The sequence below is a fragment of the Chelonia mydas genome, chromosome 7 (assembly GCF_015237465.2).
Source record: "Chelonia mydas isolate rCheMyd1 chromosome 7, rCheMyd1.pri.v2, whole genome shotgun sequence".
NCBI classification, from domain to species: Eukaryota; Metazoa; Chordata; order Testudines; family Cheloniidae; genus Chelonia; species Chelonia mydas.
Genome location: NC_057853.1, coordinates 104667055 through 104721929, shown reverse-complemented (window position 1 = coordinate 104721929; position 54875 = coordinate 104667055). Strand labels below are relative to the sequence as shown.

General features: G+C 41.8%; 1 protein-coding gene across 1 annotated transcript; it reads left to right on the top strand.

Annotated features, from left to right (window-relative positions):
- The first annotated feature begins 7128 nt into the window (after positions 1 to 7128).
- On the top strand, positions 7129 to 53911 carry BTBD16 (BTB domain containing 16). Its single transcript, XM_043551963.1, has 18 exons — positions 7129 to 7549; positions 8214 to 8280; positions 10429 to 10585; positions 12695 to 12815; positions 12926 to 13002; positions 13156 to 13299; positions 13916 to 14041; positions 15077 to 15191; positions 22253 to 22322; positions 22971 to 23101; positions 25218 to 25337; positions 40192 to 40283; positions 41168 to 41250; positions 42408 to 42485; positions 49757 to 49855; positions 51952 to 52140; positions 53560 to 53605; positions 53826 to 53911. Exons 1-18 carry the CDS (start codon positions 7434 to 7436, stop codon positions 53909 to 53911), a joined length of 1917 nt encoding a protein of 638 aa, XP_043407898.1. The 5' UTR covers positions 7129 to 7433.
- Positions 53912 to 54875: the final 964 nt, after the last annotated feature.

The following is a 54875-nucleotide window of genomic DNA, read 5'->3' as shown; positions in this document are numbered from 1 at the left end:
GCAGAGTTGGGCCCTGTAGACATGTACACATGGCCTTAATCCTACAAGGTGCTGAGCACTCTGATCCTGACTTAGCAAAGCACCTTTGCAGGTGTGTAATGGGACTACTCATATAAGTAACATGTTGCAGGATCTATTTTTATGAGATGGCTTCTATTAAGTATATTTAGGGTAAGTAGTGAATACATTTTCTTCCTGATATTACTTTAAGAATTTGCCATATGGAAATGGACAAGTACATCTGGTCAAAAGTATAACCAGAATAAGCTAGATAAGTAGCATTCTGCACACCTCTTCATCCTCTAAGTCATCCTCTATAGAGGATTAGGTATGTAAGACAAGCATTAGGACTTTAATGACAGACAAACTGCTTTCTTTGTCTAATGGTGCATCTCTTGGATATCCATGATGAAGACAGTCTTCAGCCTGGTTCTTCTCAGCTTGCTTTTTGTAATCAAAAGTAAGTAATTTCAGCTAATTCTGTTTATAGTCTCTGATATCAGACACATGCAAAGAGTTCAGCATCTTTGTCATTAATCTTTGCCAGTCTTGATTTTCCGTTGGTTTTGTATGCTATCAAATTAGTTTGTTAATGTGGATAACAGAGCCGAATTTTATCTAACATAATTATTGTAAAATACAATCTTTCTACTAATAAATTTTTAATACATGTTTCCCAGTGGACAGCGAGAGCATCTGCTTGTGTTTGCAAGTTTTAATTCAGTTGTTTAAAGTGCTTATCAAATTCATGCTTACCTTTAAAACTACCGCACAGTTTATCTTTGGATCGGTACTGGGAGGAATGAGTCATAATATTTCAAATGAATTAGATACTTTAGGAGAAAATTAGCCCTTAGTTAGTATCATTATTTAGTATCATAGTGACAGGTAGGTGTTTATAGATCTCAGGTGTGTATTCTATTCACAGTACTGTAAACTGAAGAAGACAGTGATGAAAAAATACATGTTATACTTCCAGTTTGTTTTAGTGGAATCTGTTTCCTAACTGTACAAAAAGGTGTGATGCCAATTACAGTACATTAAATAATCTTAGATATCTCATTATGTGCAAAATACCAAAACCAAAGCAATGTATGCATTGTATGTCTTTAAAAGCAATCTTGAGATCCAAATCTGACAAATAAAACTTGATTGGATTTTGAAAAATCTTTTGACACATTGTAAGTTAAAAGTTCAGTGTAACTAAATTAGCCGTTTTCAGTGTTTGCTTCAGATAGAAATAAAACCAAGAAATTGAACAGTTGCTTTTAAAATATCTTAACAAGTTCAGGAGCGATACCTATGTAAAGTAATTTTTCTTAATGACAGGTGAAGCACTGCAATGTTATACTTGTGTAGGTTCTAGTGATGAAGAATGTAACAGACAAGGAACTCAGCAATGTCCAGGGCTCTCAGATGCATGTGCAGTCATAAGAGGACAAGCAAGTAAGTAGTTGCAAAATTGTAACCAAAAAGTATCAAATATATTAATTTCTGTCAAGAGATACCTGTGAGAATTAAATTACCAATTTGGTAGAAGAGGCTAGTCGTGAGATGATGAGAAAATATAGGTAGTTAAACATGAGCTCTTTTTTTAAAAGTTCTGTTAATAAATCTTAACTCTTATCATGTATGGATTAGCAGAAATGTGACAAATAGTAATATAGGTAGCCATTAAATTCTTCTTATTAATGCTCTATAATAATGCACCATGTAGATGTGCATTATTGTAGATGAAATAAAATAACAAGTGTTCGAATTAATTAATTTATGCTTATAAACTCATACTTATAAAAATGCCATAGCATCAGAATGATTGCTTCTTATGATGCTCGTCTCTTCATTACGTTTGATCGTTGGATGTTTAGATTCATGTTAATAAGACAGTGAAACAAGTAGGCAAACTTGAACATCTTGATATGTTTTGGATTAAATGTGGCTCTGTTGTAGGTGGTGTTATGAAGTCCTGTTCATTCAAATCATTCTGTGAACGGGCAAGAAGGGATGGATCCAAAGCACCTGGAGTGAGCGTTCACTGTTGTTATTCAAACAACTGTAATGCCAAAAGCCTGGGTTCAAGAAACACCATCTCCATAAGCCACTTATCGCTCCTTGTCTCTGCAGTGTTGTGGCATCTGCTGTTTAACTTGAAATGAAAAACAAAACAAAACCCCAGTAAACCCACGCTACAAGGCTGCCTTTTTAGAAAAAATGACTAACTAGTCCTAAGAATGTTGCTCACATATAATACAACAATTAGTGGAGGTTAGAGATATCTGAAAGGGAGTAGTTAAGTCTGGCATGAAAAGATGGAGGCTCAAAGGAAATGTACAGTGGCGGAAATAGATTATACTGTGACTTAACAGTGTAGGCAACCTCCCTATCCTACCCCCTCTTTAGCCTAAGGAGCTTCTAGGGATAATATATAATGTTCCACTGGAACATACACATTATTACAGAACTTTTATACATTAATGTGATATTATACCTAGAAAAAACCCCACTACCTTAGCTGCAAGTAGCAGCCTTGTAGCATGGTAAAGAAGGATTTACTTGTTTGAAATGATTTTGAATTGTTGGCATAAGTAAATTAAAAAACAAACTGAAAATTTCAAAAAGTAATTGAAAAATCTAACACACCATAATGTATCTAACAATCCTTCAAAGAATGTTCATCATCATCATTAACATGAATCATTCAAACCAAAGTTGAGGAGAGGAGGAACAATGTATGAAAAGATTCTACATTATGGATATTTTCTGTCGACCAATGTGACAATCTGAGAACCTTGCTATGAAACAGCAAAACAACATTAATCTGCAAAATGGTTGTCAACTGGTGGGCTTCCTTCCAAAAGATCAACTTACTCTGTTGCTAGATTTAAGGATAGTGGAGTTAATCCCAGTGTCCTAGCCAAATTACAACTTGAGTAATGACATTCTGCTTATCTAAATGGCCTCTGTGATTTCAGTTGGATATAGTATTCTTTGCTTCCTGTCCTAAATGTAGGTATTTTAATAATGTGTGGAGTGATCCTTGTATATAGAGCCTGATTCTCTTCTAATTGACTTCAATGGGAACAGGAGCAAGACTATAATAATTTGTGTATTTGCTTGTACAGTAAAGCATAAAGCACTTCGGGTCATTCAAGATGAAAGGCACTATATAAACAGCAGGCATTAGTAGTAGTTCAACTATTGTGTGCTCCATAGCAACCTAAATATCTTAATTTATGCTTAATATTCATAGCTTTTTAAGGCCAGAAAGGACCATTGTAATCTTCTGGTCTGACCATCTGCATAGCACAGGTCATAGGACTTCGCTGAGTTAATTTCTGCTTCAAGTCCAATTGCTATAGCTAAATGAGGGTATATTTTTAATATGGATTTAGAGATCTGACTTTACAAAATCATTGAAAAAAAACTGGTCTTTGTGTTTATGGAACTCACTAGACAAATGCAATTGTACTCACAATACAATTACAAATTCACTAGATTTCCAGTTTTGGTTCTTCAGTAATTTGTTGAAAATCATTGCAAGACAATAACTTATTCTTCGGAGTCTGCAGGCATCTACAAAACTCCCTTCGTTTTGTTTAGGATGGCTGTAAAATCCATTTGACTTAATTGCTGCTTTACATAAAATTGCTGACGCTGCTATATCTTCAGGATATAGTGTAACTCTGATCTGCTTTGAAAGTATTGCTGATCATGCAGACCAATGTTATCGAATTGTTTCCTTGTATTCGCCCATCTGTCTGTATCCCAGCTGTTGTTTTTTGTCTTATATTTAGATTGTAAGCTCTTTGGGGCAGAGACAGTGTTCTATGTTTTTACAGCTCCTCGCACAATGGAGTTCTGGTCTATGACTACGGCTCCTGGGAGCCACCTTAATAGAAATATTGAATAATAATAAGATTGCAGCAACACAAAGGAACTCAGCTGAGAGTATTTACTAAGACTATTCACACAAATGTAATCTAATATGTATAAAAGGGTATTTAGCAAATCAGCAGGGTTTTTTCATTTTATTGTTATCTTGAATTACTTTGATCCAGCTCCTTGAAACTGTTATATTCTGCTAAATATTTATTGTCTTTATTACAGACAGTTCTGTAATAGTGAAACTATGGTCAGAAGTAGTGTCTTTCTACATTACATACTTTAATGAGAGAATAAAATGTGTGCAGTGTCTAATAATGTTTCTTAGTTAGTAAAACTGCATCTTTAAACTGGGATTGCCAATCACTTCCTCTGCTAAGATGTCTTGAGAGAATCCCTACTGATTACATTGCTTAACAGGATATATTCTTTGAATATGGTAAAGAAAAGAAAAAAAAAGTATGTAGTGGTTAGTTGTAAAAATTGCACGAAAGGAGAGATTGCTAATTCTTCGGATACATGCTGCCTTTCACCCAACAGCTGAAGCTAGCATTTGGGGAAGGCCCTTTAGCCAAGTTGGATCTACCTGATAGTTCCTTCAGTGGCTACTATTCAGCATTAAAGGACCATATTTTCCTTTATATACATGTAACATTTAATTTGTAATACTGTAATTTGTAACATTTGTAATATTGGAAATTAAATATATATGTTAAACCTGTTTATCTATATAAATAAATAAATGATGGATGATGTCTGTGGAGTGAGCGTTTAAGAGATGTCTTAAAAAGATTTTAGATATAGACATTGACTGAGTTGGTGGTGGGGAGAAGAGTCCCAAAATCCATATAAAATTGATCTCCATTCAGAATACAGTGAGACCAGACACTAAAAGTCAATATTTGCCATCCAGAGAAAATGGGCAGGGAAGTATTCTAAAACTTCTGTGTGCAGGGCTGGTCTTATAGGAAGTAAAACATAAGGGACTTCATCCAGTTTTTTCCTCATCTAGGATCAAGTTTGTCTACCCGTTTCTGACTGTTAGGGATGCTAATTCTTCCTCCCAAAATGTTGAAAGGCCATGGGGATGAATGGGATGGAGGCTGATTATGGGAATTGATTCTTGCTTTCCGGAAAGTGAGAGTCCAAAGATGGGATCTGTTGGAACAATAATTTGGTTTGGTTTTACTCCTAGCCTCTGACCTTCATTACCTTAGAGATCTATGGCTACTCCCTGGGAGGTGGGAGTGGCTAGGTGGGTTCTTGTGGACTCACTCATTTATCTCTACCTGTTATGGTAGTAGACCAAAATGGAACGTCTACACTGTGAAAAAAGACCAATGGCAGTGAGTTTCAGAGCTCAGTTCATCAGACTTCATCTTGAGGGGCTCATGCTATGGGGCTAAAAATCGTAGTGTAGACATTCAGCGTTGGGCTGGAGCCTGGGCTCTGAGATCCACCTCCCTCACCGGGTTTCAGACCATGGGCTCCAGCCAGAGCCCAAATATCTACACTACTATTTTTAGCTCTGTAGTGCGAGCCAAGTCAGTTGACCCAGACTCTGAGACTTGATGCTGCGGGTCTTTTTTTTGCAGTTTAGACATACCCCAAATCTCCTTTGTTCATCTCCTTTGGTCACTAGAAGCAGAGACTGGGCTTCCTCACTTTCCCAGTCTCTTCAGAGATGGTGAGACTGTTGTGACTAAATGGACCTTCTGGAGAGGAGTAGGTGGGCAGGCGATGTCCGCCTCCCAGTGAAAAGAATCCATACTCTGGAATGGTATTTCTGGGACACAGATTCCCAGAATGTAACCATCTGTAAGAATGGCAAACCCCAATCAAACCCTTGCTTAATGGACAAACCATACAGCTTTCACTCCCTTTCCCTGTAAATTAATTTCCCTTTGATTGCAGTCATTTTCTAAAGAGTTTCAGGCACTCAGACTGGCTCAATACTGAAATCTTTTGATTCAAGGCTGCAGTGGAATATTTCAATCCACATAAAAAATTGAAAAAAGAAAATCAAGAAATACCTATTACTATTAAGTCTTTCTAAAATGTGTGTGATTTTAAAAAAGGCTTAAAATTTTGGTCTAATTTGTGAGACAAACACACCTGTAAGAATTTATACATCTATGTTGACTTTGCTTCATCCTTAGATTTTCCTGCAACTAAAGCAAGCTTCAGGATTGGTCCCTAGTTCTTGATGTGGAATAAGAAACTCTGGAGGCTTCTGACTTTTAATATCTATATTAAAGGGGAGTACTTAAAAATAGACTGTGGATTTTAATGATGGTGCATATCTAAACTGCCATCCAGGGATTTGGGAACTGAACGTATAGTGCAGTTCAATTTCTTTTATGTGAACATTTTCCACATGAAGATTCAATTTCAAACCATTGTTTGGTAGCGAATGAAATAAAAACTTGTATGCAGCACTTGGGTCAATCAGTATCTGTGCTTAAATATTCTGCTGTAAGGCTGTTTCAGTGTGAGTGTAACCCATGCTGCCTCTGTCTCTTCTAATGGCGGACTGTGCTACTGGCTTTAAGCTAAGAACTCAGTCTTTTTGTTCAGGCAGTAGAGATTTATACTTTTTGATCCATAGGGTTTTGGGTTCAGGCCCTACAGTTGACAACCCATCCAGAGACTTCACATTATACAGACATGCAGCCTCCCAGTTGTGATCCATAATACTAGTATCTGGGCCATTTTGTAAAAATGTACGTCAGCTATCAAGGGAGGATTAGTCTCTAGCACAGCTGGGCTACCCTTGTTCTTATTTCTGTCCACACTATACATAGTAACTATGCTAGAGCTAAGTTAGCTGTAATAGCATTTACACGTGGATGTAGCGAGCACAGTTCTTCTGATGCAATGCATAGGTACAGGTAACTATCGGCCACTTAGTCTGACATCAGTCCCAGACAAAATAATGGAAAAGCTGAGGAATGATTCAATAAAGAATTAAAGGGTAGGAATATAATTAATGCTACTCAACAGAGTTTTATGGAAAACAGTCTTGTCAAACCTGATTGCCTTCTTTGAGATTACCAGTTTGATTGATAAAAGATAACTGCAGAGATGTGATATACATTGACTTCTGTAAGGCTTTTTGATTTTAAAAGTTAGGTCTATATCATATAAAAAACCACACGTTAAATGGATTAAGAACTGGATAAATGACATCTCAAATACTAGTTGTCAATGGGGTATTATCAAATGGGGGTGTTTCTGTTACAATGTAGCTGCAGGATGCTTTATACATCATTTCTTCAAGGATTTCATGATGTCATAATAGGAAGAACTTGTCATAGTAACAAACTGTCTGCATCTGATGACCACTAGAACGGTCCCTTGTGTTCCAATACAGACTGTGTCTTGTGTCTTCCATGGAAACATGATGCAGTAGCCTATCTAGAAGAACTCCAAGGCAGTGGATGGCAGGGGAAGGGGGATGTGATCCTTCTGCAACTAGTCCCCAACCCTCCCCAGCTGTGTTTAAGACCAGCAATACATAAGAAAGTTGACCATTATTAACAGCATTCATCATGGCGAATTTAAAGACTACTGCTGGTTTAGTCTCCAGTCGGAAATCACTAGAGTTAGCACAGCTGACTACTTTTGTTCCCAAGATTCCTTCGTTAGATACTAAACCAGCAGATTGGTAAGTATGAGTGAATGTTTTCAGATATATTTGAAAGGAGCAGTGAGATTTCCTGCTGAATGATGATTCCTTGTCTAATAAGAGAGATCACTTCCCATCTCACAGAATTGACTTTTGTTTTCAAATGATTCCTGCAACACTATGCAACTGATACATGCATGCTGCAGGAAAACTTCCTTCTGACGTCTCACATACTTGCATTTTCCTCCTCTTATCTTATCCTAGGGCTCTGCAGCCATTACTGAATTTAGCCTAAAAAAAAACGCACTGGGAGGAAAATATCCCCATTGTATAGCTGTGGAAACCAAGACACAAAGTTAAGGCTGAGTTTTCAAATGTGCTCACTAATTCATTGTGCCTCAATTTGAGACCTCCACGATCTCACTTTCAAAGGTGCTGAGCATCCCAGGGCCCATAGATTTTAAATATGAAATAGTCAAATTCTGTCTTCAGAACTGGCAATGCATTTCTCATTAATTCCCTGGGAATTGCGCACCCAAATCAAAGGGTAGAATTTGATCCTTCTCTAGTAGAGAGAATGTGAGGAACGTTATGAATTTTTAAAATGTAGTTTTGGTCTCATGCTTTACTGACATGAACAGAACCTTTGCAGAGATTTTTTTTTTTTTTTTTGAAATTTTAACTGTGTTCCTTTACCTCTCAGCTATTTGCTCTCAGTCCCTTTTGCAGCCCTGGGAGGACTTTCCCCAAGTGAAAAGAAAATACCCAAGGTAGGTATAATATCTTCAGATTGATGCCTATGTCTTGTTAGAGTCTAAATAGCATAAGAATCTCTAAACTGTCACTCCCAAACATATGACAGTTATTGATTTTTGTAGCTATAAGCACTGAAGACTATGATCTATTCTCTCACTGATAGCATATATATGAGGATAACTACCAATAATGCTAATGGGAGTTACACATATGTATTTACTATTGTATAGGCAGGCTCCTGAAAACAACTAGTAGACACCCTAGAACTGTAGTAATTGTAATTCAGTTCTTAAAGACGAATCCATTGTGACACAGGATAATTAGGTGGCAGAGATTGCAAATTTCACTCCAGCTTTTTGGGGTTGTGAAGATGATGAGATTCAAAGTGCCATTGATCTGCAAATGCAGAAATGGTGCAGGGGTGGGTTTCAAAGCCGAAAGCCACCATTTTATTATGCTTTAACTTTAATAGGGAGGTCTAAACTACCCTCTGGCCTCGTAAATGGCCTCTTACTAAATATATATTCAACCCAACCCCTACAATTCAGCCCACCTTTGGATCCTTTCTGTGAGGAGGGTTGACAGCACCTCAGTCAATGAAAATTTAAGGGGTCTCTTTCTTCCTCCAGGCTAACAGAGTCCACCAGTCCTCTTCAGGGTCTCTCATCCATGCTTGTCTCTGGGAACACCCTTGAGCATCTCACCTGCACGGTCACTGGGATGCCAGCAATTAGCTTGGCGTGTTGCTCCACCCAGTGCCTGGTATCTGCCTTCCACCAATCCAATCTCTAAGTTCTCCTAACCACAAATTGGCCTCCATGTTTGATAAATGAGCCCAGTTTCCCTGTAGTGCTCAAGACCATTGTACCTGATTTTCCTGCATGCAGTGATTGTATCACCTGTGTCCAGTAAGACTGTAGCGATGTCCTGGTTCACACTTCTCCAGACGTGATCCACATAAGGAGATTTGACTGCTTCCTGTCCTAGCTGCCTTGCAAGCATTTCAAACCAAACCTCCTTTATGTCTGATACCACTGGCCCGTATCCAACCAGCATTCCTGCTAAATCCTGACTCTCAAATTCACCTCAGTGCAAGCCTCAAGAAAGATCATTCTTCCCTAAAGCAATAATCAGTACAGCAGATGAATGTAAGTATCCCCCACAACATGTTCCTCTTCCCATACCATCAAAGACGGACAGCTTTGTCCCTAAAGCCCAGCTGCAACCTGCCTGTCACTCCACTGACCGCTTGTGGGCCCAGTGCACCATCAAGTGCCCACAAATCCAACCTTCCATCCCGTGAGGTACAAAATAATTTACCAGCCTACCAAATTATTTCATTTTGATCACTAATAGTTAAATAAGTACACCTCCAAACAGCATAAATCAAACAGTGAAAAAGGCACAGCCATCTTAGAGAAAATCTTGGAATAATTCTCATATAAGCATATACATTTTTGTACTAAGGGCAAAATTTTCTTTTCAGACCCAATCAACACTTCTCGCCAATATTTTGCTCTTTCTACCATACATGTATAAAATTCCCATTGACTTCGCAGAAAGCAGGATGAGAGAATGGTGCAAGTAAATAAGTGTGGCAATAACTGGAGCAATGCAGAATGTCTGTTATGACCTTGAAAGGCCTCTAGTTTCAAGTTTTGTTATAATCTCAGAATTCAGCCTAAGCATATCAGAAGATTCACATATATTACCAGTGACCCAGGGCCAATTTATTGTTTCACACAGTAACTAAATTAAATGTGCATTTTTTCATGCTTTTGTTATGAAGCCAAGTGAATGTCAATGCCTGTAGTGGAATTTTGATTGGGATAAGAACTGAGTTTAGAAGTCAGAGAAAGACTCTAAGTAAGGTGGGTTTGCATAACTTTTTCAGATGGGTATTGGCTTAGTAAAACCAAGACTAGTGTGGTATATGTGGGTCCTATCTGATCAGATCTCCCAAACCTCTAGGTCAGGGAAGAGAAGCTACTACATAATTCTGGTTTTCACCCATCTCCATTCTGAGAAGTGATGACTGGTGTACACATTGTAGATTTGACTTGATAGAGTGCTTGCTTCTGTGCTCCAAGAACACTCTTGGTGCAGAAACCCAGACCTTGAGAAACACATATTACAAAGATTTATCGTTATGTTTGTTTAAGGCTCCATTGCCCTTGAGACGTTACTTCCGCATACAAGCTGGTTTCACCAATCGCTGGCAGTTCCCTTACAGCCTAAGCTGTGATCTCTTAGGAACTGCACAAGCCAATAAGGCTTTCAGAGTCTGCCTCAACGAGACCCTGAAGAGGATGATGACAGGTAGGGAGACAGGAGAAAGCGTGATTTGCTATTTCTCATGCGTTTTCAATAGAAATGTGCCCACAAGAAAATCTCCACTCCAAACACTCCTGAACTTTGGGTAAGTTTGGATTTGAACTTAGAGTCCCCCATCCTCCCAACTAAAACCCACGGCAACTGGGTGCCACTTGGTACTTGGGGAAAATCCATCTGATCAACCACCACCTTCAGATCTAGTCTACTATTCCAGGGATGAATAAATGGCTGTTATATACCCTCCTAGATGTTTGGAACCAGCCAATTGATCCCTTCTCCTTCTTTGGATGTTCAGAATTGGCCTGTAAACCTACTGCTAGAGCTGAGCAATAGACATGATGTCTTTGACATACCAGCTGGTGCACACTTCCCTCCCCAACCTCTGTAGGGCTGTTCTTCTGGAGGCAGATGGCTTGCTTACCCTCTCATTCTGCAGCAACGCAATGTTGCCGGCTCTCGCGATGTTATTGTGAGTTTTGCATACTTGCTGTGTGACTTAAAGCCCCAGTTTCTGGAGACAACCGAGTACACGAGAGTCTCAGCTTTCATTAAAAAAATATGTTTCTAATTCTTGTGGTTGCAAGGAAAAGCTTGAAAATGTGACCACCTGTACTGTAAAAACTCAAAAACCAGAAATCAAAGAAAAAAACTCCAAATTTATTATTTTTAAAAAAAGTCTTTCTTAAAAAAAAAAAAGGCCAGTCTCATCCTTTTTGGAACGGACTTGATTTTGAATGTTTAGCGTTGGCAATGAGACACCGAAATGCTGCTGCTGTCCATTTAAACATTAAAATATTTAGGAGCAAAGACCAGAGATGGTGAACAGATCTAACAACAACCTTCTGGAGCATTTACAGACTCGACAGCAGCAAAAGAGCCCAGCAAAGCATTTCTGGTTTTGCTGCTGCAGAACAAGGGAGTGGATCCCCAGTCAAGAGGGAGTTGTGGGTGGCGCAGTGGCTGAGGACCTCAGAACCTCAAAAGAGGTTCCAGTTCTGGGGGAAAGGTTTTTTTTGTGAGGACGGAGTTCTGTGTTGGTATCTGAACCACTGTAACAGCCCTAGTCACAGCTGTCTTTCATCACATGGCAACGTGTTTGAACAAATCTTTTAAGGGTCCCTTTCTAAAAGATTATCAGTGCATTTAGGTGAAGCCATTATTAACCCATAGGTCCGCAAAAAGGCCTAATCCCTGGCAAAACTAAAAGTACAGGTACAATTCGCATCAGAGACATGGGTTTTCAGCTATAAGTCAGTCAATGCAGAGAGGATTTAGTTATCTAGAAATACAGTGGTAAATAATACTTTGCATTGTACAATGCTTTACATAGCAATGAACTTAGCCACACAATACACCTTTGAGGTTGGGCAAGAATGGTGGCAAAGCTGCAGCTGCCTAAAAGCTCACAGTTGTTACTTTCCTTCACAATATTACTAGTTGGAACTACAGCTGTGCCCTATGGCCAGTTAATTAGACCATTATTCCCATTTCATTATGGGGAAACTGAGGCAAGGATAGATTTTTTTTTTTTTTTTTACACTCCAGTTTGGCAAAGCTCTTTTAGGCAGTGCAAAGTCCTATTTAACAATGCACTTATGCATGTCCTTCACTTCAGATACATTTTTAAATCCTATTGAAGTCAATGGGCTTTAATCCTGGGCTTAAAATTAAGATGGGGTTTAAATGCTTTGCTAAATCAAGGCCTAAGTGATTTGCCTAAGAGCAGCCAAGGATGTGTTTAGCAGAGCCAAGAATTGAACTGAACTCCCCATACTCGTGCCTTAGCCATCCTCACCCCAAGAATATTATTTGTATTACTATAGCACATAGGAGCCCTAATCATGCTATATTTGAATTCTGACAAGATAGTAAAGTATTATTTTCCTCTGTGAATGATGTGAAAATTGTAAAGAGCCTGTAATTGTGAATCAAGAACTCAACTCTTTGAGTTCTTAAGTAACAACGTGATCAATCCAACTATTTTTCCTGAGTGGGAAAAAAGTCTTGTTTTGCTAAACTGACATTGCCTGGGATTTTCCTAACCAACATACATTGAGTCAATAATAAGGAAATGTGCTTTCCTTAATTCTTCAGCTGACACACCTGTGTCCCTGTCTGATGAACCAAAGATTCAGACATCGGATCTGGAACTTGAAACACAAGACCATTGCCCACGTTTATCACCACAATCTCAGAAGGGCGATGAGCTAGAGAGGTAACAAATGTTTCTTACGTCTTTTTATACTAGCCTTAAAAAAAAACCAAGAGGAGAAATATGTATAAATATGTTTAATGTTGGTTTTGCCTCAACTTTTCTTCTTTGAGGGTACACTCCAATCAAGCCTGCACAAAAGAAGTCATCTTTTCCCACACGCAGAAGATGACAGAAGATATGGAACCGGGTGAGGTCATCTCAGATAAATACTGTCACAGAAATAATGATCTGAATAAAAAATGCTCCATGGAGTTACTCCACATTCTCACTGGTGTAACTAGGATCAGAATCTGAATTTTAACACAAGTGTTATAATTACCCAACTATTCTGTCTCTTTAGATGTGGCCTTGGAGTGCCTGGGCTTCTTATGGGAGCTTCATCGTATCTATTTATTTAAATCCAAGACGCTGTCACAGCTTTTAATTTCTGCAGTAGAGCCAGTGAACATAAATGATTTGGAAAGCCAGCACAAAAGCAAAAAAGGTATTCTTAGTAGTGCCTAATGAAAAAATTCAGAAGTCTTGTGGTGTTGTCTTGGAGAGGAGAAGATTAATAAGAAACCAAGTTGGTTTTAATTTCCTATAATTAAGGTTTGGTTCTCTCAAGGACAGTGCCCAGTTATCAGTCAATACAGTTTGTCACATGGATCTGTCCTGACTTCTGAGTGCTCCTGAAGGGGTTGGACTTCTGGGTTAATTCCTCTACAGGAGAGAAATGAGTGGACACAGACTCATGATAGCTTTTCCTAGTCTGTTCTGCATGGCAATAAAAACATGGAACCTAACCCATAGTCCACTGAAGTTAATGGAAATTGTACAGCTTATGGCCAATATCTCCTTAACCTGATTTTGGAAGGACCACTGCCAGGATAACTCAGTTTCCATGGTCTCTTGGCTTCTCTGTTGAGATTGCCAAAGACGGGTGTCAATTCTGATGGAGGGGAAATATTTCATTCTTTGTGTATTACACCTAAGCAGGAATTATTTATTGGTTGCCAAAGTGAGTTGTGTAGCAAAGTATTCTGGAATGTGTACTGTGAATACAATACCACAAGTCGCATATGAAATCTTCATGTATATCCAAATTTGTTTCTTGGTAGAAGGTAAACACAATAAACAGTCCAACCCGGCTGCTCAGAAAACTAAGGCACTCGGCAAAGAGAAGTCAAAAATGAAAAAGATCATCATTTCATTGGATGTTCAGGACCCAGAAGTCACTAGAATTGGTAAGGTAGAGATGGCAAATTGTCATTTAGATAGTGACTATCACCACAAATGCAAACTGGATATTTCACTGCGTCCACGACATTCCTACATCAAATTAAGTCTTTGTGCTCTGTGGGGGACAAAAATAAAACCAGATTTCTTATTTGGACACTTCTGAAATGTCAATATAAAGAAGCATTTGTTATTTTGTTAGAATGTTTGTTTTTAGGGAGATTTCTGATGCTGACATTTGGCCCATTGATCAGGACACACATGAGAATGGAACGCAGACACAGGGATAGAATTTAAAGTGGCAAACCCCAACTTTATCAATTTTAACTTTAATGGGGTAGCAGGGAACAGGGATGGGCTAACCTCTCCTCCTCCTTTCAGGACCCCAGGGCTTGTCTATCCCCTGCCAGTCAGATCAGACATACTCCCTGTTGAGCCATGGAGTGGGGGTGGCATTTTATATGCTAGCAGTCAAACTCACCCCTGTGCAGAGGGCCAGCATAAGGACAATCCACCACTTAAATCCCATTTAAGCAGGAGCAGCACATAGGTTTGTACAAGCCCAATGCATAGGAGTTAATTTTATCGTAGAGCAACCTATGCTTATTTTATAGCCTAGATCTCACTTATTTGCAGTCATGTTGGGAAAGCATGCAAACCATCTCTCTCAAGAAGGGCAGCTGGGATATGACATTTATTTGCTGAAAAATTCAAAGGACTTTTTTTTCAGTATCTTCCTCTAAAGGTCTCGACACTGGTGTTTCTGGGACTTTTCACCATTCAGGGGCACTGCCAGATTCTTGGGTTGTGCTTGTAAGCCCAGGGTTAGTCTCTGAGCATTAACTGAACTGAGCATGAAGCTAACAGTAAGGCTTTGCCTACACTAGACCTTTTCCCCACCATGTGGTCTCAGCGAATAATTTACTATCTACACTGAACAGGAGACGCGCCGTATCCTTTGTGCAGCAGCCGCCCCCATTTTAAAGGAAAGCACAATCTAATGCTGAAGGTTTTTTTGTTTGTTTGTATATTGCATTGTGAAGCCTTTGCTATAGCACTCAAGAATTTATACAGTACTGAACCAGAGGTGGAAGAGGGTGATGTTGTGGGAGTCCTGGCAGCTGCATCTGTGCTGCAGTTCCCTAGCCTCTTCCAGAAGTAAGTAAACTTTGTGCCACTGTAAGATGCTGGTTGTGTGTATGTGTGATGCTGTGTGATTTTTTTCCCCTTTACCTCAAGTGGAAGAGGCCTGTGCTTTTGGAACTGAAGGATTAGGGTTCTAGGCCTAATTGCCCTAGATGACTGTGATTTATATGATCACTATCTGCTGCCTCAGCACATGGGTTATTTACAACACAACACCTACAATATACACTCTTCCCAGCAGCCTTGCTACCAGACTGTTAACATACACAAATGTACACAAATCTACATCAGAAAGGGGCTGTATCTTGGGAGCAGAAGAGGAATGCCAGGCTAAGCCAAAATACTTGGTCATTTTTATAACAAGAAAATAAATGGCCACTTCTTTCTGATATGGCTGGATTAGTACATGGATAGCTGTGACAGATTAAGTGTAGAACAGCTGATTCTGCAGCTGTTGAGAACTCTTCTGTATACAGTGGCTGGCAGTTCACAGCATCTCATTGGATGTCACATTTTGTTCTGTATCCTCCTCCTCCTCCTGAAAACCCCAAGAAGCACCAGAGTCTCTGAGGGAGTTCATCACAGTCAGCTCAGCATCTTCCCTTTTGCACTTTGATAAAGAAATAAAACTGCCCCAAATATATTTAGTGCTCCTATTCTACCATATTGCTTTAGTTCTCTCATAATCAGTTATTCACCTGTACCTGTGTATTTGCATTTAAAAACCTGTGAGCTTTATTTCTAATAGAACCTTTTGCTCCAGTAGAGGGTCAAGTCCTAAACTCTTCTTAATGTGTAGGGACTTAAGGTATTATGTATAATGTGTGCTGAGTGGGTTAGTTGTCCCACTAGTACTCCCTTATATTATCTGGCAAAGGTCTTGCTAAGGAAACCCGGGCACGGAGTCTTCCCTGTAACCTAAGTGAAAATATGGCAGTAAAAATGTAGATGCCATCACTTGGAAAACTGAATTTCTCTAACAGGCCGACCACGTTTAATCATTTTAAAGTGCAAAATGAGGTGGACACAGTCCTTTTTATATGGCAGGACAGAGTACATCAGAAACCATAAAGAGGAATTAATAATGTGTCTTCTTGGCCAGCCACTGACACTATGCCATGTTGCAAACCATAACAATTAATGCTGGTACTTGATGCTGAGGCTGCAACCCTAACAGATGATAATCAGTGCTGCAGGAAAGGACCAAATGAAAATTGATTTCAACCACACCAGCTATATTAGAATGACCTAGTTCCCAGGAAGAACTTTGGTCGTGTAGTGGCTTAACAATAAAATACAGCAAATAAATCCTCTTGCTGTAACTGGAATTGGCACATGTCCGTAGAATCAGAAATGTGCTAGCAGGGGGTCTCACAACAAATTTTTTGGTGGCCTCAGAGTGCCGGCACCAACTCTTGCTGGTGGCTGCTCTGACAATTTTTCCTGAAATAATTAACTTCAGGAAAAACAAATACATATGCACATATCCATGTCCAAATCATTGTAATGTCATTATGTAGGGATTTTTTGCAGACTCAATAATAAAAATAATGTACAGTTGTCTCTAATCTTTACTGGACCGAAACAGAATAAAAACACAAATAATGTGCTTTGCATGTTTTCCTTTTCTGGTTGATTTAAAAAAAAAATTGCTAGCTAGTAAGTCTGCTACTGTGAAAAGTGATAATTGTATATGTGTTAATGTCACTTTTCACAGCAGACTTACTCATCCCCGGCAAGCTGGGGGACAAATTAAACCCCTGGATGGGGCGGTGGGTAAGGAGAGCCAGGGGCGATGGGGGATTGGATTGGGGGCTGGAAGAGGTAGCGGGACTTGGGGCACCTAGGGGGTGAGTCTGGGGCTGGATCCTGTTATACCAATAAAATAAAAACCAGCAGGATCTTATTAAAGGGAAAAAGGCAAAATACCACATTTATTGTGAATACAGAAAGAATCATAATAAGCAGTTAGTTATAGCTATAACATTCCATTCAATCTCATATTTATTCACACATTCATTCATACAAACACACATACACAGGTTCTGCAAGGTTGTTATAGTTACCAGCCTTAGAGTTGCTCATGCCAAGCCACTGGCCAGGTGGCCTGGACATGAGGAGGGACCAGGGCTTTGTCAGATGCTCATCTGATGCTCCTGGAAGTTGGTTTGCAGAATCAGACACCAAAGTTCTCACTTTTTAGAGTCTATTTTTATCGGAATTTCTTCCTATGCTAGTCTATGGGAATTGCTTCATCATGCTGTTGCTGAATCAATCAGCAGATAGCACATTCCTGACGGCTCCCTGCTGCTAGATGTTATCTTGTTCTTTGGTTCTCCCATTCTTGAGGCTGTTGGGTGGATTCCAGTCTGCCCTCTGGTTATTTCCACTTGACGCCTTCTTCAGCCGATGGACACTGGATTCTTAGGCTGGCACCTCCCTGATCATTCAGTTATTATCCACACCAAGCATCCATCCACATACATCCTCTATCTCTATTTTAATCACAATTGTTAATACAACAAAAGGGCGGGGAGTCTCTGGGTGCTGTTTCTGTTGTTAGAATATTGCTTTGAGAACAGACTCTGTCTTAGAATGTACTAAGGCAATTAGCAGCTTGCAAGTTTCACACATAGAGGGAGAGAAACAGTACCAAAAACCAAGAGACCTCTTAATTAGTAATACCCTGGAATTTAAACTATGGGGAATCAAACTCATTTGTGATTTTAATACAGAACTTCTTTAATATGATCCAACAATCCTGGGGTCCTGCTGCACAGCTGGGGCCTGAAGGAGGCAGCAGGGGCCCAAGGGTGATGTGTGGGGAATGAGCCGGGGTCAGAGCCCAAAGCCCTGCGGCTGGGGGATGAAGCCCGCCACCGCATGGCCAGAGCCTGCCGCCCACCACCCGAGGGCTCAAGCCCAAGCCTCACACCCCCTGGGAAGGTGGGGAACTCAGCCTGGTCGCCTGCTCCTATAGTGTTTGTGGCTCCAAAAGAGGGCAGGGACCAACCCCTGCTGGCAGCCTGGGGGAGGGGCCACTGCTTCCAGCCACCCCCTCACCCCAGTCAGCACCCAGGAGGCTGTGGCTGCAAGAAAAGCCCCTGGTGGCTGCATGCAGCCATGGTGGCCGCATTTGAAAAATGCTGGATTAGGGTAACCATTCTGATTAGCAGAGCCTGAGGGGCGTGCACTGTGCTATCTCACTCTTAGGAGTTTATGAATTGCTTTTAAAATAGCAGTATGCAAAACAACAAATTAAAACACCCAGAAAGGTAAAATCATCTTGTTTATAGCAGGGGAAGCAGCATACAAAGAATAACACAGCAGGGCATTTATGCCAGCAAAAACCAATTTATACCTCTCATCCAGAGAGACTAGGCTTCCCGGCAACAACAGCTGTGCCAGTCATTCAGATGCTCATTATTCAGAACCCTTGAAACACTTCGTGCTGGAACTGTTCCCTAGCAATAGTCCCCAATAAAGAGCTACACGGATGATATCAGGGTGACAACTGAGTAGGTTCTATTGCATCAGTAAATCATCAAAACCTTGCAGAGTAATGAGAGTAGAATAAAAAATAAATAGAAAACATGAAAAATACCGGAACAGTGTTTTTCCCTCTTGGCAGTTTACATCCATGACTAACATGAACCCAATATCCTTGTGTCCAAACATTGGAGACTTCTTGACCAGCGTGAAAGTTGCTTGAAAAACAAATGAAAATCCCCTGCATCTCCTCAGTCTTTTCAATTAGTTGTATCTATCCCCCAGGTTCTTTAAGGACCTCATCCAAAGCCCAGTGACATCAGTGGAAAGATGTATTGATTTCAATAGACTCTGCATCAGGCCCTAAATCATTTAACCAATTACGTCGATAAAGCTTCAGATCTTCTGTTTATTGTAATTCTTATTCTTTGCAACCAATAATAGTTAGATTAAGAACTTAATCATGTTTGCTTGTCTTTATTTTTGTGAGTGTAGCTGAAATGGTGTTAGCCATTTTGTAAAACTGTAGTCTCGGCTACCTAAGAAGGATATATCTGTAGCACAGTTGGGCTAATGTTCTTATTCTTGTCCACACTGTTCAGGTTAACCATGCTCGTCCATGTTAGCATTTACACATGGTTGTAGCTAGCATAGAATAGACAGGGCCACAGTTAGTTGCTATCATGCATGTATGTTTGCTATTAGTTTCCTTATGGCTTTTACTTAAAATTCAACTTATCATGCTCGTTGAATTACACTAGCACTTCTGTATAGTAACTGTAAAACTGCTGTTTACGGTTGCCAATGAGCCTGCAGGCATAAGGGTGTTTTGCTCTGCCTGTAGCTCACATTCTACAAACAGTTTATTTTACTTCTCACTGGCTATATTTTTAGTCTCTTGGCACATGGGCCTTGCGTGAGCATCCTTAGGGTGAGAGGATGGAAAAAGCACTAAACAACACCCTTGATCTGCCAACAACTGTGAAGTGAATCATCCATTGGTTTGTTATTTCACTGGAAAATATTTTTACAACTGAATATTTTTTCTTGAGTTGGCCAAGTGAGAAGTTCTTGGCAAAGGGCACTTGACCTCAGGAGCTATGAATAGGTAAACTTATTTCTCACAGACAAAAAGGAGATAATTAATACCTTTCTTCTACTTCTGTTCACCCTAACATTTGCCCTGAGACGTCTGGGCTAGAGGCAGAATTCTAAAAGTACAATGAAAAGGACACTAACGGACACTAATATTTAAAATAAAATATCAAAGTCACTCAACTGATGCCCAATTTTATGAATTGTTGAGCATCCTAAAGTACCGCTGATTTCAGCATTCAGCAGCATTTAGAATTGGTCCCTGGAGGGGACAAGGCAGACCCACAAATGGCAGTCCGGAAATGGATGCTGAAGGGGTGACTACTGTCAGAAAGCCTTTCTTTCAGGATTATTAATGTAGACCACAACTGCCATAAGTTCTCCAAAGAAATAGAAAGGGAGAGCTTATTGGGAGAAAGATTGGAGACACTTTTATGTTGAGATGAATATTTACAAGTGAAAAACAAGAATCAGTTATTCCTCTGAGAGAAAAATATGCTTACAAACACACAGGGTATGTCTATACTGCAAGTGAAGGTGTGGTTGGAACATGGATAGGCATACTCATGTTAGTCTGGGTATGTACTCAAGTAGCTAGTACATGCTGAGACCCAACCACATCGACATTACTACTGTTTCCCAGGATAGCTAGATTAAAGCTAGCATGGGTATGCCTACCTGTGCTATAATCACACCTTCACTTGCAGTGAAGATGTAGCCTCAGAGATGTATGCACGCTACCAGTGATGGACTCTCATTGTTGTGTTTGGTTGGACTAATCACAGTCCCTCTCTGTAGGTATGTCTTCACTGCAAGTGAAGGTGTGATTGTAGCATGGATAGGCATACACATTAGCACAGCTAATAACAGTAGTGTACACATGGTGGGATGGGCTTCAGCACAAGCTAGCAACCAAGTAAAAGTCATTAAATCAAAGCGAGACTCTAAGGTCACAAGGGACCATCATGATCATCTAGTCTGACCTCCTGCACATTGCAAGCCACAGAACCTCACCCGTCCACTCCTATAATAGACCCATAACCTCTGACTGAGTTACTGAAGTCCTCAAATCATGATTTAAAGACTTCAAGTTACAGAGAAGCTGCCGTTTACACTGGTATAATATCCGCAGAGATATTCACCCACGACTAGTGTTGGATTCTGATTGTTCTGTTTGGTTGGACCAATCACAGTCCATCACTGGTAATGTGTGTGTGTGTGTGTGTGTCTTCACTGCAAACGAATGGATAGGCATAACTGTGCTCGCTTCAATCTAATGTGGCATGGGCTTCAGCACGTACTAACTGCATTAATACATACCCAAGGGGCTTTGACTCTGATTGCTAGCCAGTGCTGAAGCCCATGCCACCTTGTGTCCGCTACTCATTCCTGTGCTAGCTAGATTAAAGCTAAACCTTCACTCGCAGTGAAGACATACTCCGAGACATAGACGCACTACCAGTGATGAACTCTGATTGCCCAACCAAACAGAACAATTTAGGTTATTAATATACTGCAAATGCATTTTTCTACCTGGTATAAATCCCAGTGACACAGAAATGAACAGGAGTTTTAGAGTGATTTCAGTGGCATCTGGACTTAGTCTTATGCATGTAAAACTACTTTATAAAATGGGTACTTGTTAAAGCACTTTACATATATTCCACGTACTATGTCTCCATCTCAGTCTTTTCAAAACAATGTCTCCCTTTTCCTCCTTAGCCCACTGCTCTGCATCCTTCTCTGTAACAATGGATGACTCCACTATCATTATTGTAGCTCAGGTCACAACTCTAGTACATCCTTTGGCTCTTCCCTTTCCCCAAGTGCAGTTCCTTGCTAAGTCTCGCCATTCCTTCCCCCTCAGTTTCACCAAAATCTCCTCTTCTCTCCGCCCCCAATATTAAAAACCTTTATCAATGCTTTGCTCACCTCTAGTCTTCACTAATGTAACCTTCTCCTTTCTTGTCTTCTGTCTCCTCATTCCACTCTACCCAAAATGCCAATGCATTCTTGGCTTTGTGCCTTCCATCATGCGGCCCTTCCTGTGCTTGGAACAGTTTCCCCCTTCAGTTCACTAAGCCAATTTTCTCAAGAATCCTTTCTTCCTTCATTTTACAAACAGTCTCTCCTAGCAGTCCTTTCCCTGAACAGTTGTCCACATCATGTCTTGTGTGCAACTTCCTGTCTATCTTACATTATGAGTTCTGACTTGTTTTGTAAAGAGCTGTTTAAATTTACCATATAAATTATTACTGTGAAGGATGATAGGAAAGTATGATAAACTGATGGGAAAGATGATTAAACTGAGGCACATAAAGGTTAAAATAAGTCCCCTAATGTTACAGTACAACTTAGTGGCCCAATCAGGAGTAACTGGAGTGTTTTTTCTTGGTCAGTACTTTAACCAGTAAACCATACTCTCCTGTTTTTTTAATGCTGTAATATTTTATATTTTGCTTTTAAAACTAGTTATTTCTTTGTGCTAGGTGTGTGTCCATTATGAAGAGTGGAATTTGCTCAGCCAATGTCTGTAGCTATTATTGTGCTGCTTGCAAGGTGAGCTAGAAATGCTACTGAGGTTTAAAAAAAAATTCACTTGAGTAGCGAGGTTGCTTCAAGTTATATCTCAGACCAGAGAAAGTTCAAACTGTCTTAAAGGTTCTAGATTCCTATTAGTAAATTCTTTCAGGTGTGCTGACTTGTTTGCAACACCATATTTGGTTTTTATTTACATTTATAATACATTATATGGCTATCAACAGTCTCTGGGAATTATGATATGAATTATAACACCTAGTTTAGGTTGTTGGATCTAAATGTAAATGTTGAGTAGTTCACCATCTAATTAATATTTTAATATTCCAATGAACAACATGATCTGGGCTATGGAATTTTTCCCCAAAAGGATGATTTTTCTTTGGCTTTTGAACTTTTAAAACAATTTCCATCTCAATTTGAAACAGGCCAGATCCTAATGATTGTGAGCAATATGAAAAAAAAATTTTTTACATAACATTAATTGAATGCAGGGTGATATACAGACATATAGTTGAAGATTTAACATTTCAGTGAAAAAACACATTTTATTCCAATCCTTTGGTTGGCTCTGTGTTTGAGCTTGAATACTACCAGTTTTGACCACAAGGTGGTACCCAGGGTTTATAGATTTCTTTCTATTCTCTCTTTTGGTGTTTTTTTAAACAGTACAAACAGGAAACACTGGTAACAGACTGCGAAAGGTGGCTAGAGGTGAACCTTGTTCCTCAGCTTAGCTCTCAGATCCATCTACGGAAACTTCCACAAGAACTGCTGCAGAAAGTGCTCAGATCTCCCAGGTCAGACTGATGTGCTGTTCATTGTTTCTGGACATGCAAATATTCTTTACTTCTTATGCACAAGCCACAATGAATACCTATCCACAATGAATCAAGTCCTCAGTGAACCTTTCTAATCAATATTACTTTGTTGCCTTAACCCGTAAAGGAAAATACCTCTTGAGCATGCAGTTCAAGATGATAACTAAGACTTTCCCTTCAGATTTAAAAGCATTCTTACAGGCTTGGAAACACTGTGTTGTTGCACAGAATATCTGCTATGTTGTGGTGTTTGTCAGAGAAAAATTATGATGGCCATAAAATAGAAAACTTCTGGTGAGGTTAATATTAGTTTCATTTCAAAACAACTTGTGGATTGGCTAAAGGTTCAGAACATGAACAGTCTGGTGTGCTAAACTCTTTGCTCCTAAAACCTCCTCTGTCTTATATAGATGGGCATATTTCCCTTGTGTGTTATTTCTCTGGACCAGAATCTCACCTGGTAATTGCTATTATGAAGAGAAGTGAGGAATAAAGTCTAACGATCTTACAATTAAAAATAAGCAAATAATGCCATAGTCTACTCAGAGTAGGGCACAAATTAGTTTGGGTTTATGTGATAAGGAGCTTTCTATCTCCTGGTATGTACCTGTCCGCAGGATATCTAATGATGGTTTGGTGCCCTATGTATGTGAAATGAGAAGATATCACTCCACTGCTTAGTGTCTCTAGGTTCATGTTATAACAAAAATGGCATGATGAATGAAAGATTCTCCTTTCCCTGTAACTTGGAACTCTCCTTTCTGTAATATCTTTTCAACCGTGCATTTGAGCTGCCTGGATTCCAGATGCATAGTTAGCGCTGTGTATGGAATACAGAATACGTAGCCTTACTCCTCCTACAAGACTTACCCGTCTCGCTTTAGCTTCCAAGACCTCTCACCTATATTTCCCTACATCTCTGGTACTAACACACTGCCACAACTGCAGCTCATTCTCTACACTCTCTTCCAAGTTGTCAGTCTTCTTTATCAGATATGATACTCTTATGCCCAGTAGGCAAGTTACTTTGTGGTTCTCACGCTATGACTCCTCACAAAGCCAGCTATTTCTTTTTTCCTTCTAATGCTCAAAACATCTGCCACCACACCCTGCCCCTCCCTAATGCTCAGGCACTTTATGCATAAAATAGAAACAAATTGCTTCCATGGAGGAAAACAAGTCTTAATAATTCAGGAAAGTAACAATTTCCCAATAACTGGAAGGATACAGTTGTGAATAATATAATGTGATAGGTATTTGATTTTAATAGGCAGGTCTGATTGAGCTGTGTATTGAACTGGAACTCAGGTATTTTGTGCCCGCTTGTGTTCTAGGGCGATTTAATTCGAGAATTCCAATAAAAAGGACAACTCAGAATACTGGGAAGGAAATTTTCACTGTCTCTCTCTCTCTCTCCCCCCCACCCCCCACGCCCCGTTGCCCAACAGTCACCCTGCTCCATGATATTGTACTATCACACAAAGAGTGAAATTCACTTTTCTTGCATATGGCCTGAGGAAGTCAGCTTTACAGAGGGGAAGCATTCTGAAATGCTGTAGAGGCAAATTCTGTTTTCTTAGCCTGCGAGAAATCTGTGAGTTTGATAGGTTGGAATAGTGCAACCCTTCTGTGTGATGGCATTATTGCCAGTGAGTCAGCCTGGCCCCATCACCATCTTTCACACTAACAATATGGGACAAGAAGGGAGACCCCCTCCCACTGGTAGAAAAGATTTGAAAGATGACTTTAGCCTTAACTGTAATGGACCTATTGCATCAAGTTGAATATCATCCAACAGTAAGTGAATTATGCAAGTCTGATGCCTTACCTTGATGCATCGGGTACTGACTACTATCTCATACTGGGAGCAAATAGGTCATTAGACTGATCTACAGTAATTCTTACGCAGCAAAATTCAGTTTAAATGTGAAGTATTGTTATTTTCCAAATATCTCTAGAAGCCTAATCTATAAATCCACTCCTGATGCTCTTCAATTGTAATTTTAAGTAATCTCTGGTATTTATTCTTTTCCTTAGATGACAATACAAGCAATCCATACCAACCTATTATTCATATATCATTTCTTCTTGGCAGGTTGTTTACATACAATGAATTCCACCTCTTGAAAACAACTCTTTGTTGGACCTACCTACAGCTAAACCCAAGGGTTCAGATAATACCATCTCATGAAAAAATCCTAAAGTACTTTAGCAGGTAACAGAGTGAAAGTCTGAGTAAAAAGAAATCCTTTCAATCAACATTATGAGTCCGGCAGTGCATGAGAGGGATTTGGAGAAAACTCTTCTCCAGCAGAACCAGCTGGATAGCAGAAAGGGCTAAGAAGCCCTGAGGTGAGCTGGTGGAAGAGGAATAGAGAGAATAGAGTTGATAGACTGTGAGCCGGGGAAGAGACTGAGGCAAAGGCCCACCACAGGGCAAGGTAGGAAGTGGTCTGGGAAGGCCTCCTGAATTCTGAACTGGGCTTCTCCAAGTTGCACTGGCTTGTGTTAGCCCTCAAGAGGCCATTAGCTGGAGCACAGTGTGCTCTGGCCACATGTCCCTTCCTCTCCTATCTCCTGAGCCACCTTTGATATGCTCTTGCATCAAAAACTCCATGCGGTTCTGGGATAGAGCCATTGTGTCAATTCAGTGCTGGGTGGTGAACACCCCTGGGACAGGAGGATTCTGTGGGAGCCACAAGGGCAGGATACCGAGGTCAAGCACAGGGCAGAACCTGACCCCTTTTCCTTAGTTTGCTAGCGTTCTTGTTTAACACCAGTATATTTAGGGATTTTTTTAAAGATGATCCTCATGAGACATTATTTCCTATGAGTCATGAACACCATAAAGTAATTACTCTTTGGCTCAGAGTTGCACTTCCATGCCTGGAATCAACATTTTTGCAGTGAGAGATAGGAAATGAGCTGAAATTGTGGATGATTTCATTATTTACTAGTTTGACCTGAGATGTGTTTGTGTAAAAATGTTAGTGGGTCATGCATGATTAAAATGACTGAAGGTGCTAAATACGAAGTTTTTAATAAGCTAAGAGTTTTCTCTGTTATGTCACCTACATTAATATATACATATATGTTTTACTTTTAGCATGGATTTTACATTTTATCAGGCCTATTTATTTGATTAATTTAATCCTCAAACTGTATTCTGAGTGGATTTAAATGTATATTTTGAATTTAAATCACTGTCTCATCATAGCATTCTTTATGCATTTGGATTTTTATGCTACGATATTGATATCGATGATATTTTGAGAGAGAACATGATGTATTTATTGTAGTTTTAAGATCAAATAATGCACATACAGTTATACTGGGCACGAAGGGCTGTCAGGTTCAGGTTCTAATTAAAAAAAAAAGTTCCAGATCTCAAGAAGATCAAATGTGGCCAGACTTTGCAACCAAACCCTGATGCAACAACAGGAGCCAAAAACTTAGAAGCAACAAGGAGACTTATATCACAAGACAGTGGAAAAACATGCACAGGCTACCAATAAATAAATAAATGCTAAGAATAGCAGAAGAGAAGAGCAACATGTAAAAACTTTCACATTAGCACTGTTTTTTAGGGGGTATTTACTGTAGTAATTGGAAGGTGCTTTATTATAGTTTCCACTGATAGTGGTAGGTACAGGTATTCTAGATGTTGTTACGCACATACTTATATAGGTCCCAGTTCACCACATCCTATGTAAATATAAACTTCCACTGAAGTCAGTGGAATGCTATGAGGTCATGATGTGCATCTCTTTGCAGGATCAGAGTTACAGTTTCCACAACTGTTACCCATCCTCTGTTCAGGGCAGCCAAGGTTAGTCTGGGACCTGATATAAAACACTGACCCACCCACCCTCATTTTGCACCTACAAATAACTGCAGAATCATGAGAAAAATTATGTCTCTCAGATGTCTCCTGATATGTGTTCAGATCAGGAGGTACTTATCCAACGACTATCATTTACTCCTGCAATTAATTTCATCTATGAATTTCTACCCTTAATTAGATACAAGTGCAAAATGGAATGCGGGTTTTAAAATCAGGCCCATGTTTGACATGTATTATTGTGACAGTACTATGCCAGCTGTAGCACCCTGGGCACTCGAGTTGCTGCAGCACAGAGAAGGCTGCAGACTTAACTGAAGCCCATCAATTGTTTCTAGTGGGGATTACACTTGGTGGTTACTGAGCTAATTGTCTCATTAGCCCAGCAGTTAAGGGGAGCATATGGCTTTGTCTACACTAATGCTGTAAGTCGATGTAAGTTACGCTTGTTCCGTTACGTAAGTTTAAAAGTGATTTAAAGCAGTGACTACAGCACACTATGTGGATGGGAGACGCTCTCCCATTGACATAGCTTGAGGTGGATTAATTAAATTGACGGGAGAGTGCTCACGTCTTCCCCAGACCCGCTGAACCGATGCCACTGCCTCAGCACCGATTTAGCCCCTAGTGAAGATTAGCCCTATGTAATTGGGAGGAATAGGAAGTAAGGAGACGCTCAGAGGGTTAGCTTGGGTGGAGGAGAGAAGATGTACGGAAGGCTCCTCCTACTGTATACCTGTGCTATGTCCTGTCCTATTGGGAAACAGAGGATTAAAGGTGCATGTAATGGAAAAGAAAGAGAGGGTGTGTTTGTGTGACTCAGACTGTGAAAACAGGCGAGGCAGCACTGCTCACTGGGCAGCTGAAGAAGAGCCTTGACAATTATAAAAACAAAGTTTAAAAACATTATATTGAAAATTCCTGCCTCCATATATTAAAGAATATTTGGCTCGAAGAGCTAGTAAAAGTGTAAATCAGTGCGTCTCCATCGACGTACGTGCTACTACGCCAGCTAAGGATCTAGCCCAGTCTGTGGCTACAGTGAGCAGCACAACAGGTACAGCAGGGGAAACAACACAGTGGATAAAACTAAGAGCCTCGTGCCAATCTCATTTACTCTCAGATACATCAGGAGTAACTCAATAAATAGAACCAACGGATCATACTCTTTATTTATGCCAGTGAAAGTGAGATCAGCATCCAGTCCTGAATGTGTTGTCTACACCATTTGAAAGTCATTTTCTAAAAGGAGATGTTGACATTTTATTCTATTATGAAACAGATGCTGTTGCCTAATTTGTTTGGATAGAACTCACTCTAGCATTTTAGCCAATAAAAACAAATTAGAAAATGATGGATAGCTTTTTAAATCCTTCAGATTTATTAATTTTGAACTAGACTGAGTGTAGACAGCTCTTAACCTATGCAATGACTCCTTGCCAGATGCTTAGGAAAAGCCAGTGGTTTTATTAATTACTGCAGGATGCATGACACATCTGAGCCCAAAAAGTCTCTCTCATAGTAGCAGTCACCTGGCAGGGGGTTAGGAGGGAAAGAGAGGAGAGTCAATTTCCCAGAATTAAATTATATGCAACAGTGGCGTGGGGTGTTTTTACATACAAAAAAGGAAAAACTAAAATTGTCATGAAAAAAATGCTTCCTCTTGAGGAAAGGGAAATTTGAACAATGTTTTTATCCCAGTTATCCTATAAATTCAAAAGATTAAGTAATGCTTCCCACCATAAACTGGGTTTGAAGATGTATCTTTTTTTAAATTACAGTTGGAATTTCTGATTCAGTCCTCTGAGGCCACGCTGGTAATTGCAGGCTTTCTGTTCAAAAGAAGGGTAGAGAATTTATCTTTGCTATGCTATTGCACACATAGACAAGGAAGGAAGAGGATACACAACATAGGGCAGGATTTAGCAATATATATCTGTTGCTAGGTCTCACAACTTTATTGTATATGTCACAATATTTGATATGTTGTTAAAGCTCTAGCTCCTGAGGGCAAGTGATGTGAGAACCTCATTCTTAAAAAAAAAAAAAAAAGAAAAAAAGAAAGAAAGTTACGTTTTTTAGACCTCATGATTACAAAGAAAAGCCTGAAAACCTGAACCAAGTGTACCCTAAGGCTCAGAAAACAGAAGGTAAATACAAAGAACGCCCAAATTATTTTTGTGAACTCTCACGATTTTTAAGACAATCTCATGAGTTTGGGGGCCTGACTCATGATTTTTGAATGCTTAGGGTCAGCAATAGGGTGTGTGCAATTAGTATAAGAACTATATCTACTAACACCCAGTGTTAGGTAGGCCATGTCTTTTCTGGAACTTGTACTTTGGCTCTCAGCAAGTGGGACTTTGAACAAATGGAGACTCTCCTTAGAGGTGTAGAACTACTTCATGGCAGTAGGGGAAAGTTTTAATGTCCACTTTACAGCAACAAGGCACGTGCACAACTGTTTGTTTATGGTACGATGTAGTGGAGAATCAAACCTTAAGGGTACAATCTTGACCCCATTGAAGGGAATGACAAAATTCCCATCCATCCATCTAAAATATTTCTGGGATGTCCATCACCATAGTATCAGAGCACCTGTAAAGACAAGCTTAATCTCTGTGAGAGGAAGTTAAGATTGAATAAGACTGCTTGAAGTCAAGCATTTTTTTAATGAAAATTTTCACTATTTGGTTTCGTTTTCTTTTGAGGCTTTGGGGTCATTTTTATTTTTCCCTTTGTAATATGACGATGTGAAAAGCCCAGTATACCCAACACTTCATACTTTTGAAACCTAGAACAGAGTTGGTAAAATATTTGAAAAAAAATCTTTTATACGTTGTTGGCAAGAAAGAAAAAAGATTTTACACCTGTATAGTGTTACTTTTTTTCTCCCCAAGTTTCCTCCCCAAAGCTGTTTCAGTGGTCACATACACATATGCACAGTGGTCACCACTGAACATTTCAGAGACTTGGTAGGGTAACTCACATGACTGGAGCGCTGTCATGGATGGGTATTAACTGTTCAGGAAGTACAGGCTGGGGAGAAAAGGTGGGGGAGTTGTACTGTATGTAAGAGAGCGGTATGATTGCTCAGTGCTCCAGTATGAAACTGGAGAACACCCAGGATCAAGCAGCATGCCCCAGAGGTCGGTCCTGGGGCCGGTTTTGTTCAACTTCTTCATTAATGATCTTGATGATGGGCTTGATTGCACCTCAGCAAGTTTGCGGATGATTCTGTGATGGTGCTGCCCATGGGAGCCAGCTGAGGTCACTCAATCAGGGTGAACTGCAAACAGAACGGGGCAAATCCCAAACGCTGGTGAATATTCTGATACTTAGATTTACCAAGCCAGCACAAAACAGCTTCTGTAGTACCTCACAGGTTACTCAGAAGTCCAAATAATGCAGTTCCCTTAAAGTACCCAGCCTCAGGCCTCCATCCAGACACACATGTCAAACATATGATGATAAATGCTGAAATTCTTATTTCATCATATAAAAGAAAAGGTTCTCCTGATCCCAAAGGACCAAGCTCCAGACCCAGGTCAAATGATAACTTAGATCTTACCCAAAATAAACGCTTATAGTCAATTCTTATTAACTAAGCCAAAATTTATTTAAAAAGAAAAAAGAGAGAGTTTTGGTTAAAAAATCAATATACAGACAGACTTGAATTCAATTCTTGAGGTTCAGATACATAGCAGAGATGAGCTTGTAGTTGCCAAAAGTCCTTTTAGAAATAGTCCATAGGTTACAGTCCAGTGCCCATATTCAGGGTGACTCCAGTCAGTGACTGGGGATCTCAATCCTTATGGCTTAAGGTTTCCCCCTCTTGAAACCCAAAGCAGATCTGAGATGAAGAAGGATCGTGTCGCAAGGTTTTTATACATTTCCAGCAGCCTTTTGGCCTGAGAAAACAATAGGCTTAACTTTCCTTCTCCTAAACATCAAGGCAATTAGTACAGGGTAATTTATCCATTAAACAGTTCAGCTACAGGTTACCACAACCTTCAAAGAGATATATTGACAATAATACTATTTCACTCAAGTGTCTTCTTAAATGTTAATTCTCCTTTTTTGATCTTTGAATCAAAGCTATAGCAAGAGACAAGACTTGTTTGCTTACATCACAAGACCTGAGCAAACATCTACCCTTCTATCTCTAACAATACAGGCTTGCATTTCAAAGCTCTATTCATTTACATATCTTCCTAACCAGTCTTTAAAGTTCGGGCATGGGTCAGGTCAGTCTGTGAGTTAATTAACTCTTTCTGGCCCTGACACCTTTCAATGAGATATTATATTACACTCATAATGTCACAGACTCTAAGCTGCGGGGAGAGGTAGATATGCTGGAGGGTAGGGATAGGGTCCAGAGTGACCTAGACAAATTGGAGGATTGGGCCAAAAGAAATCTGATGAGGTTCAGCAAGGACAAGTGCAGAGTCCTGCACTTAGGACAGAAGAATCCCATGCACTGCTACGTCTGGGGACTGACTGGCTAAGCGGCAGTTCTGCAGAAAAGGACTTGGGGATTACAGTGGACAAGAAACTGGATATGAGTCAACAGTGTGCCCTTGTTGCCAAGAAGACTAACAGCATATTGGGCTGCATTAGTAGAAACATTGCCAGCAGATTGAGGGAAGTGATTATTCCCCTCTATTCAGCACTGGTGAGGCCACATCTGGAGTACTGCGTCCAGTTTTGGGTCCCCCCACTACAGAAAGGATGTGGACAAATTGGAGAGAGTCCAGTGGAGGGAACAAAAATGATTAGGGGGTTGGGGCACGTGATTTATGAGGAGAGGCTGAGGGAACTGGGGTTATTTAGTCTGCAGAAGAGAAGAGTGAGGGGGGATTTGATAGCAGCCTTCAATTACGTGAAGGGGGGGTTCCAAAGAGGATGGAGCTAGGCTGTTCTCAGTGGTGGCAGATGACAGAACAAGGAGCAATGGTCTCAAGTTGCAGTGGAGGAGGTCTAGGTTGGATATTAGGAAAAACTATTTCACTAGAAGGGTGGTGAAGCACTGCAATAGGTTACCTAGGGAGATGGTGGAATTTCCATCATTAGAGGTTTTTAAGGCCCAGCTTGACAAAGCCCTGCCTGGGATGATTTAGTTGGGGTTGGTCCTGCTTTGAGCAGGGGGTTGGACTAGATGACCTCCTGAGGTCTCTTCCAACCCTAATCTTCTATGATTCTATGCCAGCATTTTAGCACCCTTCCCCAATCCCTTCACAACTCAGCTCCTGTTTTCTTACTTTGTGTTGCCTTCTTACCTTCTTCCATCTCTGGTGATTTTAGCAGATAGCAGGGTCTTTTCTGTGTCTTAGGTCTGCTGCCCCTCACTCCATAATGGCTTTGGTGGAGAGGAAATAAGTGGTCTGCCTCCGAGGGTTACAGCAGGAAAAAGCACAGAGCTTCTCCCTACTACTGCAGCCAACTGAAGAAGTTTTGGGATATCGACATGCCCCACAAGACCTTGTGGCCTTCACTGTTCAGGCCTATGGAAGACATGCTCATTTTTTCTCATTAGCATGTCAGAAACACATGCATTGCAGCCCCTCCTGCTGAGAAAAATCAAAATGGGCTTCTCAGCACATGGAATGACTCAGCCAATCAGAAAATAGAAGGAATACCTTGTGACTTCAGCCATGTGCATAATTCCAGTTCAAAACTCTCATTTCAAATTCACTGTGTATATTTTGCTGATAATCAGATAATGCAAAATATTTTGTGCCTAATTTCAATAATTTTTGTGCCCAAATATGACAGCCAGGAATTTCCCAGGGTGCAGCATAGTTGGTCCTCCACCCACCCCTCAATATGGAGGACATGTCAGGGGTTATCCCCGCAGCACAAGATGCTTAGGTGTTATTAACAGCCAGCATAAGTGAGAACCAGTCCTGAGGCTGCATCCCCACAAATGGGAGATTGCAGGGGTAACTTTAAATGACCTTTCCCCACCCCCAAATGCTGTGCTGAGCAGAGCTCAGCTATTCTGAGGATCTGCTCTACCTGGGTAAGGGAGTTTCATTAAATCAGGAGCAAGCCCACTTTGCATCTTTTACATTTTGCATCAGATATTTCACCCAGCTCTAGAATGTACTGTAAAATGATAAATTATTCAACCATGCTTTAGGAGTAAAACTATATATAGCTTGTGCAAGTGATTTTTCAGGAAATGAAATTTGACTTCTCTGCCTCACTCCTGAACAAAGGCGAACTACCTTCCACTTCCTTTTCAGAGCATTAGTAATATGTATAAAAGCATATACATTTGCTGCTCTACTCTGACTTTTTGTCCGCTGTCAAATACTGGGAAAAATACAGAATTTTCACATTTGGTTTCCTTGGGTAAAGCCAATTGTTGATTATAAGCAGGTTTGCTATTAATGCAGCATTGGACACTTTAGATATTATATTACACACAAAAAACCCCTATTGTAACCTTATTACTCCTCAGGGAATTCTGCACCACTGCGCAATTCAGAATTTCGCAGAATTCCCTGCTTCCCCCACAGAACTGCTGGATTCCACTAGGGACTGCTGGACTCAGCAGAGGCCAGCTCACAGGGACTGGAGCGCCCAGCCTGGCAGGGCTGGAGGCTGCATGGTCTGCTTGATCCTCAGTCTTCCGGGGACAAGAGAGGGTCTGGGAGACCCAGCTCTGGCAAAGGGTGAGGAAGGGCAGGGCCGCACCAAGCCATGTTCCATGGTGGGACAGTAAAGAAGTTGGGGGGAGTAAAGGCTCTGGGGGTGCTGGAGGCTGGGGGGAGTGGGGTGCTGGTGGGTGGGTCAGGAGGTACCCCGCAGCTGGGCTGTAGTGGGAGAGGAGTGCTGGTGTCTGGGCCGGGGGGTGCCCTGTGGCTCGGCTCTGGGGGGATTGGAGTGCAGGTGTCTGGGCTCTGGGGAACCCACACAGCCTCCTCCAGCACCCCTCCCCCAGCACCCCTCCCCCAACTGGAACTAGGTTGTCATAGGGTTTCTTTAACTCTCTGCTCCTGGGGAATCTTTTTTGCTGTTGTCTGTATTGTTGACATACTTGTTGACAGGTATTTTAAAATAAATTACCAAAGTGCTTATATTGTGTTGTTATGACAAAATATGCAGAATTTTAAAATATTGTGCACAGAATTTTTAATATTTTGGTGCAGAATTCCCCAGGAGCAGCGTTCCCTCTAATTTTTCCCACCCATGTGCAGAATGAATTTTGTTATGTGTGCCAATATGGAGGTGATGTGTGACACATTACCTTCATATTGGTGCACATAGCAAAATTCATGTGGTGGGGGTGGGGCCGAGGGATTCAGAGTGTGGGAGGGAGCTCAGGGTTGGGGCAGAGGGTTGGGGTGCCGGGGTGTGAAGGTTCTGGCTGGGGGAGTGGGCTCTGGGGTGGGGCTGGGGGTGAGGGGTTTGCGATGCAGGAGGGTACTCTGGGGCTACGGTGGGAGAGAGGACTCCCCCCAGCTCTCTCTCCCCACAGCAGCACTTGTAGAGGCAACTCCGAGGCTGGGGCTGCAGGATAGGCGCCCCTCTCCCAGTCCCACCAGGTGTGGGCCAGAGCTGGGTTCGGGCTGGGGGAAGGGTGCCCTGGCCACAGTGGGGTCCAGGCCAGGCTGCACTGCCCCAGACATGCCTGAGGCTGGGCCACCCTGCCCCAGCCACGCCTGGGGCAAGGCCGGGCCGCCCCGGCCGCAGCAGGTTGGGGGCTGGGCTAGGTTGGGGCCGGGGGAGAGGGATGTCCCTCCCCTGGCTGTGGCAGGTCCCCGGGCGGGTTCCCTTAGCGCCTGTGTGGCGCTAAATAGGCTACTGCGCGCCCGTGCAGCTTGCAGGGAACTTAGCCCAGAAGTACTTAATGTTGTTTTAAAGTCAAGCACTCAAGTTAGGAAATGAAAGAATTAAAGTTGTCTTCCATCTCAATTTCACTCCCTTATGCAATATGATAGTCTTTAATTACAAGATCACATACCATATTTTCCACAAGGCCCATGCCTCATTCAATGCACAGAATGGACGGTCCTCTCTTAGTGATCAGGTTTACAATTTTTTTGTTTTATCCGCATTGTTTGCTGTGTGGCCCCCAGCTTTATTTACTGCACACTATCCAAATCGTGCACTGAAAACAGAATTATTAACTTCATCATGGGTTTTATTCCTCATGGGCTTTTCTATGGCTCTCATCACAATAGTATCTGAGTTCTTCACAAAGAGTATTTAATCTTCACAATACCCTTGTGAGGTGAGAGGGTACTATTATCCCCATTTTACAGATGGGGAACTGAGCCACTGTGAAATGAATATCAAAAGTATTCAGTAATCCAGGGTGCCCAATGAGAGACACCTAGTACCTGTTTTTTCAGATTACTCAGCATTTTATAACCATTTATATGTTCAAAATATAGCTTCCATTTACTTCAGTTGCAGTTGTGAGTGGTCAGGACTTCTGCAAATCAAATCCTAGGATATCAAGTCAGGTACTCAAAAAAGTGGAAAGTTTGGTGTAACCAACTTGCCCAGCATCACACAGGAATTCTGTGACAGAGGTAGGATACATCCATTTCTCCAGGACAACATTCAACTTCTTTAAGCATGAGATCATCCCTTTTCTTTCTGCAGTCCCCAGCCTGAATCACAACACAATTTCCAACTTCTGCAACCAATGATGAAGGGGTCCCACAGTCTCCTTTATTACATAACCATTATTCATCCCTAGAGCAGGTTCATTCTATGCACTGAATGAGTCAGGAGTCCTGTAGAAGAGAAAAGCATATGCTCATGTAATTAATGACTATCAAAATGCATATTCACAAGGGGCCAGATTAAGGTTGCACAGGCAACCTTAATCCTGGCATTTCCTAACTTTTGAGTGCTTTACTTTGCAACGCTAACTATCTTTTAACATAGGTTTTTGTGTGTAATTTCATAATTTTTTTAAGCAACCTGAAAACCCCCCAGAAATTCCATCATGTGGCATGGCATCATATTGACCCCCACATGGTTCATCAGCATGGTTGGAACCTTCAGATCCACCACATTGACCTTTGCTACTTAGCTAATGGAGTAACTGATACCAGTAGTAGGTTGTCATCTTGCATACGAACTACAACTAGAGCAGAATAGGACACTTTGCCAGTGAGTTTCATAGATATTTGCTGATAGCAAAGCAATGGTGAGACTCAGGAATCTTGGGTTCCATTCCAAGTGCTGGACTGGAGTTTGCTCTAATGGTCAGATTCTTCTGCTCATTTTCCCTAAGCTTGACCCCTTTCATCTCCACAGTAGTTTAGGCAGCCCAAATCATACTGCCAGTGAGCAGCAGTGTTGGCCAGAATCAGTGTTGCAGCATTTGCTATTGCTGCGCTTGCAGGTGCTGGAACTAGGGATGCAGGGCCGAGGGGGAGGCTGCAGCACCCCCGGGCTTGAAGTGGTTTCCATCATATACAGGATTTACAGTTTGTTTAATGGCTCTCAGCACCCCCAATTTAAAAATTATTCCAGCACCCCTGGTCGTGCCTCCTCCTGGCCCTGGGGTATGTGGAGGGGGCCTAGTAAAACAACCTGCAGTTATTCTTCCCAAATTTAATCCAAGGCTTTTCTAGCCCCCTTATGGTGCCACACAGTTTAAGGAGTTATAGCAGAAAGAGGAATTCTTCAACTTGGTGCTAGTCTGGGCTTTCACACTGACTCATTGCATGCTCTTGGACATACACATTAATCTTTGTGCCTCTGTTTCCCCATCTGTTATATTAATAGATTTCAGTGGGCATTTTGACTGAGTTCAAGACTTAGCCCATTTATTATTTTGATTAATTCATATCCTGAAATGTGCAGAGAATTTACAAGGAGGGCCCAGCCCAGCCCATTAGCCTTATTAAATAAAGACTGTACAGAGAAAACAGGCAAGGCTGGAGCCTACTGTACGTTAAAAAGAACGTTTTATGAAGCACCTATTCTTTCATACCTTAAAAGGGAGCGTTGGAACAAAGACAATTTCTTCTAATGGTTACATGAATTTGCTGTGTGTTAACCTCTTTATTACTTAGGTAGATTCTACTCATATGCAGTACTGTAGCTCAGACAACTTGTTTCTCCTTCCAAACAAATAGAAGTGGGGAAAACCCCTTTTAAGTTCCTTTATCATTTTCTGAGCTGAGATACAGTAACAGAGGAGGCCCAGTCAGCACTGACCTTTTCAGTAGTGGTCAGGTACTTCTACTGATTACAAACATGAATGGTAGGAATTACAACTCGTTTCCAGTCTGTCTGTAATTATCTCTTTAAAAAAAATTGTACCCAACAGTTGGAAGTAAGTGGGAGCTATGGGGGCCAACCAACTCTGAGAATCAGACCACCGATATTTCCTTTTAAAGCTTCCTTTTATGAGTTGTTGCAGTTGCAAGCAGTGTCCTTCAGACCTGCAGTTGCATTCTTTGCAGTACTGAAGGTTAGGCTGCTGTCAAATATGTCGATGGAGAGCAAGCTATAGGAAATGTGAATTACATAAGAAACAAAGCAAGAGCCTTTTTCTCTTACCGGATGTTGATTTGCTTCAGCAGTGTAACCTTCAGTACTGCAAAGCATGCAACTGCAGGTCTGAAGGACACTGCTTGCAACTGCAACAACTCATAAAAGGAAATATAGGGGAAAAGGCATTTTGTCTTATCAAATATAATCTAAGTGATGTGGGTAGATTAGTGAACACTTGGCAACTTTGTTTAGGATACAGTCTGCATAGGACTGTATTCTTCCAGCTTGGCAAGGAAATTATCTTGAAGTACCTAGTTCCTATTCATCATTACATAACACAAGTTGTTAGACATTATATATATATATCCCCTGTGGCTCTCAGCAGGACACTGGGGGTTGTGAAAAGGACAGTGCAAAGCCATTTACTTTGGGTCTGTGCTGCTCCTGTGCTGAGGGAATCCTCCTTCAGCCCCTTGAGAGTGATTAATGGTCCTTCTGTGCCCTTAGAGTGATTAATAGGGACTGCAGCGGGGGCCACCATTGGCCCCAAGAAGTTTCATTTGCAAACAGAGTTTTAAAGTCACTTAGAAAACTGTGACTTTCAATATTGTAATGAATGTGCCCTAGAGCAATCTTACAGGCAATTAAAAAAAAAAAAAAAAAAAAGAGCCATCATGGAGATTGGGCGGTTTCCCCAAATGTTACTGCTCATGAGCAAGAAAAATGATAGTGTCACAGTCTCTGGGTAGGCTGCTCCACTGAGACCCTCTTCTCATCCCCCGAGTGCGCCCCTTTCAAGCGGCAGGCCCATGACTCCACTTCTCTTTGGGGCAAGATCCTACAATTCAACCACTCTCTGTCTGTGTCTCCAGGTTATATCCCCTCTTGCCCCCAATACTAACTGTGACTAATTCAGCAGGTCCAACTGGGGCTGGACCCTACCATAGTTTCTCACTGGGAGCTTGTGACAGTATGTGTTTGCAGTGAGTCAGAAACAGCTTCATCAAACAAAATGGGATTTTTATGGACTAAAAGGTACACAGAGCTTGGAGAAGTAGATTTAAAACAACAAAGACCTATCATGGTATTCCCTTATTTAAATTTAACCTCCATTTATAGCTCAGGCCCATCTGTCTTTTTCCCCATCTCTGAGCCTTCTCCTTCTGTCTCTCCAGGGTATGTCTACATTGTATTGTAAACCTAGGTCTGGGGACCCAGGCATGTGGACTCAGTGTTTCCAAGCCTGCAAGTGAGTGCCCACACTGTGTTGTAAACTTGGGTTTACAATTGCTGGACCCAGGTCTCACAGCCATGCTAACAAGTCTATGCTGCACTGTGCAGACTTTTTAATTGGGGCTGCGGCTTGAGCTGCGTCCACATTGCAAAATGACAGGGTTTGCACTTCAGTGACAACAGGAGTCGGGCTGCGACCCTCACCCCAGCAGGGTCCTAGAACCCAGGTCATGAGTACTTGCTGACCTGTCAGACTGATTTGTGTGTGGACAGAAGTGGGGGTTGGGCTCAAACCTGAGTCAGAGCCTGGGCTTCATGTGCAGTGTAGACATACCCTCAGTGAGTCCTCCCAGCATGTCAGCTTTTTCGCTAACACGTCCTGGTCAGCATCTCTGACCATTTCTCCACTCCCTTTCTGCCAGTCAGGGTTTTTGGATCTTTTGTGTCTCCTTTGATTCCAGGCTAACCCTTGGGAAGAGTAAAACATCCTAGCCTGGACAGAGCCAGCTAGATAACTTCTCCCCCACAGCTGATGGCCCAGCCATTGTTATCTCCTTTGAAGCTGTGTACATGATGCTGACTTATCTGTATCCTTGTTTTACCTTTCCCGCTTGGTCCATCAACAGCCCATGTACGGCCTCCTTTGATTAAACTTTCTGTGTTTGGGCAGGCAACGATACATAACTGAACAGGGAAACTAAAGTCACACATAGTCCTGGAAAGCAATGCAACCACTTTCCCAGTTCATCACATCCGTGATGGTCACATGCTAGGTCAAGCTATTTTAGGTCATTTTTAGAGATGTTTTACATATATTAATTATCATTTTCCTCACCTTCCAATCTCTGTACAGCTGAACTCATGATATTAAGAGCACCTGGCTTCAGAAATGAGGCACAAATAAAAGAGAGAGAGACTGAATCAAATTTTAAAAACTGTCCAAACCATTTGTCATTTTTTCTATAGCAAGGAGGTTGGCAGCAGTGTTGCTGGTAAGAGCTTAGTGCAACAACATGGGCTTGGTATGGGCAGGGAAATTTTTGTTTTGAGCAACTCTTGACTCATGGAAAAATAATCTGAGCGTCTTGGGCTGGTCCGTGCCTTGATCTGCCTTTAGTAAGCGACAGCCTGTTTCCAAATGAGTTCTGAGAAACTTGCATGATAATGTTTTCATCTCCTTTTGAGAAGCAATAGTCATTTGAAGCACATTTTTAAAAGTGGACTCACTATGTGGGTTGTTGGTTTTTTTACTTTAAATGTGTGGAATTTGGTGACCATGTGTATCCAAATCTGACCATCAATTTTACTTTAAAAAACACAGTGAGAGGATAGGAAATTAAATCAGTACTTTTTAATTCCTATGCTATAAAAGTTGCCTTATGAATGGGTCAAATACAGTCCAGCTGAAAGCTAGTATGTTAAGAGGTACATACACAAAAGAAAACCTAAATAGTGAAATTTAGAATGTGGATATGAAATCATTTTGGGTTAAGTTAAGTTTTCTGCTACTTTGTTTTGTTTTTAGTTTACCCAAGAGGTGTTCCTTTCTGGAAAGGGAAGCAGGACAGAGATATATAACTGTTTTTCAATCCCTTCGTTTACATGGAATAACTTCAAGTAAGTTTATAGTGTGTTTGTGACCTACGAAGCATTGGCCCACACTTTCAAACTGTCATCTGAAATTACACTCACAGTAATTCACTGTGTGCAAAAGCCCAATTTATGTACACAAGTGAGCATGCCCATATCAAGGAATTATGCAACTGTCTACCTATCTTACATAGGCACACTTCTTTTGCACACATGCAGAATGCATAGTGAAAGTTAAAAGTGAAAACTCCTACTCTCCTACAAGTGAGCCGAAATCAATATTTCAGTGTTTAAAATTGGATTTCTCTGAAATATATGAAAAATATTGACCCTTGAAATGTACACCCAATGGGTGAAGGACAAGTGAATAAGGTGATCTTGAGAGCCCAGCAACCTTCCAAATCAATGTAAATACTTACCTGTGTGGTATATATTTTATACAAATCTAATCTAACGTTTTTGTTTCCATACCATTTTATTGGATTTTATCTAAAGATGCACCCAAATCCCTGGAGCTGACCATGTTAATATGTGCCAATTTCATAGCCTTATACACCCCATGTGGATTAATCCTACCACAGGGTAGGGATATGAAAAAAATGCACAATTGGATGCAAGCAGGAGCTATTAATATGCAAGTGTCAGTCTGCACACGAACATGTGTATCATGACCCTGACCACTGAGACCATCCCCAGAATGCCCCTCCCTAGCTCCTTTTGTGGATGATTTGCACAACAACCCTTCCGTGAATTACGTGGGGAGTCCGAAGTGAGGCTGGGTGATGAATTTTTAGTAGACTTCTATATTCGGATCCTCCCACATTGCCATAACTGTTCTCTGTAATGTGTCTGCTTTAATTCCTTTTAATAATACAATTTTATTTATCAAACTTTCCCCCCAAATCCCAAAGGTAAGCATCTGGAGGATTTGCGGCAGATTAACTTCCTCCCGCTGCCATGGCTGACACAGATTCTGTCCCACCATTACCATGCAGTGAGTTGGTATGCTTCTACATTGTTCAAAAACTGAAAGCTTTTATATGTATATATTCATTGGAGCTCAGACGTTTTCTTATATTTTGTTCTGAGGGAGTGCCTCAAGGCCCCAGTTAGGATATAGGCCTCATTGTGTCAGCCAGGTAATGTACAAATGGAATAACAGATGATCCCTGGCTTAAAAAAGCCTGTAGTCTAATTTTTCCTATGTAAAATTGCTTTGCTTTGGCAATCTTTGCTTCTGAGCTTAAGGCATGATAGTGGATAATATGATGGTTTTTTATGCTGTCATACACAAACACCCAGCTACGCTTTCTGAAAGAGTCTGTTTCCATTAACAACTTCTTAGACACTTCTATTGTTTTGCTATTCGTGGGGGTTTTTTCCACATAAGCAGATGGGGACAAATTCACACATGGTGTAAGCAGGTACATCTCCCATTGAAGTCAATGGCCTTGCAAAATGGGAAGAGGAAGACAGAGCACAGCTGCATAGAACTTGGACCGTTACTGAGGATGTCCTGCTAGTTTGCACTGATTCCCGCTCCCTTAGGAGTTTTGTTGCAATTGGCTGCCCAGGTCAGCAGCTACATATCTCAAACGCATACTTTCTGAGGTGGGAAAAATGTGTAGGGGAGTTAATGCTACTTCTAAAAGAAAATACTGAAATAATAATGAAATAGAAACTTGAATCAGAACATTTTATCATAACTTTCCACAACATAAATATACTCCACTTCATTAAAAAGATCTTTTTTATATTATGGTCCTGATTCTCCATTGTCTTGCACCTTCTGTAGATTTTTATACCTGTGTAGTAGGTGCAAAATGCTACTATTCTGCTTTGGTACCCCTTTACACTCACTTTTCAATCACTTGGCACAGGTGTAAATGACTACACAAGATGCAAAACAGTGGAGAATTGGGTCCCGTGTCACTAATTGCTCAGTTGTTCCAAACCGCTAGTAAGAAAAACTGTACAATCTACCATACATTGTCAATTTAAATATAGGATACTCATTCCTATGAAGATTGCCTCACTGAAAAAGCAGCAGAAACAGTCATAAGTTCTTTGTGCCTAGCTTTGTACTTCTTTTATATAATATATTGAATCAATGGACTTCTTCAAATGGGGCATATTTTCCTTTCCCTTCAGCTGGAGAATGGTGGTGACATGACATTGCAGAGAGATTTTTCTATGCAAGCTGTGAGATTTGGTCTGCTGCTTAAACAGGTATGTAACAAAGAAATCAAAACTGTCCGGTGGGAGTCTCTAGGCTTTGGTGTGTTTCTCAGTGGATACCAGTATTTTTACTCACGTACTTTTTATTGTAAAAATGGCAGCTGTTTTCAGATCTGTAATCTATTTTAAATGGGAAAACAAATCAAGGAAGATGACCTACATTTGTTAGTCTAGTTAGTTTCTTTGTTAGGACAATGAAAAATATTTTAAATAAATGAGACAAAGTAGTGTGACAGACCCAGACCAGTGGGGTACAGAGTCTGGTAGAAGGCAAATATACTGGCCACTGGATGAATAGTTTTCTGTTCCCTGAGTGACCAGAGCAGGGGTTGCCCTAGAGCAATCAGGAACCTGCTAGAACCAATTAAGACAGGCAAGCTAATCAAGGCACCTGGAGCCAATTATGAACTTTCTAGAATCAATTATGGCAGGCAGACTAATCAGGACACCTGGTTTAAAAAGGACCTCCCATCAGTTAGTAGGGGGGCACGCAAGGAGCAGGGAGTGAGAAGGTGTGCTGCGGGAGGACTGAAGAATTCAAGCATGATCAGGCTTCAGGAGGAAGATCCTGCAGGGGGATAAAGAAGGTGCTGGGGGAAGGCCATGGGGAAGTAGCCCAGGGAGTTGTAGCTGTCATGCAGCTGATACAGGAAACATTGTAGACAGCTGCTATCCACAGGACCCTGGGCTGGAACCCATTCTCCAACTCCTGATCGGACACAAGAGGAGTTGACCTGGTCTGTGAGAAACACCAGAAGGGAAGGTCTTAATTGGAAAGGGATCTGGCCTGTTCCTGACCCACTACATGGGACACAGAGACTGCGGGGATTGTTCTTGGTTTACCCCATGCTGGCCAGTGATGAGGTTAGCTGAGTGGATGGCAGGTTTGAGCCACTAGCAAAAGTGGCCAAACTGAGAGCTGCTGGGAATCTCTGAGGCGAGCAAATCCACCAATAAGCGCAGGACCCACCAAGGCAGAGGAGGAACTTTGTCACACTGGTGTGAAAAGTGGGATCAGGTGCACCGCGTTGTGGAAAAAGGAGGATGTTTTTTAAAAAAAAAAAGAGGGAGAGGGTTTATTTTTTTCTCCCCCACCACAATGCATGGCGTAGTGCAGGCACTGATATGAGTCAACAGTGTGCCCTTATTGCCAAGAAGGCCAATGGCATTTTGGGATGTATAAGCAGGGGCATTGCCAGCAGATCGAGGGACATGATCGTTCCCCTCTATTCAACACTGGTGAGGCCTCATCTGGAGTACTGTGTCCAGTTTTGGGCCCCACACTACAAGAAGGATGTGGAAAAATTGGAAAGAGTCCAGTGGAGGGAAACAAAAATGATTAGGGGACTGGAACACATGGGGATGTTTAGTCTTCAGAAGAGAAGAATGAGGGGGGATTTGATAGCTGCTTTCAACTACCTGAAAGAGGCTTCCAAAGAGGATGGCTCTAGACTGTTCTCAGTGGTAGCAGATGACAGAACAAGGAGTAATGGTCTCAAGTCGCAGTGAGGGAGATTTAGGTTGGATATTAGGAAAAACTTTTTCACTAGGAGGGTGGTGAAACACTGGAATGCGTTACCTAGGGAGGTGGTGGAATCTCCTTCCTTAGAAGTTTTTAAGGTCAGGCTTGACAAAGCCCTGCCTGGGATGATTTAATTGGGGATCGGTCCTGCTTTGAGCAGGTTGTTGGACTAGATGACCTCCTGAGGTTCCTTCCAACCCTGATATTCTATGATTCTATTCTAAGCAGTGAGGAGGCAGTGAGGCTGCAGCAGGAGACCAATTGCTTGTTAATGGACCAGGCCGCCCAAGACAGTGCTATGTTGCGGGAACTGGTAAACCAGGTGAAGGCTCTTGCAGAGCTGAACTGCAGCCATGATGGGACACGGGCCATATGGGCCAGCAATTGGCTGTAGAAAATGATGCAGGAGGATCAAGTTGCAATGGGGGAGGTTTAGATTGGATATTAGGAAAAACTTTTTCACTAAGAGGGTGGTGAAACACTGGAATGCGTTACCTAGGGAGGTGGTAGAATCTCCTTCCTTAGAGGTTTTTAAGGTCAGGCTTGACAAAGCCCTGGCTGGGATGATTTAACTGGGACTTGGTCCTGCTTCGAGCAGGGGGTTGGACTAGATGACCTTCTGGGGTCCCTTCCAACCCTGATATTCTATGATTCTATGATTCTATGACATAGAGGCATACCTCCTGGCCTTTGAGAGGCCAGCCATACGGGAGGCTTGGCCCCAAGAACAGTGGTCTGGCATCCTCGCCCCATTCTTGTGTGGGGAGGCCCAGAAGGCCTATTTTGATATGTCTGAAGAGACTGGGGCAGACTACCCCCAGCTGAAAGCAGAGATCCTGGCCAGTTCTGGGGTAACGACCGTAGTGTGGGCCCAGCGATATCACAAGTGGAGGTATCAGGAAAACAGAATCCCGTGGTCCCAATTATATGACCTCATCCATCTTGCACGAAAGTGGTTACGAACCAAGTCTCAGAGTCCAGAAGAGATACTAGAGATTCTGGTCATTGACCAGTACATGCGAGGACTACCGCCAGACCTTCGCACCTGGGTAAGCCAGAGCAACCCCTCCACCTACGATGAGGTTGTTGCACTGGTAGAGAGGCAAAGGACAGAGAGGGAACTGACCCAAACAGTTAAAGAAGAGGTGCCCTGAATTAAACTAGTGGCACCGACCCCCAGATCTCAGTCAACTGAGCCCCCAAGAAGGCCCAGGTGGAAAAAGAGGGGGAGTGAAGGCCCACTAGAGGCCACCAAAAGTCAAAGCACTGAGAGTGAAGAGGATCGTGACGTTAGACTGCCCAAACCGAGAGACCAGGGAATGCCTAGGGCCCCATACAGATGTTACGCTTGTGTGGAGGGGGGACACATAGTTGCACAGTGCCCCAATGCTGAGGAGTCTATGCAACATAACCTAGGCAACCAGGAAAACCCATGCTCCCTAATTCACATTGTGGGGGTTGCATTAACCCCACACAAATATACCAGGCCATTGAGGTTAAATGGAGTAGAGACCACAGCACTGATTGATTCGGGGAACACCATCACACTCATCTCAGGAAAGCTCATGAAATGTTGTCAGTTACTACAGGCAAAATGCACAGGGGTGACATGTGTCCATGGGACGATTAGTTACTACCCCACCATCCCGGTAAAAATTGAAATCCAAGGGAACGCTACAGAGGAGCAACAGGTGCTCATAGGGAGGGACTTCCCAGGATTTGATGACTTACTCCGAGTAGGGGGATTGGAGAAAGGGGAGGACCCTGAAGCTAGTGAGGCATCCACGGTAGACTATCAACTCCCAGTTTTCTCCGAAATTTCCCCAGACATTTTCTCCACTCCCAGGCGGGGCAGAAAGAAGAAAAAGGAAAGAAGGGCAGCTAAGGCTTTGGGAACCCGAATACTGACCCAAAGCCAGAGGGTCGCTCTCGTGGGTAGGCGGACCCAGGCAGCTGAAAAGGAGGCCACCCAGGAGGGAGAAGCACCTGAGCCAGACCCCAACCCTAATGCCTCCGAACCGGCAGAAGCAATAGAGACCCATCCCCTAGAACTCGGGCAGACCAGCCCCAGGAGGGAGCATTTCGGACGGGACCAAGCTGAAGATCCAAGGTACGACAACATTAGGAAGAAGGTAACAGAGATAGATGGGATCCCCATGGAAGGGAAAACCCAGGGACCCAGTCCCTACTTCATTATAAAAAAGGATCTCCTGTACAGGGTTGCACCAGTACAAGGACAGAAGGTAGAGCAGCTCCTAGTGCCTCACAAACACCAGAAGGCTGTATTAAGCCTTTCGCATAGCCATGTTTTGGGGGGGCATTTAGGGGTAGAGAAGATCCTGGCAAGGGTCTTATGAAGGTTCTTCTGGCCCGGGGTGCACAAAGAAGTGCGGAGATACTGCGCCTCCTGCCCAGAGTGTCAGCTGCACAGTCCCCATCCCCACTTGAGGGCACCTTTGGTACCCCTACCCATCATAGAGGTCCCGTTTGAGCGAATAGCCATGGACCTAGTGGGACCCCTAGAGAAGACTACCCAGGGCCACCAATATATACTTGTCATTCTGGATTATGCTACACGGTATCCAGAAGCTGTCCCCTTGCGGAACACAGCCTCTAAAACAATAGCCAAAGAGCTAGTGGGGATCTTTGCCCGAGTGGGGCTACCAAAGGAGATACTGACGGACCAAGGAACCCCATTTATGTCAAAACTAATGAGGGACCTATGTGATCTACTCCACATACATACCCTGAGGACTTCGGTCTATCATCCACTGACCGATGGGCTGGTAGAAAGGTTCAGCCGAACCCTGAAGGCTATGATAAGGAAGGTGGTAAGTCGAGACGGGAAGGATTAGGACACCCTACTACCATACATTATGTTTGCCATCCGGGAGGTACCTCAGGCCTCAACTGGGTTTTCTCCCTTTGAGCTTATTATATGGGCACCACCCCGGAGGCAACTTGGACATAGCCAAGGAAATTTGGGAGGAGGAGCCCAATGAGGGGAAGAATGTAATTGAGCATGTGTTACAAATGTGGGACTGGATTGCACGGGTCACTCCCATTGTGCGGGAACACCTAGAGAAGGCGCAAGAGGCCCAATGAGCTCAGCACAATCGCCAAGCCAAAGTTCAGCAGTTCCAGCCCGGAGAACGAGTAATGGTGTTGGTACCCACAACAGAGAGTAAACTTTTGGCCCAGTGGCAAGGACCCTACGAAATAGGTGAACCCGTAGGGGAGGTAAATTACAAGGTGCGACAACCAGGATGTTGGAAACAAGAGCAAATAGATCATGTCAACGTTCTGAAACCCTGGCATGCACAGCTGTCTGAAAAGACCTATCCCAGGAAAACAAATCCTCCGAACAGGTGAGGGTGTCTCCCAATTTAACGCCAGACCAGAAGAATGAGGTGTCTGAGATGATCTTCCGGAACCAAGATGTGTTCTCGACAAAACCGGGTCGAACAACCGAGACATATCACATCATCATGAACCCTGGGGCCAGAGTAACAATGAGGCCCTACTGGGTGCCAGCAGCCAAAAGGGAGGAAATAAAAGCAGAAGTTTAAAAAAATGCTGGAGTCGGGGATCATTGAAGAATCCCACAGTCAGTGGTCCAGCCCAATCATGTTAGTGCCCAAACCTAATGGCACCACAAGGTTTTGCAATGACTTCTGGCAACTGAATGAGGTATCCCAGGTTGATGCGTACCCCATACTTCGCATAGATGAACTAGTGGACCATTGGGGCAATGCCCGGTACTTGACTACCCTAGACTTGACAAAGGGGTACTGGCAGATTCCCCTTGCCGAAGATGCAAAGGAAAAGACTGCGTTCTCTACACCAAAGGGTCTTTTCCAATATAGTGTCCTCCCTTTTGGACTACATGAGGCCCCAGCTACCTTCCAGTGCCTCATGGACAAGCTGTTACGCCCCCATAATCATTATGCTGCTGCCTACCTAGACAATGTGGTCATTCATATCCCAGACTGGGAAACCCACCTAGTGAAGGTGGAGGCAGTCCTCGATACTTTCAGGTGAGCTGGCCTTACAGCAAACCCTGCCAAGTGCGGCATAGGATTTACAGAGGCCAAATATCTTGGCTACATTGTGGGAAAAGGTCTGGTAAAACCCCAACTGAATAAGTTAGAGGCCATCCAAAATTGGCCTCATCCAAGTTGCAAGAAACAAGTCCGGGCATTCCTAGGTGTGGTGGGGTATTACCCACGATTTATCCCCCATTTTGCCACAAGGGCAAGCCCTCTGACAGACTAGTGAAGGCCCGTGGACCTGATCTGGTGAGATGGTCTGACGCAGCAGAGAGAGCCTTCACAGACCTATGGACTGCCCTCTGCAGTAACCCCATACTGATAGCCCCAGGCAGGCAAGTAAATCAGGACACCTGGTTTAAAAAGGACCTCCCATCAGTTAGTAGGGGGGCACGCAAGGATCAGGGAGTGAGAAGGCGTGCTGCGGAAGGACTTGAAGAGTTCAAGTGTGGTCAGGCTTCAGGAGGAAGATCCGGTGTAGAGGGTGGGCCTGGGTTCCCCCTATCTCCCCAACTCCTGATCGGACACAGGAGGAGTTGACCTGGTCTGTGAGAAACACCAGAAGGGAAGGCCTAAATTGGAAAGGGATATGGCCTGTTCCCGACCCACTAGGTGGGACACAGAGACTGCGGGGATTGTTCTCTGTTTCCCCCATGCTGGCCAGTGATGAGGTTAGCTGAGTGGACGGCAGGTTTGAGCCACTAGCAAAAGTGGCCAAACTGAGGGCTGCCGGGAATCTCTGAGGCAAGCAAATCTGCCAGTAAGCTCAGGACCCACCAAGGCAGAGGAGGAACTTTGTCACAGTAGAAATGCTAGATGATGTGTATTAATTCAAAATCCTATTTTTCATTGTATTCATGGACCCTGAAAAGGACAGAGGGTGAGCTGGGAATGAGTTGACTTCAATAGGCATTGTATCAAACCCTATGTAAATTGACAGTTATCTATCTAATGTATAGCAGTTGCAGTCCAATTCCAAATAGGCTAGTGTCTACAAGACAAAATTCACTGTCATAATTGTCTCTGAAGTAGTCAGTGACTGAATGGACCTGAACACCACTCTCAGACTGAGACACATGCGGGAAGAAGCTTGCACTGGCGCTGCCAGTGCTGCATGTGTTTTGTGCGGTTAAATGTCTCCCTTACAATTCTGAGGGCTTAGGTAAGGCTTAAGTAAGGCATTGGCCTTGTCTTGGCCCTCTGCACTGTGGTGAATTCCACCCTGGATGAATAGAAAATTCATTATATGTTGTAATCAGACACAACAGAAGGCCTTCCTTCCTGCTCTACACTTCCAGGCTAAGCTCCTAATGCTCCTCCATCCCAGTTGCCATACATATTGGAGACACTTTGGTTCTGATGAGCACATAGAGGCAAAGAATAATAAGACACAGACCCCAGGCTTCCAAGAGACATCCCCCTGAACCTAAAAGTCCCCCCGCCTTAAACGCCCCCTTACAACTCTTGTGGATCTAGATCATTATAATTTTTAATGTCTGTATTTGATTTTCATTGCACTCTGCTTATAGCTTTCCACTAGTTTAAATATAATTTCACAGTGACTGCATTTTTTCTTTTACATGACAAGCAAAATGAGACATATTTTTCCTAATAATAATTATTTGTGATTTCTGCCCACATATTTTTGAGTTTACTTTGGAGAGAGTTTTTCTTTTTTAATTGTCCTTTAGGAGCCACGATATCATGAAGAAATAATTTCCATGTATGGATTCTTCTTTGAGATAAAAGCAATCAGACATGAAGCTTCAGCATACAGCTTTTACATTCAAGTAAGATAAAAGCACCACTTGCCTTATGTGAATTCTGTTTATTATTTATCTGATTATTATGTTTGTTTATTATCTGTTTATTCTGTTGCATTATGTAAATTCTGACCTTGCTATAAGGTAAAAATTTGAGGTTGAGAATAAAGGCAAACAAATGTAGAGTGTGGGATAATATAAGCACCATAATGCGTTTTCTTTCTTCTGACTCCAAAATGATTATTCACGTGTCTCTGCACATGATGATTTTAACTAGAATCAGAAGTGGGAATACTAAAATACCACAAACAAAAATATTCACTCTGTATTTTAAGGTGTCAGTCAATAATCAGGAAATACTGGAAAATCCATAAACAGCTTATTCTCACGTGATTTTCCTAGCCCAGTTTTGAGAACATAAGTAGCTGACAATCTGCATGAAATATCAGCTGTGTCTCCTGCCTAATAAAACGTGTCATCTCATATGTTCTTTGTGTGGTATCTTCAACGGGGCATAGTAGAATGGACATAATCTGGTACTTGGTATAGATTCTAAGCCTTTTTCTCCTAAAGGGCAGGTAATGCTCAGCATAGTCTTTTGGAAAACGCTAATACTGGTAGTAAATTGCATAATAAGATGCTGACTGAAAAGTGTTTCATAGTGTACGTGTTACCATTTTAATTCTTCCTTCCTCCTGTAAGAGTCTGGTTTTAATTAGATGTCAGTTAAATGCCAAAGTGAGAACTTCTCTCCTAGCCGTTTTAAAGTGCTTGGTTCCCTTTGTGTTTGGTGGCTTATTATAGACTTGAATCAGCAATGTGGTGGTTTCATTTGTTTAGCAAAATTAACGTGGTCAGTAACAATTTCCTGTTCAAATAAGTCCTAGAACATATTGCTAAGTTTGATGTTTATAAATACTGTGGGTGCAGTACAGAGGACTTAATCCTGCAAGTCTTCTGCATGAGGAACTCCCATTGCTTCCAGGTGATATAGGGCATGATCCTACAAAATTCCCACCAAAGTAAACAGGAGTTCTGTGCTTGCAGGGTCAGGCCCATGATTAGAAATGAAAAAGGTACACTGAGAAGTGAATGTAGTAACACTCTTGTCATGCCCCCTCCCATTCCTGACCTAGCCAGACACTGGGAGCTGATAGAACAGGTGACATAGGAAACAGCTACACTTGCGCTATACCAGGTGGGGACTTCCTTGAGCTGGGGAGATCCAGCAATTTTCCAATCCCTTTTTGCCACTAAACCAACACAAAGGGGGCCAAATTATAGTACAGAATTGAGTCTATCGTTTATTTTCTTTTTTTTCATGGAAATGTAATGACTTTTCATAGGACCAAACTCAGAGCTGGAATAAAACACCACTGACTAAAACACCACTGACATCAATGAAGTCTCATTCATTTACACAGCTCTTAGTTTGGACCATAGTGCCTTTCATCCAGAATGGTTACAAAGCACTTCAGAAAGTATAGGTCCAAATCAGCAGTCCTTACTCAAGACAAATTCCTAGTGATTTCAAAAGAAGTTTAGACACAGGAAAGACTGCAGTACCAGGTCCTCTATACAGAGAAATCATTTCACTCATCACTGAAACATGTCAGTTGTTTAATAGTGCATAAGAATCTGACAGAGTACAGCCCCTCAGATCAAGAACTGAAGAATGCCTTGTCCATTTGAAATTACTAAAGCAGTTTTAGGCAGGCAAGGGTAATTACCAAAAATTTGGCTCATGAGATATTCTCCACTCCTACTGAAAGTGCCATAGAAACATTAATAATCAGAGCTTAGTTTTACATCTCATCAAGAAAGCAGCATTTCTTGAGGGCCATTTGTTCAATACAGAATCAGGAATAAGAATGTCATCAATTGACTCACCAATATAATTCCATTCAGCCTCCAGAAACAGATTTTCTTGGAGGTCTCCCATCCAAGGAATGGCCTGGTCAGTTCCTGCTTAGATGGGTACTCGCTGTGATCCTGAAGATTTAAATCTCAAATACCAAGTGAAATGGATGAATATTTGAGTTGGTTCTCTAATAAACAAATGTCATTACTACGATATTGCATATTACAGATTTGTAACTGACTTGGATGCAATGTCTTTTCAGAGAGTCAAACACACAGACCAAGCTTTATCTTTTTTTACTGCTGAACGTAGCCCTGTCAGCCTTAGGCAGGAGCGAGAAGTTAAATATGAAATAAAAGCACAGTGCCTGATGGAGGGGAAATGGAGGGAATTCAGTACTGATCAATTTACCCAAAAGTTTGGCATTACCAAACCATCCTGCAAAAGCCAAGTAAGTATTTGTAAAAAATATAAACTCTGCCATGCGTAGCCTTGCTATGTCCAAAAGTTGATATAGCATCCATGTAAAACAAGCATTCCCCACAATCAAAAAGCTCAGACACTGACAGGATACTCTTTCAGAATGATACACAAGACTGAAAAACCCAGTAGAAATGTGTGTGAATTTCAACCTATGAAATGCTGACAAATGCTTTAGAAACACTGGACCTGATCCAAAGTCCATTGCAGTCAATGGAAAACTTCCCATTCTGATTTCACATTATTAAATACCGATGACAAACATAATGGCATTTGTGCCCAAAGTGAAACACTTTGCCATTGATAGGAACACGCAAGGTTCTGTCTGCAAGTACCTCTTAGACATCACCACCAGTGTCTAGCAGTTTGTTTAAACAGCTGCCTCAGATAGACTGCTGACTTGCGTTCCCTTTTGGCATATTTATTTCTTCATCCTTTTCCATTTATCCTTGGCAATCTAGGTATCACAGTTAAGTAACTTGGGGCTTCCTAATGGTTACATTGTATTTGCAAAACTACAGTTGGTTTATATGGTATCAGCTTAATCTTCTTAAAGTTTAAATGTTTTGGTCATCAATGCCAATATTTCTAGCAATCCAGTCATTAACTCGAATCATCTCCATAAAAAATGGTTTTATCTAGGGTTGATTCTGGGAAGTGTTGACTGCCCTCAACTCCCTCTGAAATTAGTGGAAATGGAGGGAGCTCAGCCCCTCTCAGAAGTGAAAAGCATCAGGCAGAGATGAGGCCTAATGGAAATTCTTAACTGGTTAACCCAGCAAAGTAAATCACTCAGGTAGTAGTAACAGTCTATGCAAATCAAATGTTTAAAATGGTGAGTGTATTTCTTTCCTTAATCTTACTTCAAATGCAGATTAAACCAAAGCCATTCACAAAAGGAAATTGGCCAAATGATGTTGTGTTACACATGAGCAACCAGGTTGTGGATGTAACTGAAATCAGAATTTATGCTAATACTTTGTGTTTATATAATGCCTCTGATCTGAGGATCTCACCATGCCTTATAAACATTAATTAATCCACAGCCCCCCTGTGAGGTAGGTTACTACCTCATTTTACAGATTGAGGCATGGCCAGTTTAAGTGATTTGCTTGAGGTCACAGATGGGGTTAGCGACAGAGGTGAATGAAACCCTCATGTTCAGACTCCTAGTCCTGTGAACTAACCACTAGATAAAGTGGACAAATACATGTATAGTGGTATTAGTACAGATTATACTCCACTAACAAAACACCATGTTCCTGTGAAAACATGGGAATAGGTTGTTCCATGGTTAGATTCTAGAGCTCCCTTTAGCAAAAAGTCATTTAAAAAACATTTAAGGTTCATCATCAGGCTTCTATGTCATGACTTTTCGCGTCTTATTCAGAAAACAAAAGTGCCTGTTCACTCTGCCTTCAAAACCCAGATTCCAGGTACAGATAATATATCCTTTGCCCCCTCCCAGGCAAGCACAGTGACCAGATTTACCCCTTACTCTTTTAAAGGGAAACTGCCTCTTCAGTAAAAATTCAAAGAAACAGTTTTGCAATTTTTCTGCTGAACCAAGCACTAAACATGAGTCATTTTGTAGTTAACTAATTATGGTGTTAGATAAATACTCCAATGTTAATTTTGGTTTGGTTTTGGGTGTAGGTCTTGAAAGCACGGATACCATCAATTCCAATTTATGTGACATATGCTCTTCTTTTTCCATCATCTTGACTTGCGAAAAGAAATAAGCACTAGAGTTTTCTCTCGGCTGAAAACTGATTTCATCACTTGATATTATCAGCAGAGGCGAATCGTGTATTTTAAGGGTACAGTGTGCTTAGCCAACTAACCACATTTGTCATAGTATGAAAATAAACTGCAACCTTTCCTTGTGTCATTCTCATTTCAGGATTAAATTCAATCAACTGCCTGTTTCTGTTACCCATAAGTTATAACTGCAAATTGGCAATTTCTATTTGATTCGACATGGACTCAAATTACAAAATCTGGCTCTAGATTTCAAACTGAAAGTTTGGGGGTGTTCAGACCTGGGTTTCCCATGGTGTATTTCGAGCTTCCCATTACTGAATAATACTTTCCAAGTTGGCTGCAACTATATGAAAAAGCTGTTGCTTCTGCAAACCATGAATGAGACTAACGTAGGTCACTAGTACCAATTAATCTCTACAATTTCCACATACCACTTCTGTGCTCTACATCACCCCTAATCCTTAGTCAGATCCCTGGGTGCAACAGTGTTGGTGCTTGCGTTCTAGTGCAGAGTTTTCATTAGCTTTTGTGAGCTGGAAATAGCTCTTCAGTGCCATCCAATCATTTTACCAACTCCATTCATAATGGACAAAATACAATATACTGGCTGAAAACCTGGCTTTGTTGAAGTCAATGGGAATTTTGTCACTGACTTCAATAGCACCAGGATTTCACCCACCCCCACACACACACTCTGGCACTCTTATGCCATGTAAAAGGGCTGGCTGGAGCAACGGAAAGCCCTGTATCCAGATATGACAGGATTCCCCCACCACAGGTATTGTGGAAGACAGCTGGAAGGCTGCATTCCAAGAATTTCATTGTAAGCCTCTGTACAGGACTGGGGTGGAGCTGGGGTGCGGTAGCACCCAGCACTGTGGGCAGCAGAGCAGCCTAGAGCGGCTGCCAGAATTCAGAAAGGCCCCCAGAGCAATCTAAGAT

Coding starts and splice junctions, on each gene's coding strand:
- BTBD16 (XM_043551963.1), top strand. CDS start 7,434: ATGGCGAATTTAAAGACTACTGCTGGTTTAGTCTCCAGTCGGAAATCA. Junction 13,300..13,915: donor CCAGCACAAAAGCAAAAAAG/GTATTCTTAGTA, acceptor GTTTCTTGGTAG/AAGGTAAACACAATAAACAG. Junction 49,856..51,951: donor CATACAGCTTTTACATTCAA/GTAAGATAAAAG, acceptor ATGTCTTTTCAG/AGAGTCAAACACACAGACCA.